This window comes from Ranitomeya imitator, chromosome 2 (assembly GCF_032444005.1).
Source record: "Ranitomeya imitator isolate aRanImi1 chromosome 2, aRanImi1.pri, whole genome shotgun sequence".
Lineage (NCBI taxonomy): Eukaryota > Metazoa > Chordata > Amphibia > Anura > Dendrobatidae > Ranitomeya > Ranitomeya imitator.
The window spans coordinates 284,352,389-284,424,477 of record NC_091283.1 but is presented as its reverse complement, the minus strand read 5'-3'; the positions used below and the strand labels follow the sequence as shown (position 1 = coordinate 284,424,477).

The window sequence follows — 72,089 nt, the reverse complement described above, 5'->3', positions numbered from 1 at the left end:
ACGGAAGCCTACCTTGCTCAAAACAAAATACCTCCAGTAGGGATCAAGGCCCATTCAACAAGATCTACGTCAGTCTCCTGGGCAGAAAGAGCAGGTGCATCCCCAGAGCAGATCTGCAGGGCAGCAACGTGGTCTTCACTTCATACTTTCTCTAAACATTACAGATTAGATGTATTGTCCAATAAGGACTTAGTCTTCGGCCGTAAAGTTCTGCAGGCCGTTGTCCCTCCCTAGTGCCAAATTAGTTGGTATTCCTCCATATGCCGTCGTGGAAGGTGACTAGAGAAAATAGAATTATTCTTACCGTTAATTCGGTTTCTAGGAACCTTCCACGACGGCACTAATTTCCCACCCGATATATATTCCTGGATTAGTTCTGGGATTCGGAAGGTAAACCGGTGCTATGGGTTCAGTTGTAAGTCACTGGCAGGTGGGAGGTGGGAGGTCCTTTTAAACCTCTCTGTGTTTCCTGTTCCCCATTAGGGCAAAGAGACAACCTCCATATGCCGTCGTGGAAGGTTCCTAGAAACCGAATTAACGGTAAGAATAATTCTATTATTTTTTTGCTTGATTTGGGTTCCAAAATCTACCAGAAAAAATCACAACATCAATCAGTGGGAGAAAAATATTGGCCTCAGGGCTTGTGTGCCACTCATTACTCCTGTGTGTGCCATCTCTCACTCAGTGGGCCATAGAAAGCCTATTAATTTTTTTGCTTGATTTGGGTTCTAAATTCTACCTGAAAAAATCAATAAATCAATCAGTGGGAGATTAATATTGGCCTTTGGGCTTGTGTACCAGTCCTAAGCGTGCCATCTCTCTCTCTCTCTCAGATAGTGGGCCATAGAAAGCCTATTTTTTAATTATTTTATTGGGTTTATAAATTTTCCCTGGGAAAAAAAAAAAAAGAAGTGGGAGATTAATATTGGCCTCTGGGCTTGTGTGCCAGTCCTGAGCGTGCCATCTCTCTCACAAATAGTGGGCCATAGAAAGCCTATTTATTTTTTGGGTTGATTTGGGTTCATAATTCTACCTGAAAAAAATCAATCAATCAATCAGTGGGAGATTAATATTGGCCTTTGGGCTTGTGTGCCAGTCCTAAGCGTGCCATCTCTCTCTCTCAGATAGTGGGCCATAGAAAGCCTATTTATTTATTTTTTTTTTATTGGCTTTATAAATTTTCCCTGGAAAAAAAAAAAAAGAAGTGGGAGATTAATATTGGCCTCTGGGCTTGTGTGCCAGTCCTGAGCGTGCCATCTCTCTCACAAATAGTGGGCCATAGAAAGCCTATTAATTTTTTTGTTTGATTTGGGTTCCAAAATCTACCAGAAAAAATCACACAATCAATCAGTGGGAGATTAATATTGGCCTCTGGGCTTGTGTGCCACTCCTGACTCCTGTGTGCGTCATCTGTCACTCAGTGGGCCCTAGAAAGCCTATTTTTTGTTTTATTTGTTTTCTAAATTCTCCCTGAAAAAATCATTTTATTTTCTTTGGTTTCTAAATTATTCCTGGAAAAAATCATTTTTTTTTTTTGTTTTTTTTCTCTAAAGTCTCCCTGAAAAAAAAAAAAAAAAAATCTGTGGGAGATTCATATTGCCCCTTCTGCTTGTGTGCCAGTCTTGACTCCTGGGTGTGCCATCTCTCTCTCTCTCCCCAATTGTGGGCCATAGAAAGCCTATTAATTATTTTGCTTGATTTGGGTTCCAAAATCTACCAGAAAAAATCACACAATCAATCAGTGGGAGATTAATATTGGCCTCTGGGCTTGTGTGCCACTCCTGACTCCTGTGTGCGTCATCTGTCACTCAGTGGGCCCTAGAAAGCCTATTTTTTGTTTTATTTGTTTTCTAAATTCTCCCTGAAAAAATCATTTTATTTTCTTTGGTTTCTAAATTATTCCTGGAAAAAATCTTTTTTTTTTGTTTTGTTTTTTTTCTCTAAAGTCTCCCTGAAAAAAAAAAAAAAAAAAATCTGTGGGAGATTCATATTGCCCCTTCTGCTTGTGTGCCAGTCTTGACTCCTGGGTGTGCCATCTCTCTCTCTCTCCCCAATTGTGGGCCATAGAAAGCCTATTAATTATTTTGCTTGATTTGGGTTACAAAATCTACCTCAAAAAATCACTAAATCAATCAGTGGGAGATTAATATTGGCCTCTGGGCTTGTGTGCCACTCCTGACTCCTGTGTGCGTCATCTGTCACTCAGTGGGCCCTAGAAAGCCTATTTTTTGTTTTATTTGTTTTCTAAATTCTCCCTGAAAAAATCATTTTATTTTCTTTGGTTTCTAAATTATTCCTGGAAAAAATCTTTTTTTTTTTGTTTTGTTTTTTTTCTCTAAAGTCTCCCTGAAAAAAAAAAAAAAAAAAAATCTGTGGGAGATTCATATTGCCCCTTCTGCTTGTGTGCCAGTCTTGACTCCTGGGTGTGCCATCTCTCTCTCTCTCCCCAATTGTGTGTGGGCCATAGAAAGCCTATTAATTATTTTGCTTGATTTGGGTTACAAAATCTACCTCAAAAAATCACTAAATCAATCAGTGGGAGATTAATATTGGCCTCTGGGCTTGTGTGCCACTCCTGACTCCTGTGTGCGTCATCTGTCACTCAGTGGGCCCTAGAAAATTTTTTTTCTTTTTTTTTTCCTAAATTCTCCCTGAAGCAATCATTTCATTTTATTTGTTTTATAAATTCTTCTGTAAAATTTTTTTTTTTTTTTTTTCTGAAGTCTCCCTTTAAAAAAAAAAAAAAAAAAAACAGTGGGAGATAAATATTTACATTTGCGCTTCAGTGACAGTCCTGCGTGTGTGGTATCTCATTTGTTGCGAACAACAACAGAGTGTGTAACATTGTGGCTGATTTTCGTTGTGGTCTCACCCACCTGTAAAGGGGTAGCTAAATCATAGTGAAGTTATAGCTCACCGTGTAAGTTGTGTGACAGCAACAAATACCGTTCGTTTGGTAACGGTTTTAAAACAATGAGGAAGTCTGGTGGAAGAGGTCGTGGCCGGGGGCGTTCATTGTCAGCTGGTAATGAGGGTAGTGGTAGTGGTGGAGCATCAGGTGGTCGTGAGAAAAAGAATATTGCACCTAAGTCTGGAGCTGTGGAGCCAGTTTCGTCGTCTGGCTACACAAGGCCTCGAACCCTCCCTTTTCTGGGAGTAGGAAAACCGCTTTTAAAGCCGGAGCATCAAGAGCAAGTTTTGGCTTATCTTGCTGACTCAGCCTCTAGCTCTTTTGCCTCCTCTCGTGAAACTGGTAAAAGTAAAAGCAGCGCGTCGTTAGTGGATGTTCACGGTCAGGGACAAGTCACTTCCTTGTCCTCTTCAGCAAAAACAACAACAGAGAAGAATGCAGCAGGCGACACAACGGGTTACTCCATGGAGCTCTTTACACATACCGTCCCTGGCTTAGAAAGTGAAGCAGTTAACAGTCCATGCCCATTACAAGTTGAATCTGACATGGAGTGCACTGACGCACAGCCACAGCCAGACTACTATGCTGGTCCTTTGACTCAGACCACAACATTGCCCTCGCAGGGTGCTGATCAAGAATCAGACCCTGATGAGACTATGTTGCCCCATCACGAACGCTATACCACCGACCGACACGGTGACACAGACGAAGTTGCACACGAGCTACAAGAAGAGGTAATAGATGACCCAGTTCTTGACCCCGATTGGCAGCCATTGGGGGAACAGGGTGCAGGCGGCAGCAGTTCTGAAGCGGAGGAGGAGGGGCCACAGCAGGCATCAACATCGCAACAGGTTCCATCTGCCGGGCCCGTATCTTGGCCAAAACGCGTGGCAAAGTCAAAACCTGTTGGAGGACAGCGTGGCCATCCGGTTAAAGCTCAGTCTGCAATGCCTGAAAAGGTATCCGATGCTAGAAAGAGTGCAGTCTGGCATTTTTTTAAACAACATCCAATTGATCAGCACAAAGTAATCTGTCAAAAATGTTCAACTACCTTAAGCAGAGGGCAGAATCTGAAAAGTCTCAATACAAGTTGCATGCATAGACATTTAACCACCATGCATTTGCAAGCTTGGACTAACTACCAAACGTCCCTTAAGGTTGTAGCACCCTCGGCCAATGAAGCTAGTCATCAACGCAACATCCCTTCCGGCAGTGTAGGGCCACCATTTTCTGCACCACCTGCAGTATCTGTGCAGGTTTCTTTGACAGGCCAAAGCAGTCAGGGTCAGGGAATCTCCAGTTTCGTAGTAGGAAACAATGCATCTAGGGCACCGGCGCCAACAATACCATCTCCCACCGTCTCTCAGTCTGCCATGTCCACCGGCACCCCCGCTAGTTCCCCGATCTCCAGCTCTCCAGTCCAGCTCACCCTACATGAGACTATGGTCAGAAAAAGGAAGTACTTAGCCTCCCATCCGCGTACACAGGGTTTGAACGCCCACATAGCTAGACTAATCTCGTTAGAGATGATGCCCTACCGGTTAGTTGAAAGCGAAGCTTTCAAAGACCTGATGGACTACGCTGTACCACGCTACGAGCTACCCAGTCGACACTTTTTTTCCAGAAAAGCCATCCCAGCCCTCCACCAGCATGTTAAAGAGCGCATCGTCCATGCACTCAGGCAATCTGTGAGCACAAAGGTGCACCTGACAACAGATGCATGGACCCGTAGGCATGGCCAGGGACATTACGTGTCCATCACGGCACACTGGGTAAATGTGGTGGATTCAGGGTCCACAGGGGACAGCAAGTTTGGGACAGTTCTGCCTAGCCCACGGTCTAGGAAACAGTTGGCTGTAGCCGTTCGCACCCCCTCCTCCTCCTCCTCCTCCTCGTCCTCCTGCAGAAGCGAGAGCTCGTCCACAGACCGCAGTCGCACAACCACTCCATCCGCAGCTGCCACTGTTGCACACCAGGTCTCCCATTATGGGGCAGCTACTGGGAAACGTCAGCAGGCTGTATTGGCTATGAAGTGTTTGGGCGACAACAGACACACCGCGGAAGTTCTGTCCGAGTTCTTGCAGCAAGAAACGCAGTCGTGGCTGGGCACTGTAGATCTTGAGGCAGGCAAGGTAGTGAGTGATAACGGAAGGAATTTCATGGCTGCCATCTCCCTTTCCCAACTGAAACACATTCCTTGCCTGGCTCACACCTTAAACCTGGTGGTGCAGTACTTCCTGAAAAGTTATCCGGGGTTATCCGACCTGCTCCTCAAAGTGCGTGGACTTTGTGCACATATCCGCCGTTCGCCTGTACACTCCAGCCGTATGCAGACCTATCAGCGTTCTTTGAACCTTCCCCAGCATCGCCTAATCATAGACGTTGTTACAAGGTGGAACTCAACACTGCACATGCTTCAGAGACTGTGCGAACAGAGGCGGGCTGTTATGTTTTTGTGGGAGGATACACATACACGGGCAGGCAGTAGGATGGCAGACATGGAGTTGTCAGGTGTGCAGTGGTCGAAGATTAAAGACATGTGTCAAGTCCTTCAGTGTTTTGAGGAATGCACACGGCTGGTTCGTGCAGACAACGCCATAATAAGCATGAGCATCCCCCTAATGTGTCTGCTGATGCAAAGTTTGACGCACATAAAGGATCAGGCGTCTGCACCAGAGGAAGAGGAAAGCCTTGATGACAGTCAGCCATTGTCTGGTCAGGGCAGTGTACAGGACGAGGTAGCGGGCGAAGAGGAGGTGGAGGATGAGGAGGATGATGGGGATGAGTATATTTTTAATGAGGAAGCTTTCCCGGGGTCACTGGAAATTGGTGGCGTGGCAAGGCCGGGTTCTGGTTTTTTGAGGGACACAAGCGACGTAGATTTGCCTGCAACTGCCCCTCAACCAAGCACAACCGCAGATTTGACAACTGGAACTTTGGGGCACATGGCGGATTATGCCTTGCGTATCCTCAAAAGGGACACACGCATTACAAAAATGATGAACGATGACGATTACTGGTTGGCCTGCCTCCTTGATCCTCGCTATAAAGGCAAATTGCAAAATATTATGCCACATGAGAACTTGGAACTAATATTAGCAACAAAACAATCAACTCTTGTTGACCGTTTGCTTCTGGCATTCCCTGCACACAGCGCCCGTGATCGTTCTCACACGAGCTCCAGGGGCCAGCAGACCAGAGGTGTTAGAGGGGCAGAAATCAGAAGTGGCGTTGGCCAGAGGGGTTTTCTGACCAGGTTGTGGAGTGATTTTGCTATGACCGCAGACAGGACAGGTACTGCAGCATCAATTCAAAGTGACAGGAGACAACATTTGTCCAGTATGGTTACTAACTATTTTTCATCCCTTATCGACGTTCTCCCTCAACCTTCATTCCCATTTGATTACTGGGCATCCAAATTAGACACCTGGCCAGAATTGGCAGAATATGCATTGCAGGAGCTTGCTTGCCCGGCAGCTAGTGTCCTATCAGAAAGAGTATTCAGTGCTGCAGGTTCAATACTAACTGAAAAAAGGACTCGTCTGGCTACCCAAAATGTAGATGATCTAACCTTCATTAAAATGAACCACAACTGGATTTCGAAATCTTTTGCCCCACCTTGCCCGGCTGACACCTAACTTTCCTATGAAAAGGTCTTGACTGTGGACTCTTCTGAATGACTTTTCCAATCTCGTAATTTTCTGCACCTGATTGTCCAGCATACGACATGTTTACTCCTAACAAAATGGCCAAACTCCCCACACGGGGCCGTGGTATCGCCACTTTGCGCCAGCACCCGTGAGAGTGCTGTTTGTCTGAAGAGGTGGGTGTGCCCGCTTTTGGTCGACGGCACTGCCACTGGGTCCCTCATAGTACAATAAAGTGTCTCTGGCGGTGGTGGTGCGCACCCAACGTCAGACACACCTTTGTAATATGAGGGGCCCTGTGCCTGTACCGCCGGCCACAAGACAGTTCCCCCCCCCCAGCTCAAACAGTGCTCTACCACTAGCAAAATTATCTCTCACAGCTTCACCAATGTTTAGTCTATGCGCTGACATCCTTGAATGCCTGGCACTGACAATACCATTGTTTTGACATTTTTGTTATGTTAGGCCTTCGAAGCCTGTCTGCGGTCCGTTCTTTCTACAACTACTACACTGACCAGACCACTGCTGCCCGTGTACCCCTGGAACCAATTTAAAAGTGCCTACAGCCAGACCAATTTTGTTATGTTAGGCCTTCGAAGCCTGTCTGCGGTCACTCCTTCCACTAGACTTCCACTGACCAGACCACTGCTGCCCGTGTACCCCTGGAACCAATTTAAAAGTGCCTACAGCCAGCCCAATTTTGTTATGTTAGGCCTTCGAAGCCTGTCTGCGGTCCGTTCTTTCAACTACTACTACACTGACCAGACCACTGCTGCCCGTGTACCCCTGGAACCAATTTAAAAGTGCCTACAGCCAGACCAATTTTGTTATGTTAGGCCTTCGAAGCCTGTCTGCGGTCCGTTCTTTCAACTACTACTACACTGACCAGACCACTGCTGCCCGTGTACCCCTGGAACCAATTTAAAAGTGCCTACAGCCAGCCCAATTTTGTTATGTTAGGCCTTCGAAGCCAGTCTGCCGTCACTCCTTCCACTAGACTTCCACTGACCTGTGTACTGCTGCCGTGTTCCCCTGGAACCAATTTTAAATAGCCTACAGGCAGCCCAATTTATGATGTTAGGGCTTCGAAGCCTGTCTGCGGTCCCTCCTTCCACTATGCCTCCAGTGACCTGTCTACTGCTGCCCGTGTTCCCATGGAACCAATTATAAATTGCCTACAGCCAGCCCATTTTATTATGTTAGGCCTTCGAAGCCTGTCTGCGTTCCCTCCTTCCACTAGGCCTCCACTGACCTGTCTACTGCTGCCCGTGTACCCCTTGAACCAACATCATAAAGTAAAAAAATAAGTATTTTGCTTATAAAAAAGAAAATACTGGTGAGATATCAAATGCAGACATTTTAACATTAAAAACAAACACACAACAAAAATCTGGAACTGTACTAAAAATGTCCACCAGCTACAATTACTTTCTCCTGCAAGTAGTTAACTGAAAGGTTTTTTTAATTGAAAACACAGATATGGCATCCACCGAGTGTTGTCCTGTCGCGTCTTCTTTATATTATTGCCAAGAAGATGTAAAACAATGAAATTAATAAAATCATTAATTACAAAAATAATCGAGTAAGTCAAAACCACATTGCAAATAAACATTCATTACAAATAAAGAAGCAGGGCGCGTCCGAGGGTGAGTATATACCTAATAAGAATATAATCACCCTCGGACGCGCAATGCTTGTTTCCAACAGCCTTCCTTCCTAAGAATCAGCCCTTCCGTGGTGTAGAGAGAGGTTGTGTTACACTCCAAGGTGTTCCCCAGGTTGCCTTTCCTGAGCTTCGATCTTCCGGCTCTCGTTTAGTAGTTGTTGGAAACTACGCTGCATTAGGCCTACAAATTGGGTATGGGGTGTAGAGAGAGGTTGTGTTACACTCCAAGGTGTTCACCAGGTTGCCTTTCCTGAGCTTCGATCTTCCGGCTCTCGTTTAGTAGTTCTTGGAAACTACACTGCATTAGGCCTACAAATTGGGTATGGGGTGGAGAGAGATGGTGTGTTACACTCCAAGGTGTTCCCCAGGTTGCCTTTCCTGAGCTTCTATCTTCAGGCTCTCATTAAATTGTGGTTAAATGGAACAACTGCATTTGGCGTACTAGTTGGTTTGGGGCCTACTATCGGTGTCTGCCACTCCTTGCTGTTCTCCACTGAACAAAGCTGTGCCGCCTGTTTACTACGGTTGCCAATTTTGAACTGCATTTCGACTACTTACTGATTTGGCCCTGCTCTCTGTGTCAGCCTCTCATTCCAGTTGTCCTCCACTGCAATGCCCCCTGGTTATTCCTGTGTTACCAATTTTGAACTGCATTTAGCCCACTTTATTATTTGGGCCTATATCTGTGTTCCCACTTCATCGTGCCCATTGCCCAGCCAGTGATAGATGAGTCTGCTGGTACATTGACCCATAACGCAACATTCCCCGTGCACGCTACACAACAACATTGTGACCCTGCTGAAAGTCAGGTTGCTCTTCCCGCATACCATACCACCTTACACGGGGACAAAGAGGAAGGTGCAGATGAAAGTGCAGGTTCCTTCATCAGGTGGGGGGAGGAATACTAGTTGGCGACGTCACTGGCACAGGGCCTCTCATAGTACGCAAAAGTGTTGCTGCCGGTGGGAGGCGCCCCCGCCGTGCAAACACACCGCTGTACTTTGAGGGGCCCTGTGCCAGTGCCAATGCCAACAAGTGGGCCCCCCCTGCTTGCTCAGGATCACAGCACTTGCAAAGTTGAAATACTTACCTCTCCCTGCTCCACTGCCGTGACGTGGTCCAGATTTCCTGGGCCCACTAATTACTTGAACCAGCCCTACCCCCCACAACTTTAGCCAAATGACCCCCAATTTCAAATGCCTTCCAATTATTATAAGGTAAATTAAGCTTGACAAGCTTCATTAAGAAGAATGGATGGTTTTGACATTAAAATGGGCACTCTAGGTGTTTTCCTGGCCCCCACTCACTGCCGACTATGCTGCCCCATTGACTTGCATTGGGTTTCGTGTTTCGGTCGATCCCGACTTTTCGCCATAATCGGCCGATTTCACTCGACCCGACTTTTGAGATAGTCGGGTTTCGCGAAACCCGGCTCGACTTTAAAAAGGTCAAGGTCGCTCAACTCTAGTGGACACGCTGGACAGAACGGCTCCTGTGTGCACAGCTCAAAAAGAGGGGTGGAGGCCTCCCCAGTCTTGTGGACACAAGAAAACAATTATGTAAAACCAGAACACATGAGCTGCGCGCACAGTGAACAAGCCCGTAGAGACATGTTCACACCACCAAGAGACTTGAAAACACAAAAAAGCACAGTAAAACCAAAAACACTCTGTTGCAAAAAAATCACAGTGGACAGCAAGTTCCAGTAAAAAGATGGAAAAAAACAGGGTATTTGGTTGATCCATTTTTTTGTACATATGACCAGGTTTCAAATACATCAGATAGGGATTACATACATTAGTTAGGACTGCTCTGATACGGGTATACTTTGACTTTGGTAGAGCGGCTTAATATACATTTTTTGCAAAAAACGTATCAACCAAATGCCCTGTTTTTTCCATCTTTCTTGCTGTCCACTGTGATTTTTTTGCAACAGAGTGTTTTTGGTTTTACTGTGCTTTTTTGTGTTTTCAAGTCTCTTGGTGGTGTGAACATGTCTCTACGGGCTTGTTCACTGTGTTCACCTTTCCCTCTTTCTGACCACAACCTATTCACATTCTCTTCCCTCTCCACTCCTTGTCCACAATCCCCACCAAACTTGCACACCCTCGCAGAAATCTTACACACCTCAATCTACACTCACTGTCTGAATCCCGTCTCCCTCTTACAGGCATAAGTTCCCTACACAATGCGGGTGCCGCAGCCGCTCTATATAACACTACAATAGCTGTAGCTCTTATATCGGTCGCCCATCTCACACATACCAAAGCTTGCAAAATCAACAGACAGCCCTGGCACACCAGCCTGACCAAAGAACTGAGACTGGCTACCAGGTTTGCTGAGCGGAGATGGAAAAGATCCCACTCCAATGAGCACTTCATTGCATTCAAACAGTCCCTCACTACTTTCAAGGCCACACTTGCTGCAGCAAAACAAACCTACTTCTCATCTCATATCCTCCCTGTCTCACAACCTTATACAGATATTCCACACTTTCAATTCTCTCCTACATCCCCCAGCATCCCCTCCCTTTCCACTCCTCTCGGCAGAAGACTTTGCCTCATTTTTCAATCAGAAGATTGATAACATCCGAGACAGTTTTGGTTGACAACCCCCATTGCCCTTCCTCCTAACTGCCCAGCCCTCTTCCTCCAAAACCAACTTCTCCACCATTACAGAAGATCAATTCTTCACTCTACTCTCAAGATCACATCTCACCACCTGTGCACTTGACCCGATCTCATCCCACTTCATCCCAAACCTCACCAGTCTTCATTCCAACCCTAACCCATAACTTCAACCTATCACTAACAACTGGTGTTTTCCCCTCAAGCCTTAAACATGCCTCAATCACACCTATCCTCAAAAAGCCCTCTCGACTCATCCTCTGCATCTAGCTATCGCCCAATATCAATTCTCCCCATGCCTCAAAACTACTGGAACAACACGTCCATCTTGAACTGTCCTCCCACCTCTTCCTGCTCCCTCTTCGACCGCTTTCAATCTGGCTTCCGGCCACATCACTCCACTGAAACTGCCCTAACTAAATTCATCAATGACCTATTAACTGCCAAAGCCAAGCGGCACTACTCAGTCCTCCTCCTCCTAGACCTGTCCTCTGCCGTTGACAGTGGACCATTCCCTACTATTACAGACCCTCTCATCTCTTGGCATCACTCACTTGGCCCTATCTTGGATTTCGTCGAACCTAACAGACTGGACATTCAGCGTCTCCCACTCGCACACCACCTCCTCACCTCATCTCTTATCTGTCAGAGTCCTGCAAGGTTCAGTCCTAGGGATTCTGCTCTTCTCCATCTATACCAGGGGTGGGAAATCTTTTTTCTGCCAAGGGCCATTTGGATATTTATACCATCCTTCGGGGGCCGTACAAACTCCGCCCACAAAGTACATCCTGGCACTGGTGTCAGGACATAATCTTTCATTGCATGCTCTTCAGTGTTCAGTAGTGAACACTGCATATGTGTGCTAACAGAGCAAGAAGAAATGAATGAGCTTGTGGAAATCAAAATACAGCTTTTTGCCCAAGAATGAGGTCCGAGAATCTGCTCAGGGGCATGATAAAAGGTCATTGAGGGCTGTAAATGGCCCTGAGGCCTGAGCTTTCCCACCACTGATCTATACCTTTGGCCTTGGACAGCTCATAGAATCCCATTGTTTTCAGTATCATCTCTATGCCGACTACACACAGATCTACACCTCTGGACCAGATATCACCACCCTACTAAGAAGAATCCCCCAATGTCTGTCTGCTATTTCATCCTTCTCCGATAGATTTCTTAAACTTAATATGGAAAAAACAGAATTCATCATCTTTCCCCCATCTCCCTTGACTCCCCCAACAGACCTATCCATAAAAGTAAATGGCTGCCCACTCTCCCCAGTCCCACAAGCTCGCTGTAATCCTTGACACTGATCTCTCCTTCAAATCACATATCCAAGCCCTTTCCACTTCCCGCCGACTTCAACTCAAAAATATTTCCCGGATCTGTACATTCCTCAACCAAGAATCTGCAAAAACCCTAGTCCATGCCATCATCATCATCTCTCGCCTTGTCTACTGCAACCTCCTGCTCTGTGGCCTCCCCTCTAACATTCTCGCACCCCTCAAATCTATTCTAAACTCTGCTGCCCAACTAATCCACCTGTCCCCCGCTATTCCCCAGCCTCTCCCCTCTGTCAATTCCCGTACTGGCTCCCCATTACTCAATGACTCCAGTTCAAAATCCTAACCATGACATACAAAGCCATCCAGAACCTGTCTCCTCCATACATCTGTAACCTCGTCTCCTGGTACTTAAGTGCACGCAACCTCCAATCCTCACAAGATCTCCTTCTCTACTCTCCTCTTCCAACAATTGCATACAAGATTTCTCCCGTGCATTCCCCATACTCTGGAACTCTCTACTCCAACACGAGACGCTCGCCTACCGTAGAAACCATGAAAAAGAACCTGAAGACCTACCTCTTCCGACAAGCCTACAATCTGCAGTAACCACGATAGACCAAACCGCTGCACGACCAGCTCTATCCTCGCCAACTGTATTCTCACCCATCCCTTGTAGATTGTGAGCCCTCGTGGGCAGGGTCCACTTTCCTTATGTATCAGTCGTGACTTGTATTGATTAAGATTATTGTACTTGTCTTTTATTATGTATACCTCTCCTCACATGTAAAGCGCTATGGAATCGGGTCACCGATGGGTTGGCATGACAACCAGAGGTCTCCAGCAGGCCTCTATGGTTGTGACTGCCAGATTGCTATGAGCACCACCCGGTGGTAGGCACTCATAGCAAGTGAGAAATTCTGCAACATACAGGCGATCTGATCATTGCCTGTATGTAGCAGAGCCGATTGGGTTATGGCAGATTCTAGTCTCCCATGGAGACTATTGTAGCATGCCTGTGAAGACACGCGGGGTCGGCGGGTGCCCCAGTCCACTAGCCGAAACCGCATAAACTGGGATCATTCCGCTGAACTCCCACTCTCCTTTTAACATGGGCAAAACGCTACACAGAAAACACAAGGTAAGGTTAAAAGTGTTGCAATGCTTTATTGAACCACAAAACAGGCAGATAACACGTAGAACAGTCCCAGCAAAATACCCAAGATGGTGCCCATTACAAAGTCTCACCCTTCCGCTAACTCACCGGGATAATAGCAATGGTTACTTTAGCTCTTCCAGGGTCGGTACCTCACCTGTGGTATGCACAGAGAGGTAACGACAGGCGTAGGAAGATGACAGTTTATTTAGTCCATACAAAGTAAAAGGCCAGTTTATCTGAGGATCACATCCTGGCTTCTCTAAACGTATCCATGGTTCAGCGATGGTCAATGGAGCAGATCTGTATTCTTCCATTTGAGCCTGAAAACCACGAGGTTGTTTCCTGTAGAATAACAGTTCCTTGTGATGGAGCCATCATGTAAAATGGCTGCTGTCCTGTCTCTGGTCCTTTGGATGTCTTGGCAGAATCTCTGGTTGTTTCTCTGTCAGTCTCTTTATACAGAGGTATGTAACCTATTTTTAGACTTCACAAGTGCCACTCATTCAGTATTTACATAAAGGGTAAGAATGGAGATGAGATCAAGTAGCATTACTTGATTATATAAATATTTGCATAGCTTTTCCCTCTCTGCTTTTGAAGTCAACAAACTGGCATGATAACACAACGCATAATTAGCATATTAGCAAACATCACTAGTGATCAAGAATAAGCGTGCAATAAAAGTCAATATTAGCAGCTTACACAAACAAAAGAATTTTCTTGACCAACTAGAAATCAACACTTAAATATGAAAGATAACATGCAGATAAAATTCTATTATTCTTGGTTTGCTGAAAATAGTTGTCTGCTTAGTTAAGATACAATGCAGTATGTCTTCACAATGCCAAAAGTAAAAAAAAAGTTTTTTTAAAAAATATTAATAAAAAAATATGTAAAAGTTCAAATTACCCCCCTTTCGCCCCATTCAAAATAAAACAATTACAAAAAAAATCAAACATACACATATTTGGTATCTCCGCGTTCAGAATCGCCCGATCAATATATAAAAAAATTAACCTGATCTCTAAACGGCGTAATGAGAAAAAAGTCAAAACACCAGAATTATGTTTTTTTGGGTCGCCACAACATTGCAATAAAATGTAATAACAGGCAATCAAAAGATCATATCTGCACCAAAATGGTATTCATTAAAAATGTCAGCTCGGGATGCAAAAAATAAGCCCTAACCCATCCCGAGATCATGAAAAACAGAGACGCTACTGGTATAGGAAAATGCCACAATTTTTTTTTTTTTTTTTTACTAAACTTTGAAATTTTTTTTCAGGATTTCAATAAAAAAGATTTTATACATGTTTGGTGTCTATGAACTCGTAATCACCTGGAAAATCCTAATTGCCACTTTTAGCATTTAGTGAACATGGTAAAAAAAAAATTACAACTGTGATTGCACCCCGATTAGAAGATTCACTGACAAGAGGATAAAACTAAACTTTATTAATTCCAAATGTAAAACTATACCCATAATTCACCCCTGAAGGTTAGTCAGAAGGTGATTAATAGAAAAACATATACCCCACATGTCAGTATATAGGGTGAGGTGATGTATACACACTCGCTCTCCAAGCCTCTTATTTCTATGGGTTTCATCATCCTCACCAAGGACGACTTATCAGGAAACTATTTAATATTGACCTATAATCAAAAGTGAGTTAGTCTAGGGCAATTTGTCTGCACTACTAATTGACAGCTGTTACAATACCAAACTAGGGCAGTCCCTATAGGAGGAAAAACACAATAATCATACTGTATTTTCATATACTTTCTATTCCTCACTGACAGCCATTGAAGTGGCTTGTAAACTTACTAAGTATATAGTTTGAGATCTGGGATCTGCCTATATGTGGGTAGTTTTCTGACTGTTTTGGATAACATGATACATGATTTTAAGTTTTCTTTTGTCTACTCTCTTGAATATAGGTCAATATTAAATAAAGTCTCCTGATGAGTCGCCTTTGGTGAGGATGACGAAACCCATAGAAATTAGATGCTTGGACAATTAGTGTGTATACGTCACCTCACCCTATATACTGAAACGTGGGGTATATGTTTTTTCTATTAGTCACCTTCTGACTAACCTTCAGAGGGTGAATTATGGGTATAGTTTTACATTTGGAATTAATAAATTTTGTTTTATCCCTTTGTCAGCAAACATGATGAATGACTCGACAACCTCTTTAAGAAGATCCAATTTTGGTTAAAACAATTTCAACATTCTGAACAAAAATGAGGCTTCTCCCCTATGTGACATCTCTGATGTTTATTAACAGCTGATTTCCAAGTAAAATATTTCCCACATTAAGAAAATGAAGGCTTCTTCCCTGTGTGAGTTCTCTGGTGTATTACAAGATGAGCTTTCTGGTTAAAACATTTCCCACATTCAGAACAGGAAAAAGGCTTCTCCCCTGTGTGAGTTCTCTGATGGCGATCAAGACTTATTTTCCATTGAAAACATTTCCCACATTCTGAACATGAAAAAGGCTTCTCCTGTGTGTGAATTCTTTCGTGTAAAACAAGACTGCATTTCTGGATAAAACATTTCCCACATTCTGAACATGAAAAAGGCTTCTCCCCTGTGTGTGTTCTCTGGTGGGTAACAAGATTCGATTTCTGGTTAAAACATTTCCCACATTCTGAACAGGAAAAAGGCTTCTCTCCTGTGTGAGTTCTCCGATGCCCATCCAGAACTGATTTCTGGTTAAAACATTTCCCACATTCTGAACAGGAAAAAGGCTTCTTCCCTGTGTGAGTTATATGGTGGTTATCAAGAGTTAATTTGTGCTTAAAACATTTCCCACATTCTGAACATGAAAAAGGTTTCTCCCCTGTGTGAGTTCTCTGATGGCGATCAAGATTTTTTTTCCATTTAAAACTTTTCCCACATTCTGAACATGAAAAAGGCTTCTCCCCTGTGTGAGTTCTCTTATGGCTATCACAATTTATTTTCCATTTAAAACATTTTCCACATTCTGAACATGAAAAAGGCTTCTCCCCTGTGTGAATTCTTTCGTGTATAACAAGACTGAATTTCTGGATAAAACTTTTCCCACATTCTGAACAGGAAAAAGGCTTCTCCCCTGTGTGAGTTCTCTGATGGCGATCAAGACTTATTTTCCATTGAAAACATTTCCCACATTCTGAACATGAAAAAGGTTTCTCCTGTGTGTGAATTCTTTCGTGTAAAACAAGACTGCATTTCTGGATAAAACATTTCCCACATTCTGAACATGAAAAAGGCTTCTCCCCTGTGTGTGTTCTCTGGTGGGTAACAAGAATCGATTTCTGGTTAAAACATTTCCCACATTCTGAACAGGAAAAAGGCTTCTCTCCTGTGTGAGTTCTCCGATGCCCATCCAGAACTGATTTCTGGTTAAAACATTTCCCACATTCTGAACAGGAAAAAGGTTTCTCCCCTGTGTGAGTTCTCTTGTGGTTATCAAGAGTTAATTTGTGCTTAAAGCATTTCTCACATTCTGAACAGGAAAAAGGCTTCTCCCTTGTGTGAGTTATCCAATGCTTATCAAGAAGCGATTTCTGGTTAAAACATTTCCCACATTCTGAACAGGAAAAAGGCTTCTTCCCTGTGTGAGTTATCTGGTGGTTATCAAGAGTTAATTTGTGCTTAAAACATTTCCCACATTCTGAACAGGAAAAAGGCTTCTCCCCTGTGTGAGTTATATGGTGGTTATCAAGAGTTAATTTGTGCTTAAAACATTTCCCACATTCTGAACATGAAAAAGGTTTCTCCCCTGTGTGAGTTCTCTGATGGCGATCAAGATTTTTTTTCCATTTAAAACTTTTCCCACATTCTGAACATGAAAAAGGCTTCTCCCCTGTGTGAGTTCTCTTATGGCTATCACAATTTATTTTCCATTTAAAACATTTTCCACATTCTGAACATGAAAAAGGCTTCTCCCCTGTGTGTGTTCTCTGATGCCCATCCAGAACTGATTTCTGGTTAAAACATTTCCCACATTCTGAACAGGAAAAAGGCTTCTCTCTTGTGTGAGTTCTCTGATGCCCATCCAGAACTGATTTCTGGTTAAAACATTTCCCACATTCTGAACAGGAAAAAGGTTTCTCCCCTGTGTGAGTTCTCTTGTGGTTATCAAGAGTTAATTTGTGCTTAAAACATTTCTCACATTCTGAACAGGAAAAAGGCTTCTCCCTTGTGTGAGTTCTCCAATGCTTATCAAGAAGCGATTTCTGGTTAAAACATTTCCCACATTCTGAACAGGAAAAAGGCTTCTCTAGTGTGTGAGTTCTTAGGTGGTTAACAAAATGTGTTTCCCGTGTAAAATGTTTCCCACATTCTGAACATGAAAATGACTTCTTTGCTTTAGGAGTAGTTTGTTTTTTAATGCCTCTTTTGTGACTTTGATTTTCCTTAGTAGTCGGTAATGAATCAGAAGATGGCACTTGTTCCATAGCATCAGATGACAGATCTTTGCTGTGAAGGGATGATGGTATATCCGTGGTAATAGCATTCATTTCAGTTGTATCTTGTAGGATCTCAAGATCATCAGATTTAAAAATTGAAGATATCAGCTGTCCCTCTAATCTCCTGGTACAGTCATCTGCTAAGATAAAAAAAACAATTATTTTTTTAATAAAATATCCTTGAGTTTTAAATTTGTAAACATTTCTACTTAGCTTGCCATTTTTATGGACAGTTCATGTAAAAAAATTTAATTAATTTACCAAGACAATGTCAGTTCACAGTCTAATAGAAAACCTTATAGGATGAACCAGTAGTGCGTGTTGTTCAACTGTTTGTTCATTCTGCCTCCCAAATATTGAATAAAGAGAAACCAATCAATGTTAATTAGGAGAAAATAATACCAATTCTCATCTCACAAAAATGTCCTCACTCAGGTCCATCATCTGTCAATGGAAAAACAGAGGCTCCCACACTATTAGTGGCTCAAAAGCTGCTGAACAGCAACAAGGTTTCTATAAACTAATCCAGCAAAATCTGCTCTCAATTCTGAGTCTTGCAGGGTGCTCAAAGAACATTTAGGATACTTGTATTTAGCAATATTATAGTGAGAAGAACCTACTAAATTTATGGTGTGTCTCCTGGAGCACAATCTGGGCACTAAGTGTTGGGTAATAAAATGGAAAATGTGTAATTTTCACTCACCAACATCCACTGTGTGTTAATTTCCGGAAAGTGTCCGTTGGGTCAAAATATTCACTCATCATGTAGACTATAACCCTCAGTGAATTAATTTATAAAATGGAATCACTTTATCGGGATTTTGACTATTCTGGTTTTCTCTCAGTTATATTAGGGCTTCTGCATATGGGGTGTCCAATCTCATCTGGGATCTGTTCCTGCTGTCCAGCTGGAGTAATCTGCTCCCTACTTCAGCCAATTGGAAACTACCACACCCTACTAAAGTTCAAAGCACATTGCCAGAATCTGCCAGATGCAGCATTGTTCTCCTCAGGTTCAATCCTCTGTGTTCAGCTCACATGTGGCTTGTGTATTTGTTTCATGTTGCAACCGTGGCCCATTTACTGACTACTCTTGTGTCTTCTCATTCTGTATTCTGTCCTTCTGGTTCTGATCCAGCTACCTGACTATTCTTCTTGCCATCAAACACCACAGAATAGCAGATAACGCCATGGTCCAAGCCTAGGGGTCCCAGTGTAAGTCCAGATCCATGTAAGGGTGCTAAAGGGGGATGAGCAAGGCAATCCTTGGGATATGGAAGGCGGAGAAGATAGTACCAAGCATGTTCATGGTGGATATCTGGATATCTTTTGAGCTGCCAGGTGACCCAATACATTGTGTCTGCAAACTATTCCAGCTAGATCTGCATTCAAATTGCTAAGGCTGGTTTCATATTTGCATTGGACAGAGCTGCGGAGGGCTCCGTAGTTCCTCCGTTAAGCCCCACCCACTGACGCACCTCTTCCATTCAGCTCCGCCTACGTCAGCATATGTCCTGTGCACCTATCTTTAACATTGGGAACGCAGGCCATGCGAATGAATGCAGATGCCTCCGCATGCGTCGTTGTGATGCTGCGCCGAACTGCATCGAACGCAACATGTTGCATTTTGTTGTGGTCGGCACAACATCAAAATGACGCATGCGGAGGCATCCGCTTACATTCGCATGGCCTGCGTACCCAATGTTAAAGATAGGTACGCAGGACGCATGCTGAAGTAGGCAGAGCGGAATAGAAGAAGTGCGGTAGTGGTCGGGTCTTAACAGAGGAACTACGCAGCCCTCCGCTGCTCTGCCCAATGCAAATGTGAAAGCAGCCTAAATGGCGCTCCTTCCCTTCTGAATACTGCTATTTTCCCAGACAGCAGCCTACGATCGTATGTAGGGTATTGTGCGAAGTTGGAAAATAATTTGTAAGATCCATTTGTTTTCTATTATCCTTTGTGAATAATTCCAAAGTTATCACCACATAAAGTGTCACACGTCAGATTTTAAAAATGGGGCCTGATTACAAACACAAAACTGGCTGCGGCAAGAGGTTAAATCAGAGTATTTTGGACACTACTGTAGTCGAATACTGTGACTATAGACAATTACACATCTACTGAAGTGATCAAACTCAACAGTCTTCATCAGTAATAAATGTGTAACTAGTGGTGATGGTGAAAAGTCTCTGGTGTAATTAAAGTATGACCAGCTCTATCCTCGCCTACTGTATTCTCACCCATCCCTTGTAGATTGTGAGCCTTCGCAGGCAGGGTCCTCACTCCTCCTGTACCAGTTATGACTTGTATTGTTTAAGATTATTGTACTTGTTTTTATTATGTATACCCCTCCTCACATGTAAAGCGCCATGGAATAAATGGCGCTATAACAATAAATAATAATAATAATATGGGTCTCGGTGACTTCACAATCTAAACTATCGTAAGGTCCAATATTTTCTGTCAGATGAGTTTCAAGAAGAAATATTACAACACAACTGTGGATAATAGTGCAGAACTGAGATGTCTTAAAGGGAACCTGTCAGCAGGATTGTACACAGTAACCTACAGAATGTGACAGGTTGGCGCCGTTATACTGATTACTGATTGGTTGATGAAATCTATCTTGTGGCTATTGTTTAATCTGTATTTATAGTTTTCAGTTATTGAGATTCTCATGCTTCGGGGTGGAGCTGTGGGCAGGGTTTTATGTGGTGCTCTGATTACATATGGATCTGTATTAGCTTATGACAGGTTCACTTTAAATTTTGATCTTAGACATTTGGAAGAGGAGATTAAGAGCTATTTTTAAGACTATCAGGGAGTTACAGACTCACATAAGTGATGCAGGACAATCCCACCACAATCAAACTAGCATACAGAATGAACAGGTAAAAAAAGACATGTTTTTATTCTATGTTACATCCCCAACAACAATGTATGTACGAGGGGAGAACAGTAAACCAGAGATGCACTCATTTACTGTATGGTGGACCATTGGAGCTACTATGAGTCCTGACCAGAAGATTAGAGAAAATAATATTGCTCCACATTTCAGGAGAAATTGTTCAGTAATCTGAATTACTTATGATCGAAAACATAATGAAATTTATGATGTGAAGTGATTCCAAGGAACCAGGGCTCGAGCCAAAACATCTCCTGCAGGCGTGAATAAATGCATATTACATCCGTCAGCCGCGCACAGCTTAGAGATATATCATGGCACAGATGTAATGGTTTTCCTGTAGTTGATCACAATCCTCCTTGAAATTAGTTTTAATACAATTTGAAAAGTCAGGATAAAAAGAAACTCTGCTGTGATTGTACAGAAATTCACACTTGGCCTCACTGCACATTTAATGTTGTCGATCATAAAAGCTAAGTTTGGTCAGAAAGACTGGACCTGGTCTTGTAGGGACCATATGAGCACATTCAGCAGCACAGAAGGGGGAGAAGGTAGACTCATCCAATAAGATATCAGGATTTTAGGAAGCCAACTGCTTAATTACCTTCCGCTGTCTCTTAAGGCCCCTTCACATTAAGCGACGCTGCAGCGATACCGACAACGATCCGGATCGCTGCAGCGTCGCTGGAGAGCTGTCACACAGACAGCTCTCCAGCGACCAACGATCCCGAGGTCCCCGGGTAACCAGGGTAAACATCGGGTTACTAAGCGCAGGGCCGCGCTTAGTAACCCAATGTTTACCCTGGTTACCAGCGTAAAAGTAAAAAAAAACAAACACTACATACTTACCTACCGCTGTCTGTCCCCGGCGCTCTGCTTCTCTGCACTCCTCCTGTACTGGCTGTGAGCACAGCGGCCGGAAAGCAGAGCGGTGACGTCACCGCTCTGCTTTCCGGCTGACCGACGCTCACAGCCAGTACAGGAGGAGTGCAGAGCACAGCGCCGGGGACAGACAGCGGTAGGTAAGTATGTAGTGTTTGTTTTTTTTTACTTTTACGCTGGTAACCAGGGTAAACATCGGGTTACTAAGCGCGGCCCTGCGCTTAGTTACCCGATGTTTACCCTGGTTACCAGTGAAGACATCGCTGGATCGGTGTCACACACGCCGATCCAGCGATGTCCACGGGAGATCCAGCGACGAAATAAAGTTCTGGACTTTGTTCAGCGACCAACGATCTCCCAGCAGGGGCCTGATCGTTGGTCGCTGTCACACATAACGATTTCCTTAACGATATCGTTGCTACGTCACAAAAAGCAACGATATCGTTAACGATATCGTTATGTGTGAAGGTACCTTTACAGGCCCATAATACTTTTCTTCAAGTGATTTTCTAACTTATCAGCACCTTCTACGTACGCTGTCATTTGGCTTTGTAGTTTACAGATCTGGGCAGGTAGTGGTCAGCATCTTCTAATCTCAGGGGGGTAGGTGGATCCTCGAGGTGGTAAGTTCTATATATAAAAGGGCTTTCAATGCCCAAAGTCTTTTGAACAGTTTTGGATGGAGGAGAATGTTGTGGTCTAGAGGCAAAATGGTGATCTTGGTAATATGGCCGGACTACACCACCGATAAAGCAGCCACAGCTAGTGATGAGCGAACATACGCGTTACTTGAGATTTCCCTAGCATGCTCGGGTGACCTCCGAGTATATTTTAGTGCTCGAAGATTTAGTTTTCATTGACGCAGCTGAATTATTTACATCTGTTAGCCAGCATAAGTACATGTGGGGGTTGCCACATGTAATCAAGCTGGCTAAGAGATGTAAATCATTCAGCCGAGGGGAGGAAAACTCAATCTCCGAGCACTAAAAAATACTCGGAGGTCACCCGAGCATGCTAGGGAAATCACGAGTAACGAGTATATTCGCTCATCACTAGCCACAGCCGGTGACTGAGAAGAATCTGTTACTTCTCTGCATTTAGTGGTTACTACTCACCTGGGTAGTCATATGTGGGAATATCCTCTTTACACCGCTCATCACCTTTCACATATGTTTTTGTAGTATTAATATGGGTCAGATCTTCACCCTGAAACAAATATTGTAAAAGTCACAGACAGATGGAGAAGTCACATCTATGATCAGCTCTAATCCTGCCATCTCCACTGCTCTCATTGCCCAAGTATAAGACATAATACTGGTGAATAAAACAGGACTGAGCACAAGACCTTCACAGCCGTCTACACATCAAAGGGGAGATCTCATGACACCTTCTCTCCATCTACCTGATAATCATGAGCATTGGGATCTCCTTGTTTATAGTCCTGTGGAAGAGGACAGGGACATCTCTCTGGTGTTGTCCTCTTACTGGATAGATCTGGAGGAAACACATACAGGGACTGAATTCTTTACATACAGATAATTATAGGCCGTGTGTATTTAGTCCTGTCTATTACCTGGTGATGTGAGGGGCTGGGGAACCACCATCATGACGTCCTTGTACTGATCTTTGTGTCCTTCTAAATACTTCCACTCCTCCATGGAGAAATAGACAGCGACATCCTGACACCTTATAGGAACCTGAAATATACAATGATACCATCATCCCCCCGATCCCTTCATATTGTTACTGTATAATGTCCCAGCATTCCCAGCAGTGTCACCTCTCCAGTCAACAGCTCAGTCATCTTGTAGGTGAGTTCTAGGATCTTCTGATCATTGATGTCCTCATGTATCAGGTGAGGTAGAGGCGCTGTGATTGGGCTCAGGGGTCTTCTGCATCCTTCAGACACAGGGTCCTGACAGCGCTCACTAGAGGTCTTCTTCACTACTGTGTAATCCTGGTTATGGAGAAACACATGAATAAATCTCACTACAAACATTTCCAGAGTCCTCACCTCTCCTGTTCTGTCCATTTGTTATTTCTATAGATAAGAATGATGTAATGTGACATCATCAGAATCTCTCACCTCTCCAGTTAGCCGGAAGAGGATCTCTAGGGTGAGGTGTAATATTCTCTCCGCCATCTTGTCTCTGTCCATATCCATCCTTGATGGGTAAATCAGGAAAATTCTCTTATATAGAAGATCTTCGCTGAGAGGATTCGATATTGTAGAGACCTGAATGAGAAGATGAACCGATGTAATATCATAAAAATCCTGTGCAATAATACAATTACTGGAGATAATAAGGGAAACATATGAGATTTATTATTTTACAGTATTTAGTTTCCTTCTTTACATCTACTAATAAAACCTATATATTTAGGCCACAGACAACAAGCAGTTTCTCCCTCGGAGTCGGCAGCTGAATACGTTCCTCATAGACTCATCTTCCATAACGCTAATTCTCGTATCATTTACCGACACTCGGATCGGCATTGGCAATACTGCAGGAGATATTCATTACACGTGACTTGAGAAATAACTATTTCATGATGAGGCTTTTATAAAAGCTTTTTTGTTTCCACAAACACAATGGACAGATGTTATGTGATCTCAAAGTCTCCATGTGCAGTGTTTTATGGGGTTTATTTCTGGTCTTAGGATTTCCTATATTACAAGAAAAACACCAGAAAAAAAAGATATTAAAGGGAAGATACCGCGTTTGTAGATCATTAATAAATCAAGGTAATGTAGCATAACATGCTGTTATAACCAAGTTTTTATTGCATTTGAAACATATTTCGTGTGTTATAGTTTAAAGAAGGCACTTGAGGAAGACATCTTGCTTTCACAGTAGCAGCACGACACTTTCAGTATCATAATACGTTACCCCATGGTCATAGGAGAGAACAGACTGAAGCAGACCCTATCTATTATAATAAAATTGTCACTGCTGTGAACTGGGCACGCCTCTGTGGGCTTCACAATTCACAGTAGTGGGAGTGTTCTGCTGTAGTGATAAGCGAGAATACTCGTTGCTCGGGTTTTTCCCGAACACTCAGAGTATTTATTAGTGTTCGGAGATTTAGTTTTCATCGCCTCAGCTGCATGATTTACGCCTGCTAGCCAGGCTGAATACATGTGAGGAAAGTCTGTTTGTTAGGGAATTCCCACATGTATTCTGCCTTGCAATAATACAATTGAATTACTATTTTAAGCTTTATTTCACACAAAAAAACAAAGTACAAGAAAACTGGTGGCACCTTCCCTTTAAAATGTTTCTAAAGAAAATTGGTTCCAACAATTATTGCAAAAAGAAAAAACATGGAAAAAGCAGAAGACACATTTTATTTTTCACACAATAAACAATTGTTTTAAAAAAAATTAACTCTTTTGGGCCCTAGAACATAGATGTACACAGCAGGGATGGCACAGCTGCGGCTGCAACAAAGACCCTGGCAGTTTAACCACTTGCAGCTGCCAAAAGCAAGAAAGGCATTTAAAAACGTGTGGCAGAGTTTGCCTGAATGCCCTCCTCCCCCAAGTACTCGATAGTATGAGGCGGCCTAGTTACTACGATACTTACATGCCTAATAATGGTGTCTGGGCCTGCAATGTACGAAGTTATACTAGGCTGGGCCAGAGGCAGTGTCCAATAAGTTACCTTTTAGCGCCCTCATACACATTAGACTAAAGTTACCTGAAAGCATTGATTTCGAGGGGTTTGGTTGACTGTATATTTACTCTGAGAAAGAAAGATTACACGAAGAGTGTAATATTAATTATTTATTGAATTATTCTTATTCTCAATTCTGTACTGAGCACATTGCTTCTTGACATTACAAAAAGCTATTTCTGTATATATAGCTCAGAGTATAAGTTAACACCATATAGATGGAACACGTGGTCTGTGGGACATATAAATAACGTCTCTGAGGAGGGTGTGGGTTTGTCACGTGGGGGCTGTCAGCTCCTGCCTTCACAATCATTCTCCATGGACATCAGACAAGTCACACAAGGAAGGATCAGCTGGTAGCCATGATTCTACTCTATGAAAGGAAGATGACTTCTACTCCATCTCAGAAACGATGAGTAACAAGCGCTGATAGGAACAAATGTACAATCTGTTTGTAACTATTTCATCTACTTTTATGTTTTGCTGCAATGTGGTTGTTCTGTGGACAATTCAATAAACCACTAAATTTTTTATGAAAATATCATGACATTTTTTCTTTAAGAGCAATGCACCTGGTGAATAGTCTTGATTAAATAAATGTGCAAAATAAGCATATTTAACAGTGTTCAAAGAAAAATAATGTACTCACTGGTAAAATAGCCAGGATCCAGTCACAAACCAAGGATTAGAATATTAACTTGAGAGGCTGGTCTAGAAATCTGACCTCCAGGTTGACTCTATAAATTAGGCCTTTACTCATAGAAAGCTGTTCACAGTGAGGGACAGCAAAGCTGGTGTGCTCCGTTCCATACCCCCCCCCCCCAGGGGCAGAATACCAGACTAGAAAGTTTGATATTTCTGTAAGTTTTCTCCCTTTTATTTTATAACTGTTTACATATTTGTATGTCACTTTTTATTTCCATATTTTGATATCTTTCATTGTAAGCACTGTTCCTTTTCTATTAAAGCTTAAATCCTTAATAAGTATTGTATGCTCTAAAGAATCCATAACCTTAGAGTGTGTGACCCTGCTGATTGGAGACAGTAGCAGTAAGATTTCCAGGACTCATTGCCCGTATGTTCAGTGAGTGGTGGCAGCGTGAATGAGCGGGGTTTGTGAACTGTGTCCGTGTGTGAATTATGCTCCCATTGCAGCATAGGACAGAGGTTGAATGCTGGACTGAGGGAGAGGAGATAGATTAACAATTGCAGGCACAACCCCAAGTCATGTGCTGAGAAACGGGTACATGACACAGATGCTAATCCGTCTGATCTTCCTGTAGGTAATCCCTGCTAAAGGAGTCTGGAGGCGACTCTCTCATACAGACGACAGGAAAGCTGGAATATTTCTGTGTATGGGGGAGTCAGGAGAGAAATCCATCTGCCAAATGACCATTCAGCCAACACTTATCTCTTATAACAGGGTCTGTACCACAGGACTGGCGTATAGCAGATGTGGTGCCAATATTCAAAAAGGGGACAAAAACTGAACTCAGTAATTATAGGTCAGCAAGCTTTACCGCTACTGTGGGTAAATCCTGGAGGGCATTCTAAGGGATGCTATACTGGAGTATCTGAAGAGGAATAACCTCATGACCCAGTATCAGCACGGGTTTACTAGGGACCGTTCATGTCAGACTAATTTGATCAGCTTCTATGAAAAGGGAAAGTTTTGGACTGAACCAAGGGAACCCAGTGGACGTAGTGTATATGGACATTTCAAAAGCTTTTGATACGGTGCCACACAAAAGGTTGATACATAAAATGAGAATAATGGGGATAGGGGAAAATATGTGTAAGTGTGTTAAGAGTTGGCTCAGGGATAGGAAACAAAGGGTGGTTATTAATGGAGCACACTCGGACTGGGTCGCGGTTAGCAGTGGGGTATCACAGGGGTCAGTATTGGGCCCTCTTCTTTTTAACATATTTATTAATGACCTTGTAGGGGGCATTCAGAGCAGAATTTCATTATTTGCAGATGACACTAAAACTCTGCAGGGTAATCAATACAGAGGAGGACAATTTTATATTACAGGACGATTTATGTAAACTAGAAGCTTGGGCTGATAAATGGCAAATGAGCTTTAATGGGGATAAATGTAAGGTCATGCATTTGGGTAGAAGTAATAAAATGTATAGCTATGCGCTTAATTCTAAAACTCTGGGCAAAACCATCAATGAAAAAGACCTGGGAGTATGGGTGGATGACAAACTCATGTTCAGTGGCCAGTGTCAGGCAGCTGCTACAAAGGCAAATAAAATAATGGGATGCATTAAAAGAGACATAGATGCACATGAGGAGAACATAATTTTACCTCTATACAAGTCACTAGTTATACCACACTTAGAATACTGTGCACAGTTCTGGTCTCCGGTGTATAAGAAAGACAAAGCTGAACTAGAGCGGGTGCAGAGAAGAGCGACCAAGGTTATTAGAGGACTGGGGGGTCTGCAATACCAAGATAGGTTATTACACTTGGGGCTATTTAGTTTGGAAAAATGAAGACTAAGGGGTGATCTTATTTTAATGTATAAATATATGAGGGAACAGTACAAAGACCTTTTTGATGATCTTTTTAATCATAGACCTAAGACAGAGACAAAGGGGCATCCTCTACGTCTGGAGGAAAGAAGGTTTAGGCATAATAACATGTAGAATATAAGTGACTAGCACACTCCAAAAAATTGTGATGCAAAAGAAGGGGGGTTTATTACATACAGAGATCACAAACGTTTCGGTCAACACTGGACCTTCATCAGTGTGCTAAGTACACTTGTATGCTTGCATTAGCCCCAGAGTTGGATATTTTATTTTGCATCAATATAATGAATCTGGTAGTAAATAGACCAGATTGGATAGCAGATGGCCGTCCAAAAGAATTGAAGACAAAAAGTCTACAGCTGTAAGGCATAAACCGCTAGTCAGCGCACAAGAAATGATGTGGGTATACGCGGTATCCACCGCAAGTAACACACACATCTTACTTGCGGTGGATACCGCGTATACCCACATCATTTCTTGTGCGCTGACTGGCGGTTTATGCCTTACAGCTGTAGACTTTTTGGCTTACCTTCTTTTGGCCGGCCATCTGCTATCCAATCTGGTCTATTTACTACCAGATTTATTATATTGATGCAAAATAAAATATCCAACTCTGGGGCTAATGCAAGCATACAAGTGTACTTAGCTGTTGTGAATTCTGTTGTCGGGCTCCCTTCTGTGGTCATGAATGGTACTTCGGCTGGTTCTGTCCATGGACTTCCTATGGTGGGTGTTTCTGAGTTTCACAGGTGACGAGGTTAATTCGTTAGCTGCTGCTCTATTTAACTCCACTTAGATCTTTGCTCCATGCCACCTGTCAATGTTCCAGTATTGGTCTGTTCACTCCTGGATCGTTCTTGTGACCTGTCTTCCCATCAGAAGCTAAGTTCCAGCTTGTATTTCTTTGGTTTGCTACTTTTCTGTCCAGCTTGCTATTTAATTTGTTGTCTTGCTTGCTGGAAGCTCTGGGACGCAGAGGGAGCGCCTCCGCACCGTGAGCCGGTGCGGAGGGTCTTTTTGCGCCCTCTGCGTGGTCTTTTTGTAGGTTTTTGTGCGGACCGCAAAGTAACCTTTCCTATCCTCGGTCTGTTCAGTAAGTCGGGCCTCACTTTGCTAAATCTATTTCATCTCTGTGTTTGTATTTTCATCTTTACTCACAGTCATTATATGTGGGGGGCTGCCTTTTCCTTTGGGGAATTTCTCTGAGGCAAGGTAGGCTTTATTTTTCTATCTTCAGGGCTAGCTAGTTTCTTAGGCTGTGCCGAGTTGCATAGGGAGCGTTAGGCGCAATCCACGGCTATTTCTAGTGTGTTTGATAGGTTTAGGGATTGCGGTCAGCAGAGTTCCCACGTTCCAGAGCTCGTCCTTATTATCAGTAACTATCAGGTCATTCCGTGTGCTCTTCACCACCAAGTCCATTATTGTCCTGACCACCAGGTCATAACAGTACAGGTGGCCCAAAGTACTAATGCATCTCAATAGAGGGATAAGAGAAGTTCTGAGACCATTTTTTTTTTTCTTTCAGTGTGTTTTGTCTCTATTTTCCCCTTTACCTCTGGGTGGTTCAGGACACTGTTGTAAACATGGACATTCAAGGTCTGTCCTCTTGGATGGATAATCTCACTACAAGGATACAAAACATTCAAGATTTTGTGGTTCAGAATCCGATGTCAGAGCCTAGGATTCCAATTCCTGATTTGTTTTTTGGTGATAGATCTAAGTTCTTGAATTTCAAAAATAATTGTAAATTGTTTCTTGCCTTGAAACCTCGCTCCTCAGGTGACCCTGTTCAACAAGTAAAGATCATTATTTCTTTGTTACGTGGTGACCCTCAAGACTGGGCATTTTCCCTTGCGCCAGGAGATCCGGCATTGCGTGATGTTGATGCGTTTTTCCTGGCGCTTGGATTGCTTTATGACGAACCTAATTCAGTGGATCAGGCAGAGAAAATCTTGCTGGCTCTGTGTCAGGGTCAGGATGAAGCGGAGATATATTGTCAGAAGTTTAGAAAGTGGTCTGTGCTCACTCAGTGGAATGAATGTGCCCTGGCAGCAATCTTCAGAAAGGGTCTCTCTGAAGCCCTTAAGGATGTCATGGTGGGGTTTCCCATGCCTGCTGGTCTGAATGAGTCTATGTCCTTGGCCATTCAGATCGATCGACGCTTGCGTGAGCGTAAAGCTGTGCACCATTTGGCGGTACTATCTGAGCATGGGCCTGAGCCTATGCAATGTGATAGGACTTTGACCAGAGCTGAACGGCAAGAACACAGATGTCGGAATGGGCTGTTTTTACTGTGGTGATTCCACTCATGCTATCTCCGATTGTCCTAAGCGCACTAAGCGGTTCGCTAGGTCTGCCACCATTGGTACGGTACAGTCTAAATTTCTATTGTCTGTTACTCTGATTTGCTCTTTGTCATCCTATTCTGTTATGGCATTTGTGGATTCAGGCGCTGCCCTGAATTTGATGGACTTGGAGTATGCTAGGCGCTGTGGTTTTTTCTTGGAGCCCTTGCAGTATCCTATTCCATTGAGAGGAATTGATGCTACGCCTTTGGCCAAGAATAAGCCTCAGTATTGGACCCAATTGACCATGTGCATGGCTCCTGCACATCAGGAGGATATCCGCTTTCTGGTGTTGCATAATCTGCATGATGTGGTCGTTTTGGGGTTGCCATGGCTACAGGTTCATAATCCAGTATTGGACTGGAAATCTATGTCTGTGTCCAGCTGGGGTTGCCAGGGGGTACATGGTGATGTTCTATTTTTGTCTATTTCGTCTTCCACTCCTTCTGAAGTTCCAGAGTTTTTGTCGGATTATCGGGATGTATTTGATGAGCCCAAAGCCAGTGCCCTAACTTCTCATAGGGATTGCGATTGTGCTATTAATTTGATTCCTGGTAGTAAGTTTCCTAAGGGCCGATTGTTCAATTTATCTGTGCCAGAACACGCCGCTATGCGGAGTTATATAAAGGAATCCTTGGAGAAAGGCCATATTCGCCCGTCGTCATCACCGTTAGGAGCAGGGTTCTTTTTTTGTGGCCAAGAAGGATGGTTCTTTGAGACCTTGTATTGATTACCGCCTTCTTAATAAAATTACAGTCAAATTTCAGTATCCTTTGCCGTTGCTGTCTGATTTGTTTGCTCGTATTAAAGGGGCTAGTTGGTTCACCAAGATAGATCTTCGAGGGGCGTATAATCTTGTGCGTATTAAACAAGGCGATGAATGGAAAACAGCATTTAATACGCCCGAGGGCCATTTTGAGTACCTGGTTATGCCATTCGGGCTTTCCAATGCTCCATCAGTATTTCAGTCCTTTATGCATGACATCTTCCGAGAGTACCTGGATAAATTCCTGATTGTGTATTTGGATGATATTTTGGTCTTTTCGGATGATTGGGAGTCTCATGTGAAGCAGGTCAGAATGGTGTTCCAGGTCCTTCGTGTGAATTCCTTGTTTGTGAAGGGGTCAAAGTGTCTCTTTGGAGTTCAGAAGGTTTCATTTTTGGGGTTCATTTTTTCCCCTTCTACTATAGAGATGGACCCTGTTAAAGTCCAGGCCATTTACGATTGGACTCAGCCGACATCTGTGAAGAGCCTGCAAAAGTTCCTGGGCTTTGCTAATTTTTATCGGCGCTTCATCGCTAATTTTTCTACTGTTGCTAAACCGTTGACTGATTTGACCAAGAAGGGTGCTGATGTGGTCAATTGGTCTTCTGCGGCTGTAGAGGCTTTTCAGGAGTTGAAGCGTCGTTTTTCTTCTGCCCCTGTGTTGTGCCAGCCGGATGTTTCGCTTCCGTTTCAGGTTGAGGTTGATGCTTCTGAGATTGGAGCAGGGGCTGTTTTGTCGCCAAGAAGTTCTGAGGGCTCGGTGATGAAGCCATGTGCTTTCTTTTCTAGAAAGTTTTCGCCTGCTGAGCGTAACTATGATGTTGGTAATCGTGAATTGTTGGCCATGAAGTGGGCATTCGAGGAGTGGCGTCATTGGCTGGAAGGAGCCAAGCATCGCGTGGTGGTCTTGACAGATCACAAGAATTTGACTTATCTTGAGTCTGCCAAACGGTTGAATCCGAGACAGGCTCGATGGTCATTATTTTTCTCCCGTTTTGATTTTGTGGTTTCGTACCTTCCGGGCTCTAAGAATGTGAAGGCTGATGCCCTGTCAAGGAGTTTTGTGCCTGACTCTCCGGGTGTTCCTGAGCCGGCGGGTATTCTCAAGGAGGGGGTAATTTTGTCTGCCATCTCCCCTGATTTGCGGCGGGTGCTGCAAAAATTTCAGGCTGATAGACCTGACCGTTGCCCAGCGGAGAAACTGTTTGTCCCTGATAGATGGACTAGTAGAGTTATCTCTGAGATTCATTGTTCAGTGTTGGCTGGGCATCCTGGAATCTTTGGTACCAGAGATTTGGTGGCTAGATCCTTCTGGTGGCCGTCTTTGTCGCGGGATGTGCGTTCTTTTGTGCAGTCCTGTGGGACTTGTGCTCGGGCTAAGCCCTGCTGTTCTCATGCCAGTGGGTTGCTTTTGCCCTTGCCGGTCCCGAAGAGGCCCTGGACGCATATTTCTATGGATTTTATTTCGGATCTCCCCGTCTCTCAAAAGATGTCGGTCATTTGGGTGGTTTGTGATCGCTTTTCTAAGATGGTCCATTTGGTACCTTTGTCTAAATTGCCTTCCTCCTCTGATTTGGTGCCATTTTTCCAGCATGTGGTTCGTTTACATGGTATCCCGGAGAACATCGTTTCTGACAGAGGTTCCCAGTTTGTTTCAAGGTTTTGGCGATCCTTTTGTGCTAGGATGGGCATTGATTTGTCTTTTTCCTCGGCTTTCCATCCTCAGACAAATGGCCAAACCGAACGAACTAATCAAACTTTGGAAACATATCTGAGATGCTTTGTTTGTGCTGATAAGGATGATTGGGTGTCCTTTTTGCCGTTGGCTGAGTTCACCCTTAATAATCGGGCCAGCTCGGCTACTTTGGTTTCGCCGTTTTTCTGCAATTCTGGTTTCCATCCTCGTTTCTCTTCAGGGCAGGTTGAGTCTTCAGACTGTCCTGGTGTAGATACTGTGGTGGATAGGTTGCAGCAGATTTGGACTCATGTGGTGGACAATTTGACATTGTCCCAGGAGAAGGCTCAACGTTTCGCTAACAGCCGGCGCTGTGTGGGTCCCCGACTTCGTGTTGGGGATTAGGTTTGGTTGTCGTCTCGTTATGTTCCTATGAAGGTTTCCTCTCCTAAGTTTAAGCCTCGTTTCATTGGTCCGTATAAGATTTCTGAGGTTATCAATCCTGTGTCGTTTCGTTTGGCCCTTCCTGCTTCTTTTGCCATCCATAATGTGTTCCATAGGTCGTTATTGCGGAGATACGTGGCGCCTGTGGTTCCATCCGTTGATCCTCCTGCCCCGGTGTTAGTTGAGGGGGAGTTGGAGTATGTGGTGGAGAAGATTTTGGATTCTCGTGTTTCGAGACGGAACCTTCAGTACCTGGTCAAGTGGAAGGGTTATGGTCAGGAAGATAATTCCTGGGTTTTTGCCTCTGATGTTCATGCTGCCGATCTGGTTCGTGCCTTTCATTTGGCTCATCCTGGTCGGCCTGGGGGCTCTGGTGAGGGTTCGGTGACCCCTCCTCAAGGGGGGGGTACTGTTGTGAATTCTGTTGTCGGGCTCCCTCCTGTGGTCATGAATGGTACTTCGGCTGGTTCTGTCCATGGACTTCCTCTGGTGGGTGTTTCTGAGTTTCACAGGTGACGAGGTTAATTCGTTAGCTGCTGCTCTATTTAACTCCACTTAGATCTTTGCTCCATGCCACCTGTCAATGTTCCAGTATTGGTCTGTTCACTCCTGGATCGTTCTTGTGACCTGTCTTCCCATCAGAAGCTAAGTTCCAGCTTGTATTTCTTTGGTTTGCTACTTTTCTGTCCAGCTTGCTATTTAATTTGTTGTCTTGCTTGCTGGAAGCTCTGGGACGCAGAGGGAGCGCCTCCGCACCGTGAGTCGGTGCGGAGGGTCTTTTTGCGCCCTCTGCGTGGTCTTTTTGTAGGTTTTTGTGCTGACCGCAAAGTAACCTTTCCTATCCTCGGTCTGTTCAGTAAGTCGGGCCTCACTTTGCTAAATCTATTTCATCTCTGTGTTTGTATTTTCATCTTTACTCACAGTCATTATATGTGGGGGGCTGCCTTTTCCTTTGGGGAATTTCTCTGAGGCAAGGTAGGCTTTATTTTTCTATCTTCAGGGCTAGCTAGTTTCTTAGGCTGTGCCGAGTTGCATAGGGAGCGTTAGGCGCAATCCACGGCTATTTCTAGTGTGTTTGATAGGTTTAGGGATTGCGGTCAGCAGAGTTCCCAAGTCCCAGAGCTCATCCTTATTATCAGTAACTATCAGGTCATTCCGTGTGCTCTTAACCACCAGGTCCATTATTGTCCTGACCACCAGGTCATAACACTTAGCACACTGATGAAGGTCCAGTGTTGACCGAAACGTTTGTGATCTCTGTATGTAATAAACCCCCCTTCTTTTGCATCACAATTTTTTGGAGTGTGCTAGTCACTTATATTCTACACGTTTAAGGTTTGGGCACCTATTGACTGTGCACCTCCTTCTCAGGCTGTGCTTTACATTTTCTATACCATAGGCATAATAACAGACGCGGGTTCTTTATAGTTAGAGCAGTGAGACTATGGAACTCTCTGCCGTATGATGCTGTAATGAGTGATTCATTACTTAAATTTAAGAGGGGATTGGATACTTTTCTTGAAAAGTATAATGTTGCAGGGTATATACACTAGATTCCTTGATAGGGCGTTGATCCAGGGAACTAGTCTGATTGCCGTATGTGGAGTCGGGAAGGAATTTTTTTCCCCAAAGTGGAGCTTACTATTTGCCACATGGGTTTTTTTTTCAACCTTAATAATTATGTGTTTTAGTATTACACTGACAAGCAGTGATGATACATGCCATTACAGTAGAACAGTACATTACCAGAGCCATCAGAGGCTTGTATGTTGTATGATCACAGTAATCAGAGGTGTTTAAAAAAGGTTTAAAGTGAAAAAAATCATAGTTTTAGCAACCAGAAAAAACATAGTTACTTACCGAGTCCGGATGGCATACACCCACGAGTACTAAGGGAACTAAGTAATGTAATAGATAAACCATTATTTCTTATTTTTAGGGACTCTATAGCGACAGGGTCTGTTCCGCAGGACTGGCGCATAGCAAATGTGGTGCCAATATTCAAAAAGGGCTCTAAAAGTGAACCTGGAAATTATAGGCCAGTAAGTCTAACCTCTATTGTTGGTAAAATATTTGAAGGGTTTCTGAGGGATGTTATTCTGGATTATCTCAATGAGAATAACTGTTTAACTCCATATCAGCATGGGTTTATGAGAAATCGCTCCTGTCAAACCAATCTAATCAATTTTTATGAAGAGGTAAGCTATAGGCTGGACCACGGTGAGTCATTGGACGTGGTATATCTCGATTTTTCCAAAGCGTTTGATACCGTGCCGCACAAGAGGTTGGTACACAAAATGAGAATGCTTGGTCTGGGGGAAAATGTGTGTAAATGGGTTAGTAACTGGCTTAGTGATAGAAAGCAGAGGGTGGTTATAAATGGTATAGTCTCTAACTGGGTCGCTGTGACCAGTGGGGTACCGCAGGGGTCAGTATTGGGACCTGTTCTCTTCAACATATTCATTAATGATCTGGTAGAAGGTTTACACAGTAAAATATCGATATTTGCAGATGATACAAAACTATGTAAAGCAGTTAATACAAGAGAAGATAGTATTCTGCTACAGATGGATCTGGATAAGTTGGAAACTTGGGCTGAAAGGTGGCAGATGAGGTTTAACAATGATAAATGTAAGGTTATACACATGGGAAGAGGGAATCAATATCACCATTACACACTGAATGGGAAACCACTGGGTAAATCTGACAGGGAGAAGGACTTGGGGATCCTAGTTAATGATAAACTTACCTGGAGCAGCCAGTGCCAGGCAGCAGCTGCCAAGGCAAACAGGATCATGGGGTGCATTAAAAGAGGTCTGGATACACATGATGAGAGCATTATACTGCCTCTGTACAAATCCCTAGTTAGACCGCACATGGAGTACTGTGTCCAGTTTTGGGCACCGGTGCTCAGGAAGGATATAATGGAACTAGAGAGAGTACAAAGGAGGGCAACAAAATTAATAAAGGGGATGGGAGAACTACAATACCCAGATAGATTAGCGAAATTAGGATTATTTAGTCTAGAAAAAAGACGACTGAGGGGCGATCTAATAACCATGTATAAGTATATAAGGGGACAATACAAATATCTCGCTGAGGATCTGTTTATACCAAGGAAGGTGACGGGCACAAGGGGGCATTCTTTGCGTCTGGAGGAGAGAAGGTTTTTCCACCAACATAGAATAGGATTCTTTACTGTTAGGGCAGTGAGAATCTGGAATTGCTTGCCTGAGGAGGTGGTGATGGCGAACTCAGTCGAGGGGTTCAAGAGAGGCCTGGATGTCTTCCTGGAGCAGAACAATATTGTATCATACAATTATTAGGTTCTGTAGAAGGACGTAGATCTGGGTATTTATTATGATGGAATATAGGCTGAACTGGATGGACAAATGTCTTTTTTCGGCCTTACTAACTATGTTACTATGTTACTATGTTACCGATGTCGGTATTTCTCTGAGCCCATGACGGCACCACGGAGAGAGGGGATCCGTCCCACAGGGACAGGAAACCTACAGATAAATAGGCGGTACCTCTCTCCCGCATCAGTTGGTTTACAGAGCATTAACGGAACTTCAGACTGGCAACATGAATGGCTATACAAAATATTTAACATTAATATAAGCTTAATAGAGGCACCACGTGGTTATTTTCCAAACTAACTAACTAATTTCAGTGTGCACACCCACACGTGAAGTGAGGGAATGTATGCGTGTCGTCATGGGCTCAGAGAAATACTGTTATCGGTAAGTAACTATGTTTTTCTCTTTCCCAATAACGGCACCACGGAGAGAATTTCATAGATTGTACATTAGTGGGAAACCACTGCCTCCAGAACCCTTCTCCCAAAGATAAGATCTGAAGAAGAGGCCAGGTCTAGCCAATAATAGTTAAAGAACGTAGAGGGAGAAGACTAAGTAGCGGCTCTACAAATCTGTTCTATCGAGGCGCTGGCTCTCTCTGCCCAGTAAGTCGCCACTGCTCTGATTGAATGGGCTCTTATCTCCTCCGGAATGGCTGCCCCACATGAGAAATATGATAGGGTGATATTATCTCTTATCCACCTGGCCAGCGTGGCTTTCAATGCCTTTTTCCTTTCCATAGACCCTGGAAGCATACAAAGAGACTTATCCTTCCTACACTCCCTCGTAGCTACCAGATACTGAATTAGGCATCTCTTTACATCTAACGTATGTAGGACTTCCTCCCCCTTATTTTTGGGATTGCCACAGAAGGAAGGCAGGGATATTTCTTGCGATCTGTGAAACCGCGATGCCAGTTTTGGAAGATAGGAGGTGTCATTTTTAAGGACAACTCTATCCTCCAGTATCTGTGAGAAAGGTGAGTATGCTGACAAAGCCTGGATATCGCTAACTCTCTGTGCTAACGTTAAAGCTACAAGTAGGGAGGTTTTAAGAGATATAATTTTCAGCGAGTCTTCGGACAGGGGTTCAAAGGGAGCCTTAGTTAGCGCACTAAGGACTAAATTTAGGTCCCAGGGTGGAGCAGAATGAAGGGAATTAGGTCTGGATCAACTTGCAGCCTAAATAAACCTCGCTACCCAACGGTTCACGGACAGGTCATGGTTGTATAGGGCCCCCAGAGCTGCAGCCTGAACTTTCAAGGTGCTTGTGGAAAGACCCTCCAAACCCTTCTGTAGGAATTCTAAGATTTTGTTTATTGGAACTTCACCACCTAGATTGGCCCCTGAGACCGAAATATTTTTTTTTCAAATCCTCCCATATGTCATGACTCCCGAGTATACTGCTGCGGGGAAAGCTGTGTGCCGCAGCAAGGGAGCTGAGGGCAAAGCGGCAGGGAACTTAACGGGTAGCAAACAGGACCTGAACCACATGACAGGGCAAGAGGTGGTCGAGGGCGGCACTAGATGCTGGGGTGCAGAGGAGACGATATACACTGGAGAGTAGTTAAACGTGCCAAGATCAAAACCAGGACATAGAGAGGTAACCAAGGGGTGAGATGGAGGGTTAGTCAGAAAGGGAGCCAAAGGTCAGAAAGCCAGCAGAACAAACAAGTAAAGCACAGAAAGCAAATAAAGCAAATGAAAACCGAGTACACACTCAAGGGGTCAGGCACACAAACTAAACGAAAGTATAGCTGATAGGGAATCCCAGTCTGGAGTGTGTATAAGTACCCCTCCCAGATCCAAAGACAGGCCAGCAATATTAACCCTGAGAGAGCAGGACATGAACCATGTCCTATACCATGACACCATACGCCTTGGAAGTTATAGGTTTCCTACTTTATTGTAGAGTGGCGACTAAATTTGGAGAACCTCTTATTGCTCAGATGTGACCTTTCAAGTTCCATGCGGTCATATGCAAGTTTTCTACCTGCGGATGAGCCACCGGCCCTTGGGACAGCAGATCCGGGATGTCAGGGAGAACCAAAGGGTGTGAGATGGACATCGTCCTCAGCCACGAAAACCATGTCCTCCTCTGCCAGAAAGGGGCTATTACGATCACACTCGTGTTGTCCTCTCTAATTTTCCTCAGCACTAAGGGAATCAGGGCTATTGGTGGGAAGGCGTAAGCTAGATGGTAATTCCAGGGTATTGTAAAGGCGTCTAGAGCAACTGGGCTCCCTCAGGGATCGATTGAGAAGAAAGCCTCTACTTTCCAGTTCTGGCTGTTTGCAAACAGGTCTATTTCTGGCCAACTCCAATGTTCTGCGATCTGATTGAATACTGTCTTGTTCAGCTACTACTACCCCTGTCTCAGTTGTGTTCGACTTAGGAAGTCTGCCCTTTATGTGAAGTGCTGACAAAGAGCCTAAATTGGCCTCTTCTAGATGAAAGATGGCCTTTGTCATGTCCATCAGAGATGGAGATCTGGTGCCCCCCTGGTGGTTCAGATATGCTACTACCACTTGGTTGTCCGAGAACACTCTTACATGGTGGGAATGAAGGGGGCTTACAAAATGAACGAGGGTGAGTTTTACCGCTAACAGCTCTTTCATGCTTAATGAAGCTAATTTTTGTTCCTCTGACCAAGGTCCCTGGGCTATCTGATCTCTCAGGTGGGCTCCCCACCCCCAGGGGCTTGCATCCATGGTTAGGATTTGGGATATTGGCCACACCCAGGGAACGCCTCTTGCTAAATTGATTGTATCAGTCCAGCATTCTAGAGAACGGGACATTCTTGACGAGATGTTTAACCGCCTTTCTAAATTTCCAACTAGAGGTGTTCCTGCTTCTAATATTTCGCATTGTAGTTCTCGGATATGGCTTTGAGCCCACTGGACCATCCAAATACAATCTGTCATTGATCCTAGCAGTGACATTGCCCTCCTTAAGGTGGCGACAGGGAAGTCTCTCATACATGACGTCAACTGTATCATGTTCTGAATTTTTCCCTGTGGGAGATGACGTTCTTGCTTGATTGAGTCTTGAATTATTCCCAAGTATTCTTGCACCTGACTCGGTATGATTCGGGATTTGGGTACATTTAATAGTCAGCCTAGACTCGTCAGTGTTCTCATCACTTTGTCTAGCTGTTCTTTGCAGTGATGAGCAGAATTGCCTATTACCAGGAGGTCATCCAGATATGGAACTATCAGAGCATTTTGTTCTTTTATGTGGGCCCTAACTTCCGCCATTATTTTGGTAAATACCCTAAGGGCAATGGCCAAGCCGAATGGGAGAGATCTGCAATGGTCCTTGTGGATGGGTACATGGTAGTACGCATCCTTCAAGTCTTACATAGTCATAAATCAAGCTAGAAAAGCATTCTTACAGATGATTTTATTGTTCCCATTTTGAAGGGTTGAGTTTCCAGAAATTTGCTCAACATTTTTAAGTTTACTATTGCCCTGAATGTCCCATCCGGATTCTTCCTCAAGAAAAGAGGGGAATAAAACCCTTTGCCTCTTTCTTGGGTGGGGACCTCTTGAAGCACATTCTTCTCTACTACACCTAGAATTTCTTTTTGCAGGGCTAACTGTTCATCCTTTGCTGACCTTTGTGGATTTATTGTGAAGGAAGGGGGTGGGGGAGAATGAAACTTTAGCTAGTTTAATTATATCCAAAAAGGGGAGGAGCCTCCCAAAGTAAAAGGGGTGTTACAGTTAAATTGTTGCTAGGGACAATAAAAATAATAATCTTTATATAGCGCTAACATATTCCGCAGCGCTTCACAGTTTGCACACATTATCATCACTCTCCCCGGCTCACAATCTAAAATCCCTATCAGTATGTCTTTGAAATGTGGGAGGAAACCGGAGTACCCGGAGGAAACCCACACAAACAAGGGGAGAACATAAAAACTCCTTGTAGATGTTGTCCTTGATGGGATTTGAAACCAGGACCACAGCGCTGCAAGGCTGCAGTGCTAACCACTGAGCCACCGTGCTGCCTATGCATGTCCAATCTGCCATAAGAGCTACCCTCCTGGCCAGAGGCTACGTGAGTGTGTTCTGGAGTTAAACGCAGCGGTAGACCCTGGTAAGGTCTGCGGAAGATCAATTTGTAAGGTCCGAAAAGATCGAGGTCACCTGCATCCATGGGGACACTAAGGTTTATTCAGTGGCCCGGGTGCACCTCAAGATGGTCATGGGCTATACAAATCTTGAGGCCGCCAAAGTCCCAAACTTAACCTGTCCGGTGATAGTAGGCCGGGACTGTAAGTTATTCTCAGTCTTATGAGAGGAGGAGGATGGAAGTCTCTATACTGTTGTGGGGGCATACATTAAGACAGTAATACCTCCCAAAATTGACGGGTCAGACATCGGGTTGACCAGTGGGAAGGATGCGTCTGCCCAACTTACTGACATATATAGAAATATACCGCACACTCAATTCAGGTATGTTGCAGAAAAAGGAAGGTTTTGTGCCAAATTTATTCAAATATAGAATACACAAAGTTGCCACATTGAAAACGGTAGAGAGAACCCAACGTTTCGACCCTCCCGGGTCTTATTCATGGGGTTGCTAGGAAAGTAGAAAAACAACAGTATAAACAACTTGTCTGAAAAACAGCAACATTATACACATTGGTAACAAAATCAAAATAAGACAAAATAAAAAATAGCGCAAGTTAACAAAACAAAACAACAAAATAACACCAAGAGAGTAAATATAAAAACAGGCAGCCAGAGATCGTGAAGGACTGGCAATAGGAAGCGACGGGAATCAGCATCTGTAGAAATGTTAGATCAGGTGAGATATATATATCTAAGTTATAATCATTTAAGTTACCTCTGATTCTTGTTATAATTATACACAACAGTGGCAGTGGTAGAGGCAAACTAAGCGATCCCTTCCAGGTATGACCTGTCATTATGATAAGATCTGTATTAGACTACAAGAGTATACAATATATATGCAGAAAATCGTGTTGGTATTAGAAAAAAAAGGTTACCCTAAAGGGTCATAAGTGTGTAAAGCTATGGAGAATGTATGAGGTAGGTGTTCCCATATAGGTGGTCCCGTAAGAGATAAGCTAGAAACCAAAAGGAAAGGTCCCATGGGGTATGTCACAGAATGTGGAAATCAAAGAGAGGTCGTAGTAGCAGTAAGAGGTCTGTTACCTAAGTGCCAGGCCCATATAGTGTGTCCATAATACAGAAAGGAGGGATAGTAGAGGAGAGGGAGGGAGGAGGAAGCTCCAAATAAATACCTTTGCATCGGGCCAGATATAGTCTCTGTGTCCCGGGTGTGTGGAGCCTGATAGGTAAGGCCGTCTCACTGTGGAAAGGCCTATCAGTTAGGAGGTTAAACCAACATATAGAGTGCAGGGCAAGTGGCTAAAAACGGCTGGCTGTAAGAGATACCCGTACCTGTAAGAGCTATTATCCTATTGTGTCAGCGGCGCTCCCGCGCCCTGCTGTGGGAATGTGTGGAGATAGGAAGCGGTACTGTCTAAAATACCGCCGTACTGGAAGTCCCGGACCGGAAATGGCGCGGTGTATATCGCGGGTGCGCAGTTAGCACAAAGCGCTCGTATGGGCAAACCTGCCCAAAGGAGGGAGTGTACTTACAGAGCATACTATATCCTGCTCTAGGGATCGGATGGGAACGAGCCGAGAGGTGGGGATGGGCAGGGGCGCTGAGAGCGGAAGTAGCGCGGTATGAGCCGCGCATGCGCGGTTCGCGCTAGAAGATAGTAAGGGCAACCTGCCCAAAAGAGGGAGTGTCCAGGCGCTGTGGTTGGTGCGCGGGGGGAAAAAAAAGGTCTATAGTAAGGGTGGAAGATAGGAGCGCTAGTATTAAAGGAAAACCAACTACGTGGTGGGCAATATTAAGTCTGGAAATAAGTGGACAACACTAAGTCTGGTCAAAATAGAAAAATTGTGAATATTCAAAAAATTAGCATGAGGCGGATACAAATAATAAACGGTAGAAGCTAGAAGCTGAAAAAATGATAATAAAGAAAATGAAAAATATAAAAAAATAAAATAAAAGATCAAATAATGAAAAAGTAAATGAAAAATTGCAAAAATAAAAAAACAATAATTAAAAAGCGAAAAAAAGGGCAAAATGGAGAACTCACCTATAGGGTAGGAAACTCAACGTGTCTGGAAGAAAAAAGAGAGAAATTGAAGTAATGTTATAACAACCAATCTATTTCCCTATTGAGACCTTTTGGGGTTAAGGTCCCAAGTTTGTGAATCCAAAAAGTTTCCCTGAGTTTCAGTTGTTTGACATGGTTACCACCTCTTCTGGGTCTGCGGACCTGTTCAATTACTTGGTATTTGAGTTGGGCCACAGTATGTCTCATTTTGGTGAAGTGTTCGGGGATGGGGAGCCAGGTTTTATTGCAGCGGATGGTTGATTTGTGGCTCGCTATACGGTCCTTTATGTGTTGAGTTGTTTCCCCCACGTATAGAAGGCCGCATGGGCATTTTATAACATAAATGACAAAGTTAGAATTGCATGTATGATATCCCCGGATAGGATATGTTTTGCCTGTTCTGGGATGTGTGACACAATCGGATTTAATTACATTTGAGCAGGAAGCGCAGCTAAGGCAGGGGAATGTCCCTTGGCGGCGTGGAGCCAATACAATTTGATTTGTGGTGGGGCGTGTGCTACCGATATCTGCTCGAACTAATTTGTCCTTGATGTTAGGGGCCCTTCTATTGCACATCAGGGGTGGTGCTGTGAAGCTTGTTATTTGAGGATATGCTCTCGCTAGGAGGGACCAGTGTTTGTTGATGACTGTTTCTATGTTGGGCATAAACGGGTGGAAGGTGTGGATAAAAGGTATCCTGTCGTTAGCCGAATTTCTCAGGCCTGGTGATTGCGGTTGAAGGACCCTTGATTTTTCTTGATCAAGGAGGCGCTGGGGGTATTCCCTCTCCCTAAATTTTTCAGACATAGTGTCTAGACATGTGGGGAGTAGGGCTGGATCAGAGACAATCCTGGCTACCCTAGTAAATTGGGAGCAGGGAAGGCTGTTACGTGTGGCCTTTGGGTGGCTGCTGGAATAGTGCAAGAGACTATTACAGTCTGTCGGTTTGGAATATAGATCAGACGAGAGGTGGCCCTCATTGTCTTTCAGTATTAGTGTATCTAGAAAAGAAATCCTATTGGTGTCATACTGAATAGTGAATTGGAGTTCAGGATAGACAGAATTCAGGGTCTGGTGGAATGTCTGCAATATATCAACTGGTCCAGTCCAAATGAAGAAGATATCGTCTATGTAACGAAGATAGTGGTTAACGTACTGTTTGTATCTATCGTCTGTGTAAACAAAAGTTTCTTCAAATGAGTTCATGTACGCGTTTGCATATGCCGGTGCGACGTTAGAGCCCATCGCGGTCCCTTGCGCTGTACATAATAAGTGTCCTCATAGAGGAAGAAATTTTCGTATAGGACTAGTTTTAGCAAATCCATACAAAAACGTATGGAATTGGTTGGTCTGTCAGAGTTCTCCAGCAGTAGTTTGGACGCTGTGATGCCCTTCTCATGGGTGATAGACGTGTAAAGACTATTAACGTCCATGGTGACTAACAGGCTATCAGGAGGTACGGTGTCACATTGTTTAATTAAACTGAGGAAATGGCCTGTATCTAGTACAAAGGATTTGGTACTCTTGATCAATGGTGTAAGGATTTTCTTCCTCTATGAGGACGCTTATTATGTACAGCGCCAAGGGACCGCGATGGGCTCTAATGTCGCACCGGCATATGCAAACGCGTACATGAACTCATTTGAAGAAACTTTTGTTTACACAGACGATAGATACAAACAGTACGTTAACCACTATCTTCGTTACATAGACGATATCTTCTTCATTTGGACTGGACCAGTTGATATATTGCAGACATTCCACCAGACCCTGAATTCTGTCTATCCTGAACTCCAATTCACTATTCAGTATGACACCAATAGGATTTCTTTTCTAGATACACTAATACTGAAAGACAATGAGGGCCACCTCTCGTCTGATCTATATTCCAAACCGACAGACTGTAATAGTCTCTTGCACTATTCCAGCAGCCACCCAAAGGCCACACGTAACAGCCTTCCCCGCTCCCAATTTACTAGGGTAGCCAGGATTGTCTCTGATCCAGCCCTACTCCCCACACGTCTAGACACTATGTCTGAAAAATTTAGGGAGAGGGAATACCCCCAGCGCCTCCTTGATCAAGAAAAATCAAGGGTCCTTCAACCGCAATCACCAGCCCTGAGAAATTCGGCTAACGACGGGATACCTTTTGTCCACACCTTCCACCCGTTTATGCCCAAAATAGAAACAGTCATCAACAAACACTGGTCCCTCCTAGCGAGAGCATATCCTCAAATAACAAGCTTCACAGCACCACCCCTGATGTGCAATAGAAGGGCCCCTAACATCAAGGACAAATTAGTTCGAGCAGATATCGGTAGCACACGCCCCACCACAAATCAAATTGTATTGGCTCCACGCCGCCAAGGGACATTCCCCTGCCTTAGCTGCGCTTCCTGCTCAAATGTAATTAAATCCGATTGTGTCACACATCCCAGAACAGGCAAAACATATCCTATCCGGGGATATCATACATGCAATTCTAACTTTGTCATTTATGTTATAAAATGCCCATGCGGCCTTCTATACGTGGGGGAAACAACTCAACACATAAAGGACCGTATAGCGAGCCACAAATCAACCATCCGCTGCAATAAAACCTGGCTCCCCATCCCCGAACACTTCACCAAAATGAGACATACTGTGGCCCAACTCAAATACCAAGTAATTGAACAGGTCCGCAGACCCAGAAGAGGTGGTAACCATGTCAAACAACTGAAACTCAGGGAAACTTTTTGGATTCACAAACTTGGGACCTTAACCCCAAAAGGTCTCAATAGGGAAATAGATTGGTTGTTATAACATTACTTCAATTTCTCTCTTTTTTCTTCCAGACACGTTGAGTTTCCTACCCTATAGGTGAGTTCTCCATTTTGCCCTTTTTTTCACTTTTTAATTATTGTTTTTTTTATTTTTGCAATTTTTCATTTACTTTTTCATTATTTGATCTTTTATTTTATTTTTTTATATTTTATTTTTCATTTTCTTTATTATCATTTTTTCAGCTTCTAGCTTCTACCGTTTATTATTTGTATCCGCCTCATGCTAATTTTATGAATATTCACAATTTTTCTATTTTGACCAGACTTAGTGTTGTCCACTTATTTCCAGACTTAATATTGCCCACCACGTAGTTGGTTTTCCTTTAATACTAGCGCTCCTATCTTCCACCCTTACTATAGACATTTTTTTCCCCAGCGCACCAACCACAGCGCCTGGACACTCCCTCTTTTGGGCAGGTTGCCCTTACTATCTTCTAGCGCGAACCGCGCATGCGCAGCTCATACCGCGCTACTTCCGCTCTCAGCGCCCCTGCCCATCCCCACCTCTCGGCTCGTTCCCATCCAATCCCTAGAGCAGGATATAGTACGCTCTGTAAGTACACTCCCTCCGTTGGGCAGGTTTGCCCATACGAGCGCTTTGCGCTAACTGCGCACGCGCGATATACACCGCGCCATTTCCGGTCCGGGACTTCCGGTACGGCGGTATTTTAGACAGTACCGCTTCCTATCTCCACACATTCCCACAGCAGGGCGCGGGAGCGCCGCTGACACAATAGGATAATAGCTCTTACAGGTACGGGTATCTCTTGCAGCCAGCCGTTTTTAGCCACTTGCCCTGCACTCTATATGTTGGTTTAACCTCCTAACTGATAGGCCTTTCCACAGTGAGACGGCCTTCCCTATCAGGCTCCACACACCCGGGACACAGAGACTATATCTGGCCCGATGCAAAGGTATTTATTTGGAGCTTCCTCCTCCCTCCCTCTCCTCTACTATCCCTCCTTTCTGTATTATGGACACACTATATGGGCCTGGCACTTAGGTAACAGACCTCTTACTGCTACTACGACCTCTCTTTGATTTCCACATTCTGCGACATACCCCATGGGACCTTTCCTTTTGGTTCCTAGCTTATCTCTTACGGGACCACCTATATGGGAACACCTACCTCATACATTCTCCATAGCTTTACACACTTATGACCCTTTAGGGTAACCTTTTTTCCTAATACCAACACGATTTTCTACATATATATTGTATACTCTTGTAGTCTAATACAGATCTTATCATAATGACAGGTCATACCTGGAAGGGATCGCTTAGTTTGCCTCTACCACTGCCACTGTTGTGTATAATTATAACAAGAATCAGAGGTAACTTAAATAATTATAACTTAGATATATATATCTCACCTGATCTAACATTTCTACAGATGCTGATTCCCGTCGCTTCCTATTGCCAGTCCTTCACGATCTCTGGCTGCCTGTTTTTATATTTAATCTCTTGGTGTTATTTTGTTGTTTTGTTTTGTTAACTTGCGCTATTTTTTATTTTGTCTTATTTTGATTTTGTTACCAATGTGTATAATGTTGCTGTTTTTCAGACAAGTTGTTTATACTGTTGTTTTTCTACTTTCCTAGCAACCCCATGAATAAGACCCGGGAGGGTCGAAACGTTGGGTTCTCTCTACCGTTTTCAATGTGGCAACTTTGTGTATTCTATATTTGAATAAATTTGGCACAAAACCTTCCTTTTTCTGCAACATACCTGAATTGAGTATGCGGTATATTTCTATATTTGACTGACTTGGACAACACGGTCCGTTTTACCAGCACCTCCGTGTCCCAGACTCGAGTGCACACCATTACCCCTACATTTGTGTCTTGACTGCTTGGTGTAGCACCAGTCCACCAGATGACATCCGACATCTTTGCATACGACGCTGCAACCAGCTTCAGCATCCTATCACAAGTTACGAACTCGAGTGAGTTCCTGAAAACCCCCTCACATGAACTCAGAACGAGGGACTACGAGAAGGAGCGACGGAAGTTAGTTTCTTATGATCTACACAGCATCACGTTAGCAGAATATCACAAACAGGGCAAGATCCCGAGGGGTCTGAGGTGCAACCTACGCCCTACTCTTTTTTCTGAAAACCCAGATTTTTGCGATAAGTACAAGAGAATACTAAACAAATGTTCTATGGACATTATTATTTTGACCATTGAATTCCTGCAAAAAGCAATCGTAGAAACAAAAGACAGCATTCGAGCCATAGGAATCCAACTATCGTCAACTTTAGCCTCAACCGACTGGACCAACCTCAAAGAAAAAACAGATAGAATCCTTGCTGACCACCAGAAATTTCTAGAGGACAAGAAACGTCAGAAGTTCCAACGTGACAACGACGACTACACCCAAAATAGGGTATACAGATGGAGCGATACTGCCGGCAACAACTCCTGGCGCCGTCCATACCAACGCAAAACAGGCTCCTTCAGTGCGGAAAGCGATTCATCAACCGGTTCAAACAGATCACGTTTTTTACCGAAAGGCCGCAGGGGAGGATACCAGCGTATCGACCAACAAGATCGAGGAGGAAAAATGACAACTCGGTCGCAGGTAAGACACCTAATCTAGTCATTAACATTTCAGGTTATACGCTCTCCCCTGCGGAACTCAGCGTATTACAGAAAGGACTATCATTTTGCCCCACTCCCATCTGGGACAGTTTCCAGCTGGAGAGGGATTTACAACGACTTTATCGTCTTGTGAGACTGAAGACTCACTTCGGGACTCTGGCGGGTAATTCCGAGAACAGAGTGTCTCCTAACGGGGACGTCTCTGTTGCGGAAATCCCCCTTACATCACTAGGGTTGAGGAACCCTAGTTCCTTCAACCCACCGCAGACATTCCATGCCGTCGAAACGTTTATTTCTTTTGTAGACAAGGATGTTAAAGACCTATCACACCAGTACCAGCTGGGCCTTTTCCCCACACGCACAAATTTATCATCGTCAGAAAAACAGGCTCTTGTTTCCCTACAAAACAATAAATCTATTATCATAAAGCCAGCAGACAAGGGTGGGGCGATAGTTATCATGGATCACACACTATACTCAAATGAGATAAGACGCCAATTATCCGACACAGATACCTACAGTACCATTCCTAGAGACCCCACCTCAGAGATCCGTAAAAAGATCCAGTCTATCATCAATATCTACCTTGACAATGGCACAATAGACCAACAAACGGCTAGGTTCCTCTCCAATCCCCATCCAATAACCCCAGTATTTTATGTCCTTCCTAAAATACATAAATCCCTCACGAATCCCCCCGGTCGCCCTATAGTGGCATCAACAGATTCTATCCTCTCACCCCTGGCTGTCTTCTTAGAGAAAATCCTTACACCATTGATCAAGACTACCAAATCCTTTGTACTAGATACAGGCCATTTCCTCAGTTTAATTAAACAATGCGACACCGTACCTCCTGATAGCCTGTTAGTCACCATGGACGTTAATAGTCTTTACACGTCTATCACCGATGAGAAGGGCATCACAGCGTCCAAACTACTGCTGGAGAACTCTGACAGACCCACCAATTCCATACGTTTTTGTATGGATTTGCTAAAACTAGTCCTATACGAAAATTTCTTCCTCTCTGAGGACACTTATTATGTACAGCGCCAAGGGACCGCGATGGGCTCTAACGTCGCACCGGCATATGCAAACGCGTACATGAACTCATTTGAATAAACTTTTGTTTACACAGACGATCGATACAAACAGTACATTAACCACTATCTTCGTTACATAGACGATATCTTCTTCATTTGGACTGGACCAGTTGATATATTGCAGACATTCCACCAGACCCTGAATTCTGTCTATCCTGAACTCCAATTCACTATTCAGTATGACACCAATAGGATTTCTTTTCTAGATACACTAATACTGAAAGACAATGAGGGCCACCTCTCGTCTGATCTATATTCCAAACCGACAGACTGTAATAGTCTCTTGCACTATTCCAGCAGCCACCCAAAGGCCACACGTAACAGCCTTCCCCGCTCCCAATTTACTATGGTAGCCAGGATTGTCTCTGATCCAGCCCTATTCCCCACACGTCTAGACACTATGTCTGAAAAATTTAGGGAGAGGGAATACCCCCAGCGCCTCCTTGATCAAGAAAAATCAAGGGTCCTTCAACCGCAATCACCAGCCCTGAGAAATTCGGCTAACGACAGGATACCTTTTGTCCACACCTTCCACCCGTTTATGCCCAAAATAGAAACAGTCATCAACAAACACTGGTCCCTCCTAGCGAGAGCATATCCTCAAATAACAAGCTTCACAGCACCACCCCTGATGTGCAATAGAAGGGCCCCTAACATCAAGGACAAATTAGTTCGAGCAGATATCGGTAGCACACGCCCCACCACAAATCAAATTGTATTGGCTCCACGCCGCCAAGGGACATTCCCCTGCCTTAGCTGCGCTTCCTGCTCAAATGTAATTAAATCCGATTGTGTCACACATCCCAGAACAGGCAAAACATATCCTATCCGGGGATATCATACATGCAATTCTAACTTTGTCATTTATGTTATAAAATGCCCATGCGGCCTTCTATACGTGGGGGAAACAACTCAACACATAAAGGACCGTATAGCGAGCCACAAATCAACCATCCGCTGCAATAAAACCTGGCTCCCCATCCCCGAACACTTCACCAAAATGAGACATACTGTGGCCCAACTCAAATACCAAGTAATTGAACAGGTCCGCAGACCCAGAAGAGGTGGTAACCATGTCAAACAACTGAAACTCAGGGAAACTTTTTGGATTCACAAACTTGGGACCTTAACCCCAAAAGGTCTCAATAGGGAAATAGATTGGTTGTTTTAACATTACTTCAATTTCTCTCTTTTTTCTTCCAGACACGTTGAGTTTCCTACCCTATAGGTGAGTTCTCCATTTTGCCCTTTTTTTCTCTTTTTAATTATTGTTTTTTTATTTTTGCAATTTTTCATTTATTTACTTTTTCATTATTTGATCTTTTATTTTATTTTTTTATATTTTATTTTTCATTTTCTTTATTATCATTTTTTCAGCTTCTAACTTCTACCGTTTATTATTTTTATCCGCCTCATGCTAATTTTTTGAATATTCACAATTTTTCTATTTTGACCAGACTTAGTGTTGTCCACTTATTTCCAGACTTAATATTGCCCACCACGTAGTTGGTTTTCCTTTAATACTAGCGCTCCTATCTTCCACCCTTACTATAGACTTTTTTTTCCCCAGCGCACCAACCACAGCGCCTGGACACTCCCTCTTTTGGGCAGGTTGCCCTTACTATCTTCTAGCGCGAACCGCGCATGCGCGGCTCATACCGCGCTACTTTCGCTCTCAGCGCCCCTGCCCATCCCCACCTCTCGGCTCGTTCCCATCCGATCCCTAGAGCAGGATATAGTACGCTCTGTAAGTACACTCCCTCCTTTGGGCAGGTTTGCCCATACGAGCGCTTTGCGCTAACTGCGCACGCGCGATATACACCGCGCCATTTCCGGTCCGGGACTTCCGGTATGGCGGTATTTTAGACAGTACCGCTTCCTATCTCCACACATTCCCACAGCAGGGCGCGGGAGCGCCGCTGACACAATAGGATAATAGCTCTTACAGGTACGGGTATCTCTTACAGCCAGCCGTTTTTAGCCACTTGCCCTGCACTCTATATGTTGGTTTAACCTCCTAACTGATAGGCCTTTCCACAGTGAGACGGCCTTCCCTATCAGGCTCCACACACCCGGGACACAGAGACTATATCTGGCCCGATGCAAAGGTATTTATTTGGAGCTTCCTCCTCCCTCCCTCTCCTCTACTATCCCTCCTTTCTGTATTATGGACACACTATATGGGCCTGGCACTTAGGTAACAGACCTCTTACTGCTACTACGACCTCTCTTTGATTTCCACATTCTGTGACATACCCCATGGGACCTTTCCTTTTGGTTCCTAGCTTATCTCTTACGGGACCACCTATATGGGAACACCTACCTCATACATTCTCCATAGCTTTACACACTTATGACCCTTTAGGGTAACCTTTTTTCCTAATACCAACACGATTTTCTGCATATATATTGTACACTCTTGTAGTCTAATACAGACCTTATCATAATGACAGGTCATACCTGGAAGGGATCGCTTAGTTTGCCTCTACCACTGTCACTGTTGTGTATAATTATAACAAGAATCAGAGGTAACTTAAATAATTATAACTTAGATATATATATCTCACCTGATCTAACATTTCTACAGATGCTGATTCCCGTCGCTTCCTATTGCCAGTCCTTCACGATCTCTGGCTGCCTGTTTTTATATTTAATCTCTTGGTGTTATTTTGTTTTGTTAACTTGCGCTATTTTTTATTTTGTCTTATTTTGATTTTGTTACCAATGTGTATAATGTTGCTGTTTTTCAGACAAGTTGTTTATACTGTTGTTTTTCTACTTTCCTAGCAACCCCATGAATAAGACCCGGGAGGGTCGAAACGTTGGGTTCTCTCTACCGTTTTCAATGTGGCAACTTTGTGTATTCTATATTTGAATAAATTTGGCACAAAACCTTCCTTTTTCTGCAACATACAGTGGGGCAAAAAAGTATTTAGTCAGTCAGCAATAGTGCAAGTTCCACCACTTAAAAAGATGAGAGGCGTCTGTAATTTACATCCTAGGTAGACCTCAACTATGGGAGACAAACTGAGAAAAAAAAATCCAGAAAATCACATTGTCTGTTTTTTTAACATTTTATTTGCATATTATGGTGGAAAATAAGTATTTGGTCAGAAACAAACAATCAAGATTTCTGGCTCTCACAGACCTGTAACTTCTTCTTTAAGAGTCTCCTCTTTTCTCCACTCATTACCTGTAGTAATGGCACCTGTTTAAACTTGTTATCAGTATAAAAAGACACCTGTGCACACCCTCAAACAGTCTGACTCCAAACTCCACTATGGTGAAGACCAAAGAGCTGTCAAAGGACACCAGAAACAAAATTGTAGCCCTGCACCAGGCTGGGAAGACTGAATCTGCAATAGCCAACCAGCTTGGAGTGAAGAAATCAACAGTGGGAGCAATAATTAGAAAATGGAAGACATACAAGACCACTGATAATCTCTCTCGATCTGGGGCTCCACGCAAAATCCCACCCCGTGGGGTCAGAATGATCACAAGAACGGTGAGCAAAAATCCCAGAACCACGCGGGGGGACCTAGTGAATGAACTGCAGAGAGCTGGGACCAATGTAACAAGGCCTACCATAAGTAACACACTACGCCACCATGGACTCAGATCCTGCAGTGCCAGACGTGTCCCACTGCTTAAGCCAGTACATATCCGGGCCCGTCTGAAGTTTGCTAGGGAGCATTTGGATGATCCAGAGGAGTTTTGGGAGAATGTACTATGGTCTGATGAAACCAAACTGGAACTGTTTGGTAGAAACACAACTTGTCGTGTTTGGAGGAAAAAGAATACTGAGTTGCATCCATCAAACACCATACCTACTGTAAAGCATGGTGGTGGAAACATCATGCTTTGGGGCTGTTTCTCTGCAAAGGGGCCAGGACGACTGATCCGGGTACATGAAAGAATGAATGGGGCCATGTATCGTGAGATTTTGAGTGCAAACCTCCTTCCATCAGCAAGGGCATTGAAGATGAAACGTGGCTGGGTCTTCCAACATGACAATGATCCAAAGCACACCGCCAGGGCAACGAAGGAGTGGCTTCGTAAGAAGCATTTCAAGGTCCTGGAGTGGCCTAGCCAGTCTCCAGATCTCAACCCTATAGAAAACCTTTGGAGGGAGTTGAAAGTCCGTGTTGCCAAGCGAAAAGCCAAAAACATCACTGCTCTAGAGGAGATCTGCATGGAGGAATGGGCCAACATACCAACAACAGTGTGTGGCAACCTTGTGAAGACTTACAGAAAACGTTTGACCTCTGTCATTGCCAACAAAGGATATATTACAAAGTATTGAGATGAAATTTTGTTTCTGACCAAATACTTATTTTCCACCATAATATGCAAATAAAATGTTAAAAAAACAGACAATGTGATTTTCTGGATTTTTTTTCTCAGTTTGTCTCCCATAGTTGAGGTCTACCTATGATGTAAATTACAGACGCCTCTCATCTTTTTAAGTGGTGGAACTTGCACTATTGCTGACTGACTAAATACTTTTTTGCTCCACTGTACCTGAATTGAGTGTGCGGTATATTTCTATATTTGACTGACTTGGACCACACGGTCCGTTTTACTAGCACCTCCGTGTCCCAGACTCGAGTGCACACCATTACCCCTACATTTGCAACTTACTGACATGACATCACCTGACGTGTACCCCAAGATGACTGCTAGTGATGTTGTAAATACAACCTGTGGAGCCGACACCCGGTTAGAAAGCAACAGGAGGGTTCACCATACTGTGGGGTATAACACAGACTCCCGGGGTGACTGTGACGTGTCACTGCCAGTAGCAACCGTTAGGGATGAGTACAATGTTGTGCAGACAGAAGCTCGGACACAAGGGAATGACAGTGCTTTGCAAGATGAAGACGAGGAAGCTCGAGGAGTAGGGTTCAACACCGTTAGAAAGAAATGGGGACCGCTTGTTTCAGGTTGATCGATCGGGTGGTGGTGACTCCCATTCAGACGGTGACGATAGTGGAAAAGAGTGCAGTAAGACTGAATCAGGTCTAAATGGCAAGTCTCCCTCCCATCGCCGGAGGTGTAAAGGCCAAAAATGGGCTGAACAAACGGCATCCTCGGAGAAGATAAAGGGGAGGCGGGGACAGGTGCCCACAAGGTTAGTGTCCTTGAGAAAGCAGTTACATTACCACCGATAAAACCTAGCACTGAGGTAGTCGAGGATGTGAGAAACATAAAACTGACTCAAGGTGAGGGTAGGGTTCCAATAGCTAAAATAGCAGGTCGGGATCAGCTCCCAGACAAAATTGAAGCGCTTCCGGAGAAGCTGTGCAATTCGACCACTGTCACAAGACAACTAGAGGGACAAATCGACAAGCTGACAAAGGAAATGTGCATGTGGAAACAGCGGGCTCACAGTTTCCACCAGGTAGAAGCACATCTCCAAAGCTTGGACAAAGAGCAGGAAGAGGTCTGTCAACAGCTGGCGAAGGAAAGTTTGAAGGTGGCAGCTTTACAGGCCGAAGTAAAGACAATAAGAGAGCATGTCGAACAAGAAAAGGCCCCGAGACAGACGGCTGAGTGGATGAGCTGACGAAGGAAGTCTCGGAGTTCAGAGGTCACCTATCGACATGGCAAAGTGTAAATGAGGCTTAAGGGAAGATGTAGAAGTACTCAGAGAAGCCTTAAGAGGTCTTCTGCAAGAAGGGAAGTTGGTGGTCGAAGACTTACAGCGGCCGTGTCCGAGGGATAACAAGGCCCGGAATAGCCGGTGGTGGAATCGCGATCCATCCGCCGCTATTAATCCGTTAAATGCCGCTGTCAAATGCTGACAGTGGCATTTAACAAGCGCTTCCGGTAATCGCACCGGAAATCCACCCACATCAGATGATCGCAGGTCACCGGTGTGTTGGCGTGACAACTGGAGGTCTCCGGGAGACCTCTATGGTTGTCATTGTCAGCTTGGTGTGAGCGCCACTCAGTGGTCGGCACTCATAGCAATTGAGTAATTCTGCGATCTGATCATCGCCTCTATGTAGCAGAGCCGATCAGGTTGCGGCAGCTTCTAGTCTCCCATGGAGACTAATGAAGCATGCCAAAAGTAAAAAAAAAAAGTTTTTAAAAATATAAAAAAAAATATATAAAAGTTCAAATCACCCCCTTTCACCCCATTCAAAACAAAACTCTAAAAAAAATCAAACATACAAATATTTGGTATCGCCGTGTTCAGAATTGCCCGATCAATAAAAAAAGAAAATAAGTAACCTGATCGCTAAACAGTGTAGCGAGAAAAAGAGTCAAGACGTCAGAATTACGTTTTTTTGGTCACTGCGACATTGCATTAAAATGCAATAACGGGCGATCAATAGATCATATTTGCACCAAAAATCGTATCAATATAAACTTCAGCTCGGCACGCAAAAAATAAGCCCTCACCCAACCCGAGATGTCAAAAAATGGAGGCACTATGGGTATTGAAAAATGGCGCAACTTTTTTCGCTATAAAAATGCAGTAAAACAGCGAAAAAACGCATACATTAAGCATCCTATTATTAGAATGCAATCCGCATTTTTTGTGCACGTTGCGTTTTTTTTTCTGCAGCGGAATCGCATTTCGGGGAAAAACGCAGCATGTTTATTCTTTGTGCGGAATCGCGGGGATTCCACACACATACGAATGCATTGATCCGCTTACTTTCCGCATGGGGCTATGCCCACTATGCGGGAAGTAAGCGGGCCATGTGTGGTTGGTACTCAGAGGAGACTCTCCTCCAGGCCCTGGGAAAGGAACCATATAATTGTTAAAAAAAAAGAATTAAACGCGTTCCCAATAATGCCTAGCGGCAATGACCCCAGATGACGTAGCGGTCTCGCAAGACTGCTATGTCATCACAGGTCATTGCCGCAAAGCATCCTTGGGAACGAGAGCATCGCGAGGAGCGGGAAGACTGCCGGAGATGCCGGAAGGTGAGAATATCACGATTTTTAACTTTTTTTAAATTATTTGTAACATTAGATCTTTTAACTATTGATGCTGCATAGGCAGTATCAATAGTAAAAAGTTGGTCACACTTGTCAAACACTATGTTTGACAAGTGTGACCAACCTGTCAATCAGTTTTCCAAGCAATGCTACAGATCGCTTGGAAAACGCTAGCATTCTGCACGCTAATTACGCTTGTAAAATGCTAGTGTTTAGCGGGGAAACGCATGCCAATTCCACATGAGTTTTTCCCGTGGCAGGGAGTTCTGGAATTGCCGCAGAAATTTCTGGACGTGTGCACATAGCCTTAAACAGGTTTTCCAAGATTTATTTTTGTTTGGCCATAGGAATATAAAAAACAAACCAATAATGACAATCCACAAGTGCAATGCAGCCTCTCTGACAACAGGACAGGAGAAGTGTATATATACAGAATAAGGCCATGTTCACACATTCAGAATTTTACCTCAGCATTTGTAAACCACAACCAGGAGTGGGTGATAAATACAGAAGCGGTGACGTCTTTCTATTAGACTTTTCCTCGCATTGTTCCTCTATAAATACTGAGGTAAAAAACTCGCCAAATACTGAAAGTGTGAATGTGGCCTTAATACAAATACTGCGAATTACACCCAATATACAGGACAGGACAAGTGGCACTGTGCAGAGGGTGGGTGGTGGCTCCACACTATTTACTACATGTGTGTATTGTACCAGTGCGAGGATTACGTTGTAGTACTTCCTGTGGAGCTGTGATATAGTTATTTAGTGGCCACTGTGTATATATACAGCTCTGGAAAAATGAAGAGACCACCACATCAAAACCCTGTCATGGCTAGCCCACTCTCCAGACCTGAACCCCATTGAAAACCTCTGGAATGTAATCAAGAGGATGATGGATCGTCACAAGCCATCAAACAAAGAAGAACTGCTTACATTTTTGCTCCAGGATCAGTGGAAAGCATGCCAAGACGCATGAAAGCTGGGATTAAAAATCATGGTTATTCCACAAAATATTGATTTCTGAACTCGTTCTGAGTTAAAACATTATTATTGTTGTTTCTAAATGATTATGAGCTTGCTTTCTTTGCATTAGTTGAGGTCTGAAAGCACTGTTTTGTTTTTTAAATTAACCATTATTCTTTGTCAGAAAACAAATACTAAAATGATTGCTTGGACATTCACAGACATGTTGTCAGAAGTTTATAGAAGAAAAGAATAATTTATATTTAACTCAAAAATATACCTATAAAGAGAAAACTCAGAAAAACTGAACACTTTGCAGCGGTCTCAATTTTTGACAGAGCTGTAATTTGTAGTGGGGGGTCCACATCATATACAGAGCTCCACACTATATACTGTGTTATAAAGCATGGTATGGAGCGGGGCGTATATTATATAGTAGAGATGTGCCTGTGTATATAATCTGTAGTGGGGGGTCCACACCATATACAGAGCTCCACACTATATACTGTGTTATAAAGCATGGTATGGAGCGGGGCGTATATTATATAGCGTAGAGATGTGCCTGTGTATATAATCTGTAGTGGGGGGTCCACATCATATACAGAGCTCCACACTATATACTGTGTTATAAAGCATGGTATGGAGCGGGGCGTATATTATATAGTAGAGATGTGCCTGTGTATATAATTAGTAGTGGGGAGTCCACATCATATACAGAGCTCCACACTATATACTGTGTTATGAAGCATGGTATGGAGTGGGGCGTATATTATATAGTGTAGAGATGTGCCTGTGTATATAATTAGTAGTGGGGAGTCCACATCATATACAGAGCTCCACACTATATACTGTGTTATAAAGCATGGTATGGAGCGGGGCGTATATTATATAGCATAGAGATGTGCCTGTGTATATAATCTGTAGTGGGGAGTCCACACCATATACAGAGCTCCACACTATATACTGTGTTATAAAGCATGGTATGGAGCGGGGCGTATATTATATAGTAGAGATGTGCCTGTGTATATAATTAGTAGTGGGGAGTCCACATCATATACAGAGCTCCACACTATATACTGTGTTATAAAGCATGGTATGGAGTGGGGCGTATATTATATAGTGTAGAGATGTGCCTGTGTATATAATTAGTAGTGGGGGATCCACATCATATACAGAGCTCCACACTATATACTGTGTTATAAAGCATGGTATGGAGCGGGGCGTATATTATATAGTAGAGATGTGCCTGTGTATATAATTTGTAGTGGGGAGTCCACACCATATACAGAGCTCCACACTATATACTGTGTTATAAAGCATGGTATGGAGCGGGATGTATATTATATAGTAGAGATGTGCCTGTGTATATAATTAGTAGTGGGGAGTCCACATCATATACAGAGCTCCACACTATATACTATGTTATAAAGCATGGTATGGAGTGGGGCGTATATTATATAGTAGAGATGTGCCTGTGTATATAATCTGTAGTGGGGGGTCCACATCATATACAGAGCTCCACACTATATACTGTGTTATAAAGCATGGTATGGAGCGGGGCGTATATTATATAGTGTAGAGATGTGCCTGTGTATATAATGTGTAGTGGGGAGTCCACATCATATACAGAGCTCCACACTATATACTGTGTTATAAAGCATGGTATGGAGTGGGGCGTATATTATATAGTAGAGATGTGCCTGTGTATATAATTAGTAGTGGGGAGTCCACATCATATACAGAGCTCTTCACTATATACTGTGTTATAAAGCATGGTATGGAGCGGGGCGTATATTATATAGTAGAGATGTGCCTGTGTATATAATTAGTAGTGGGGAGTCCACATCATATACAGAGCTCCACACTATATACTGTGTTATAAAGCATGGTATGGAGCGGGGCGTATATTATATAGTAGAGATGTGCCTGTGTATATAATCTATAGTGGGGAGTCCACATCATATACAGAGCTCCACACTATATACTGTGTTATAAAGCATGGTATGGAGCGGGGCGTATATTATATAGTGTAGAGATGTGCCTGTGTATATAATTAGTAGTGGGGAGTCCACATCATATACAGAGCTCCACACTATATACTGTGTTATAAAGCATGGTATGGAGTGGGGCGTATATTATATAGTAGAGATGTGCCTGTGTATATAATCTGTAGTGGGGAGTCCACATCATATACAGAGCTCCACACTATATACTGTGTTATAAAGCATGGTATGGAGTGGGGCGTATATTATATAGCAGAGATGTGCCTGTGTATATAATCTGTAGTGGGGAGTCCACATCATATACAGAGCTCCACACTATATACTGTGTTATAAAGCATGGTAAGGAGCGGGGCGTATATTATATAGTGTAGAGATGTGCCTGTGTATATAATCTGTAGTGGGGAGTCCACATCATATACAGAGCTCCACACTATATACTGTGTTATAAAGCATGGTATGGAGCGGGGCGTATATTATATAGTAGAGATGTGCCTGTGTATATAATTAGTAGTGGGGAGTCCACACCATATACAGAGCTCCACACTATATACTGTGTTATAAAGCATGGTATGGAGCGGGGCGTATATTATATAGCGTAGAGATGTGCCTGTGTATATAATCTGTAGTGGGGGGTCCACATCATATACAGAGCTCCACACTATATACTGTGTTATAAAGCATGGTATGGAGCGGGGCGTATATTATATAGTGTAGAGATGTGCCTGTGTATATAATCTGTAGTGGGGAGTCCACACCATATACAGAGCTCCACACTATATACTGTGTTATAAAGCCTGGTATGGAGCGGGGCGTATATTATATAGCATAGAGATGTGCCTGTGTATATAATCTGTAGTGGGGGGTCCACATCATATACAGAGCTCCACACTATATACTGTGTTATAAAGCATGGTATGGAGCGGGGCGTATATTATATAGCATAGAGATGTGCCTGTGTATATAATCTGTAGTGGGGAGTCCACACCATATACAGAGCTCCACACTATATACTGTGTTATAAAGCATGGTATGGAGCGGGGCGTATATTATATAATAGAGATGTGCCTGTGTATATAATTAGTAGTGGGGAGTCCACATCATATACAGAGCTCCACACTATATACTGTGTTATAAAGCATGGTATGGAGTGGGGCGTATATTATATAGTGTAGAGATGTGCCTGTGTATATAATTAGTAGTGGGGGGTCCACATCATATACAGAGCTCCACACTATATACTGTGTTATAAAGCATGGTATGGAGCGGGGCGTATATTATATAGTAGAGATGTGCCTGTGTATATAATTTGTAGTGGGGAGTCCACACCATATACAGAGCTCCACACTATATACTGTGTTATAAAGCATGGTATGGAGCGGGATGTATATTATATAGTAGAGATGTGCCTGTGTATATAATTAGTAGTGGGGAGTCCACATCATATACAGAGCTCCACACTATATACTATGTTATAAAGCATGGTATGGAGTGGGGCGTATATTATATAGTAGAGATGTGCCTGTGTATATAATCTGTAGTGGGGGGTCCACATCATATACAGAGCTCCACACTATATACTGTGTTATAAAGCATGGTATGGAGCGGGACGTACAGTGGGGCAAAAAAGTATTTAGTCAGTCAGCAATAGTGCAAGTTCCACCACTTAAAAAGATGAGAGGCGTCTGTAATTTACATCATAGGTAGACCTCAACTATGGGAGACAAACTGAGAAAAAAAAATCCAGAAAATCACATTGTCTGTTTTTTTATCATTTTTTTTGCATATTATGGTGGAAAATAAGTATTTGGTCAGAAACAAACATTCAAGATTTCTGGCTCTCACAGACCTGTAACTTCTTCTTTAAGAGTCTCCTCTTTCCTCCGCTCATTACATGTAGTAATGGCACCTGCTTAAACTTGTTATCAGTATAAAAAGACACCTGTGCACACCCTCAAACAATCTGACTCCAAACTCCACTATGGTGAAGACCAAAGAGCTGTCAAAGGACACCAGAAACAAAATTGTAGCCCTGCACCAGGCTGGGAAGACTGAATCTGCAATAGCCAACCAGCTTGGAGTGAAGAAATCAACAGTGGGAGCAATAATTAGAAAATGGAAGACATACAAGACCACTGATAATCTCCCTCGATCTGGGGCTCCACGCAAAATCCCACCCCGTGGGGTCAGAATGATCACAAGAACGGTGAGCAAAAATCCCAGAACTACGCGGGGGGACCTAGTGAATGAACTGCAGAGAGCTGGGACCAATGTAACAAGGCCTACCATAAGTAACACACTACACCACCATGGACTCAGATCCTGCAGTGCCAGACGTGTCCCACTGCTTAAGCCAGTACATGTCCGGGCCCGTCTGAAGTTTGCTAGAGAGCATTTGGATGATCCAGAGGAGTTTTGGGAGAATGTCCTATGGTCTGATGAAACCAAACTGGAACTGTTTGGTAGAAACACAACTTGTCGTGTTTGGAGGAAAAAGAATACTGAGTTGCATCCATCAAACACCATACCTACTGTAAAGCATGGTGGTGGAAACATCATGCTTTGGGGCTGTTTCTCTGCAAAGGGACCAGGACGACTGATCCGGGTACATGAAAGAATGAATGGGGCCATGTATCGTGAGATTTTGAGTGCAAACCTCCTTCCATCAGCAAGGGCATTGAATATGAAACGTGGCTGGGTCTTTCAACATGACAATGATCCAAAGCACACCGCCAGGGCAACGAAGGAGTGGCTTCGTAAGAAGCATTTCAAGGTCCTGGAGTGGCCTAGCCAGTCTCCAGATCTCAACCCTATAGAAAACCTTTGGAGGGAGTTGAAAGTCCGTGTTGCCAAGTGAAAAGCTAAAAACATCACTGCTCTAGAGGAGATCTGCATGGAGGAATGGGCCAACATACCAACAACAGTGTGTGGCAACCTTGTGAAGACTTACAGAAAACGTTTGACCTCTGTCATTGCCAACAAAGGATATATTACAAAGTATTGAGATGAAATTTTGTTTCTGACCAAATACTTACTTTCCACCATAATATGCAAATAAAATGTTAAAAAAACAGACAATGTGATTTTCTGGATTTTTTTTTCTCACTTTGTCTCCCATAGTTGAGGTCTACTTATGATGTAAATTACAGACGCTTCTCATCTTTTTAAGTGGTGGAACTTGCACTATTGCTGACTGACTAAATACTTTTTTGCCCCACTGTATATTATATAGTAGAGATGTGCCTGTGTATATAATTAGTAGTGGGGAGTCCACATCATATACAGAGCTCCACACTATATACTGTGTTATAAAGCATGGTATGGAGCGGGGCGTATATTATATAGTAGAGATGTGCCTGTGTATATAATTAGTAGTGGGGAGTCCACATCATATACAGAGCTCCACACTATATACTGTGTTATAAAGCATGGTATGGAGCGGGGCGTATATTATATAGTGTAGAGATGTGCCTGTGTACATAATTTGTAGTGGGGAGTCCACATCATATACAGAGCTCCACACTATATACTGTGTTATAAAGCATGGTATGGAGCGGGGCGTATATTATATAGTAGAGATGTGCCTGTGTATATAATCTGTAGTGGAGGGTCCACATCATATACAGAGCTCCACACTATATACTGTGTTATAAAGCATGGTATGGAGTGGGGCGTATATTATATAGTAGAGATGTGCCTGTGTATATAATTAGTAGTGGGGGGTCCACATCATATACAGAGCTCCACACTATATACTGTGTTATAAAGCATGGTATGGAGCGGGGCGTATATTATATAGTAGAGATGTGCCTGTGTATATAATCTGTAGTGGGGAGTCCACATCATATACAGAGCTCCACACTATATACTGTGTTATAAAGCATGGTATGGAGCGGGGCGTATATTATATAGTAGAGATGTGCCTGTGTATATAATCTGTAGTGGGGAGTCCACATCATATACAGAGCTCCACACTATATACTGTGTTATAAAGCATGGTATGGAGTGGGGCGTATATTATATAGTAGAGATGTGCCTGTGTATATAATTAGTAGTGGGGGGTCCACATCATATACAGAGCTCCACACTATATACTGTGTTATAAAGCATGGTATGGAGTGGGGCGTATATTATATAGTAGGGATGTGCCTGTGTATATAATTAGTAGTGGGGAGTCCACATCATATACAGAGCTCCACACTATATACTGTGTTATAAAGCATGGTATGGAGTGGGGCGTACATTATATAGTAGAGATGTGCCTGTGTATATAATCTGTAGTGGGGAGTCCACATCATATACAGAGCTCCACACTATATACTGTGTTATAAAGCATGGTATGGAGCGGGGCGTATATTATATAGTAGAGGTGTGCCTGTGTATATAATCTGTAGTGGGGGGTCCACATCATATACAGAGCTCCACACTATATACTGTGTTATAAAGCATGGTATGGAGCGGGGCGTATATTATATAGTAGAGTTGTGCCTGTGTATATAATCTGTAGTGGGGAGTCCACATCATATACAGAGCTCCACACTATATACAGTGTTATAAAGCCTGGTATGGAGCGGGGCGTATATTATATAGTGTAGAGATGTGCCTGTGTAGATAATTAGTAGTGGGGAGTCCACATCATATACAGAGCTTCACACTATATACTGTGTTATAAAGCATGGTATGGAGTGGGGCGTATATTATATAGTAGAGATGTGCCTGTGTATATAATTAGTAGTGGGGAGTCCACATCATATACAGAGCTCCACACTATATACTGTGTTATAAAGCATGGTATGGAGTGGGGCGTATATTATATAGCGTAGAGAGTGCATGTGTATAATCTGTAGTGGGGAGTCCACATCATATACAGAGCTCCACACTATATACTGTGTTATAAAGCATGGTATGGGGCGGGGCGTATATTATATAGTGTAGAGATGTGCCAGTGTAGATAATTAGTAGTGGGGAGTCCATATCATATACAGAGCTTCACACTATATACTGTGTTATAAAGCATGGTATGGAGTGGGGCGTATATTATATAGCGTAGAGAGTGCATGTGTATAATCTGTAGTGGGGAGTCCACATCATATACAGAGCTCCACACTATATATGTGTTATAAAGCCTGGTATGGAGTGGGGCGTATATTATATAGTAGAGATGTGCCTGTGTATATAATTTGTAGTGGGGAGTCCACATCATATACAGAGCTCCACACTATATACTGTGTTATAAAGCATGGTATGGAGTGGGGCGTATATTATATAGTAGAGATGTGCCTGTGTATATAATCTGTAGTAGGGAGTCCACATCATATACAGAGCTCCACACTATATACAGTGTTATAAAGCCTGGTATGGAGCGGGGCGTATATTATATAGTGTAGAGATGTGCCTGTGTAGATAATTAGTAGTGGGGAGTCCACATCATATACAGAGCTTCACACTATATACTGTGTTATAAAGCATGGTATGGAGTGGGGCGTATATTATATAGTAGAGATGTGCCTGTGTATATAATTAGTAGTGGGGAGTCCACATCATATACAGAGCTCCACACTATATACTGTGTTATAAAGCATGGTATGGAGTGGGGCGTATATTATATAGCGTAGAGAGTGCATGTGTATAATCTGTAGTGGGGAGTCCACATCATATACAGAGCTCCACACTATATACTGTGTTATAAAGCATGGTATGGGGCGGGGCGTATATTATATAGTGTAGAGATGTGCCTGTGTAGATAATTAGTAGTGGGGAGTCCATATCATATACAGAGCTTCACACTATATACTGTGTTATAAAGCATGGTATGGAGTGGGGCGTATATTATATAGCGTAGAGAGTGCATGTGTATAATCTGTAGTGGGGAGTCCACATCATATACAGAGCTCCACACTATATATGTGTTATAAAGCCTGGTATGGAGTGGGGCGTATATTATATAGTAGAGATGTGCCTGTGTATATAATTTGTAGTGGGGAGTCCACATCATATACAGAGCTCCACACTATATACTGTGTTATAAAGCATGGTATGGAGTGGGGCGTATATTATATAGTAGAGATGTGCCTGTGTATATAATCTGTAGTAGGGAGTCCACATCATATACAGAGCTCCACACTATATACTGTGTTATAAAGCATGGTATGGAGTGGGGCGTATATTATATAGTAGAGATGTGCCTGTGTATATAATCTGTAGTAGGGAGTCCACATCATATACAGAGCTCCACACTATATACTGTGTTATAAAGCATGGTATGGAGTGGGGCGTATATTATATAGTAGAGATGTGCCTGTTTATATAATTAGTAGTGGGGAGTCCACATCATATACAGAGCTCCACACTATATACTGTGTTATAAAGCATGGTATGGAGCGGGGCGTATATTATATAGTAGAGATGTGCCTGTGTATATAATTAGTAGTGGGGAGTCCACATCATATACAGAGCTCCACACTATATACTGTGTTATAAAGCATGGTATGGAGCGGGGCGTATATTATATAGTAGAGATGTGCCTGTGTATATAATCTGTAGTGGGAAGTCCACATCATATACAGAGCTCCACACTATATACTGTGTTATAAAGCATGGTATGGAGCGGGGCGTATATTATATAGTAGAGTTGTGCCTGTGTATATAATCTGTAGTGGGGAGTCCACATCATATACAGAGCTCCACACTATATACTGTGTTATAAAGCATGGTATGGAGCGGGGCGTATATTATATAGTAGAGATGTGCCTGTGTATATAATATAGAGTCCACGCCATGAAATATACACACAGCACCATATTATATACACATATCTATACTATAAATATACACAGCACCTTACTATATGCTACAGTTGTGCTCAAATGTTTACATACCCCGGTAGAATTTCTGCTTTCTTGGCCTTTTTTCAGAGAATATGAATGATAACACCAAAACCTTTTCTCCACTCACGGTTAGTGGTTGAGTGAAGCCATTTATTGTCAGAGTATTGTGTTTTTTTTCTTTTTAAATCATAATGACAACCCAAAACATCCAAATGACCCTGATCAGAAGTTCACATACCCCATTTATTAATACTGTGTATTATAACATCAATGACAGCTTGAAGTCTTTTGTGGTAGTTGTGGATGAGGTTATTTCCTCATATGGTAAAGCTGCCCACTCTTCTTGGCAAAAAGCCTCCAGGTCCTGTAAATTCCTGGGCTGTCTAGCATGAACTGCACACTTGAGATCTCCCCAGAATGGCTCAATGATATTGAGGTCAGGAGACTGAGATGGCCACTCCAGAACCTTCACTTTGTTCTGCTGTAGCCGATGACAGGTCAACTTGGCCTTGTGATTTGGGTCATTGTCATGTTGGAACGTCCAAGTACGTCCCATGCGCAGCTTCCAGGCTGATGATTACAGATTTCCCTCCAGTATTTGCCGATAACATGCTACATTCATCTTTCCTTCAACTTTGACCAAGTTTCCTATGCCCTTGTATCTCAGACATCCCCAAAACATTAGCAATCCATCTCCATGCTTTACAGTAGGAATGGTGTTCCTTTTATCATGGGGTTTGTTGAACTCTCTCCAAATGTAATGTTTATGGTTGTGCCCAAAAGTTAAATTCCCGTCTCATCACTCACAAATTACCTTGTTCCAGAAGTTTTGAGGCTTGTTTCTTTGCAGTTTTGCATATTGTAGGCGAGATACTTTGTGGCATTTGCACAGTAATGGCTTTCTTCTGGCGACTCGACTATGCTGCCCATTTTTCTTCTAGTGCATATTGTACATCTTGAAACAGCCATGCTGCTAGTTTTCAGAGAGTCCTGTATTTCAGCTGAAGTTATTTGTGGGCATTTCTTTGCACTCTGAATAATTTTCCTGGTAGTTGTGGATGACATTTTTGTTGGTCTACCTGACCATGGTTTTGTTTTTACAGAGTCCCTGATTTTCCATTTGTTAATCACAGTTTGCACGCTGCTGACTGGCATTATCAATTGCTTGGATATCTTTTTGTATCCCTTTCCTGTTTTATACAGTTCAACTACCTTTTCCCGTAGATCCATTAACAATTCTTTTGCTTTCCTCATGACTCACAATCCAGAAACATCAGTGGCTGAAAAATGCAAAAGTCTGTCTGGATCCCAGAAACCCACTTCAGTTTTTATGCACACCCACTGATTACAAGCAAACAGGTCACAGGTGAGGATGTTACTTTTAGTAGCCATTCAAACCCATTTGTGTCAACCTCTGTGCATGTTATCAGGCCAAATTCACCAGGGTATGTAAACTTTTGAACAGGGTCATTTGAATGTTTTGGGGTGTCAGTATGATTTAAAAAGAGAAAACACAGTAGTTTGACAAAGGGCTAGATGCCTGTACAGCTGTATAATGAGGCCCAGGCTTTACAGTGAAGGGACTGGAGTGAGGGCCTGTTCCCAGGAGTTACAGTCTGAGAAATGGCTAAAAAGCCTCCACTAGACGCCTGTACAGCTGTATAATGAGGCCCAGGCTTTATAGTGAAGGGACTGGAGCGAGGGCCTGTTCCCAGGAGCTACAGTCTGAGAAATGGCTAAAAAGCCTCCACTAGGCTCCTGTACAGCTGTATAATGAGACCCAGTCTTTATAGTGAAGGGACTGGAGTGAGGGCCTGTTCCCAGGAGCTACAGTCTGAGAAATGGCTAAAAAGCCTCCACTAGCCTCCTGTACAGCTGTATAATGAGGCCCAGGCTTTATAGTGAAGGGACTGGAGCGAGGGCCTGTTCCCAGGAGCTACAGTCTGAGAAATGGCTAAAAAAACTCCACTAGGCTCCTGTACAGCTGTATGAGGCCCAGGCTTTATAGTGAAGGGACTGGAGTGAGGGCCTGTTCCCAGGAGCTACAGTCTGAGAAATGGCTAAAAAGCCTCCACTAGCCTCCTGTACAGCTGTATAATGTGGTCCATGCTTTATAGTGAAGGGACTGGAGCGAGGGCCTGTTCCCGGGAGCTACAGACTGAGAAATGGCTAAAAAGCCTCCACTAGACTCCTGTACAGCTGTATAATGAGGCCCGGGCTTTATAGTGAAGGGACTGGAGTGAGGGCCTGTTCCCAGGAGCTACAGTCTGAGAAATGGCTAAAAGCCTCCACTAGTCCCCTGTACAGCTGTATAATGAGGCCCAGGCTTTATAGTGAAGGGACTGGAGCGAGGGCCTGTTCCCAGGAGCTACAGTCTGAGAAATGGCTAAAAAGCCTCCACTAGACTCCTGTACAGCTGTATAATGAGGCCCGGGCTTTATAGTGAAGGGACTGGAGCGAGGGCCTGTTCCCAGGAGCTACAGTCTGAGAAATGGCTAAAAAGCCTCCACTAGGCTCCTGTACAGCTGTATAATGAGGCCCAGGCTTTATAGTGAAGGGACTGGAGCGAGGGCCTGTTCCCAGGAGCTACAGTCTGAGAAATGGCTAAAAAGCCTCCACTAGACGCCTGTACAGCTGTATAATGAGGCCCGGGCTTTATAGTGAAGGGACTGGAGCGAGGGCCTGTTCCCAGGAGCTACAGTCTGAGAAATGGCTAAAAAGCCTCCACTAGGCTCCTGTACAGCTGTATAATGAGGCCCCGGCTTTATAGTGAAGGGACTGGAGCGAGGGCCTGTTCCCGGGAGCTACAGACTGAGAAATGGCTAAAAAGCCTCCACTAGACGCCTGTACAGCTGTATAATGAGGCCCCGGCTTTATAGTGAAGGGACTGGAGCGAGGGCCTGTTCCCAGGAGCTACAGTCTGAGAAATGGCTAAAAAGCCTCCACTAGACGCCTGTACAGCTGTATAATGAGGCCCGGGCTTTATAGTGAAGGGACTGGAGCGAGGGCCTGTTCCCAGGAGCTACAGTCTGAGAAATGGCTAAAAAGCCTCCACTAGGCTCCTGTACAGCTGTATAATGAGGCCCCGGCTTTATAGTGAAGGGATTGGAGGGAGAAAAGTGGGAAAAGTAGCACAATGTCCAAGAGCCGGACTGCCCATCACTGACCTGCAGAGCTGCTACCACATGTATGGCTGCTATGTGCCCAGACTCGGGACCTGTGATGAGGTCACAGGAGGGGAGGAGTCAGGGGTCACATGATCAGGGGCCTCAGTTTATGCAGGACTCTGCTGTGCTGGTTGTCATGGTGCTGAATGAGGGGAAGTTTCTGTGTGGGGTCAGGAGGAGTTTACAGTGTGGATGTAGCAGAGCCGTGTGTGTACGAGATGTATGGAGCGGAGCCGTGTGTGTACGAGGTGTATGGAGCGGAGCCGTGTGTATGAGGTGTACGGAGCAGAGCCATATGTTTATTATGTGTACGGAGCGGAGCTGTGTGTGTACGGAGCGGAGCTGTGTTCCATGTTTTGGTTCATTTAATAAGTAGATTTTATATAAAACAATGATTGGATCCATATGAATATTCCATGTTTTGTTCTCCAATATTTCCTCTCTATTAGGCGTAAGTAAATACGGTCTGTTTTTTACGGCCGTAATACGCAGTAATTGTCCCAAAACGCTGTTCCGAATAATCTCATGACCCAGTATCAGCACGGGTTTACTAGGGACCGTTCATGTCAGACTAATCTGATCAGCTTCTATGAAGAGGTAAGTTCCGGACTGGACCAAGGGAACCCAGTGGACGTAATGTATATGGACTTTTCAAAAGCTTTTGATACGGTGCCACACAAATGGTTGATACATAAAATGAGAATAATGGGGATAGGGGAAAATATGTGTAAGTGGGTTGAGAGCTGGCTCAGGGATAGGAAACAAAGGGTGGTTATTAATGGAGCACACTCGGACTGGGTCATGGTTAGCAGTGGGGTACCACAGGGGTCAGTATTACATAGTAACATAGTAACATAGTTAGTAAGACCGAAAAAAGACATTTGTCCATCCAGTTCAGCCTATATTCCATCATACTAAATCCCCAGATCTACGTCCTTCTACAGAACCTAATAATTGTATGATACAATATTGTTCTGCTCCAGGAAGACATCCAGGCCTCTCTTGAACCCCTCGACTGAGTTCGCCATCACCACCTCCTCAGGCAAGCAATTCCAGATTCTCACTGCCCTAACAGTAAAGAATCCTCTTCTATGTTGGTGGAAAAACCTTCTCTCTTCCAGGCTATTTTTAGTGTGTGTGATAGGTTTAGGGGTTGCGGTCAGCAGAGTTCCCACTTCCCAGAGCTTGTCCTGTATTGTTTAACTATCAGGTCGTTCCGGGTGCTCCTAACCACCAGGTCCATAACAGCAGAGCTCCTGGGTGTAAAATGATTTAACCCCTTCAGATGGATTTACAGCATGGGACAAGACTGTAAGGACGGAAGGTATGGAATATTGTTGTTCTTTTACCTTTGTTTCAGGTGACAATGGTCTTCAGGTGGATTATGAGTATAATAAAATATTAAAACACCATGTGTCTTTATTTCATTAAAATACTTTTTAATAATGTGTGTGTGTGTTTTATTAACCATTTCGTACTATTGGATTAATAATGGATAGGTGTCATAATTGACGCTTCTCCATTATTAACCTGGCTTAATGTCACCTTACAATAGCAAGGAGACATTAACCCTTTATTACCCCATATCCCACCGCTACAGGGGAGTGGGAAGAGAGAGGCTAAGTGCCAGAATAGGTGCATCTTCCAGATGTGCCTTTTCTGGGGTGGCTGGGGGCAGATGTTTTTAGCCAGGGGGGCCAATAACCATGGTCCCTCTCTAGGCTATTAATATCTGCCCTCAATCACTGGCTTTCCCACTCTGGCGGAGAAAATTGCACGGAGCCCACGCCAATTTTTGCCAGGATTTAACCCTTTAATAGCTAGAGACCCGAAATTTAACACAAATACACTTCTTACATTACTAAAGAGGAATATGTAATAAAAGAAGGGATATGAGATGGTTTACTGTATGTAAACCATGTCTCATATTCTGTCGGGTTTAGGAAGGAGATAGTAAAAGCCGGCAATTGAATTACCGGCTTTTCTGCTATCTAGCGCTGAATTAAATATATATATATATATATATATATATATGTGTGTGTCTCACTGACATATATATATTTACCTATTCTATGTGTACACATTTATTCTACCTATTCTATTCTGTCAGTGTGATTTTACTGTACACCACTCTGAATTGCCGGCTTTTCTATAGAACACCGCTGCGTATTTCTCACAAGTCACACGCATGGTCCATGTGTAATCTGTAATTTTCTCGCCCCCATAGATTTTCAATGGTGTATTTTTTGTGCAATACGCTGACAAACGCAGCATGCTGCGATTTTCTACTCCCATAACATACTGTATATTACGGATGCGTAATATACGACAGATAGGAGCTGCCCCATAGAGAATCATTGGGCCGTGTGCAATGTGTATTTTCTGGACGTATTTTCTGCATTCATACGTCTGTCAAACTCGCTAGTGTGACGCCGGCCTTATTCCCATCTGTGTATTATCGTCTTGTGTCTTTTTCCTTCTCCCTAATATTATACTCTGCACAGGGCGTCCTGCTAAAGATTATGGACTACAAAGCCCAGGAACGGTCTTGACTCGTTCACATAAATCCGGTTTTCAGTAACGAAGCACCAACAACTGGTGGCTCTAGGGCTCAGAGTATGAAGAATTTTAACATTTTGATAAAGCAATCCACTCTTTAAAGGGAACCTGTCACCCCCTCAGGCGTTTGTAACTAAAAGAGCCACCTTGAGCAGCACTAATGCTGCATTCTGACAAGGTGGCTCTTTACAGTAAACGAACCAAAACCTGGGGGAACAAAGCTTTCCTGGAAATGATCTTCCCAAACAATGAATCCTGAGAGGATTGTGGATGCTTGAGAGATCTTCTCTTATTGAGGACCAGGAGTTCATCAATAACTGGGAAATATTTCCAATAACAGCTCGAAGAAATTCATGGAGCTTCTCATTGAGTTTAATAGCAAAACCCTATTAAATATTCAACATAAACTGGATGAAGCATTTAACCCTTATCCGGCTGAATAGGTACAATTGTAACTATTCCGTTTTAAAATTGCAATAACTTTTTTTTGAAAAGACGTAGAGGGCTGAAATTTCGTAACATCTCTACATTTTTGGTCCAGAATATATTGGCCAAATTTCAATAAAATATCTCCAC

The 72,089-nt window shown here is 43.5% G+C and overlaps 1 protein-coding gene across 2 annotated transcripts; it reads right to left on the bottom strand.

Annotated features, from left to right (window-relative positions):
- Positions 1–14,550: 14,550 nt before the first annotated feature.
- On the bottom strand, positions 14,551–69,011 carry LOC138663182 (zinc finger protein 585A-like). Of its 2 annotated transcripts, none has more exons than XM_069749333.1 (7): positions 68,955–69,006; positions 23,623–23,772; positions 23,317–23,493; positions 23,110–23,233; positions 22,939–23,030; positions 22,652–22,742; positions 14,551–17,885 (listed from the first exon to the last, which is right to left on the bottom strand). In XM_069749333.1, exons 2-7 carry the CDS (start codon positions 23,698–23,700, stop codon positions 15,607–15,609), a joined length of 2,841 nt encoding a protein of 946 aa, XP_069605434.1. In that variant the 5' UTR covers positions 23,701–23,772; positions 68,955–69,006; the 3' UTR covers positions 14,551–15,606. The 2 variants fall into 2 exon arrangements, with proteins under 2 accessions (XP_069605434.1, XP_069605433.1); XM_069749332.1 differs by having other exon boundaries at positions 15,477–17,888; positions 68,955–69,011.
- Positions 69,012–72,089: the final 3,078 nt, after the last annotated feature.

Bases quoted from the DNA above. Each gene is read 5' to 3' on its own strand.
- LOC138663182 (XM_069749332.1), bottom strand. From the start codon at position 23,700: ATGGATATGGACAGAGACAAGATGGCGGAGAGAATATTACACCTCACC. The intron at 23,494-23,622 runs GTGAGAGATTCT...CTCCATAACCAG, and splicing joins TCTTCCGGCTAACTGGAGAG to GATTACACAGTAGTGAAGAA. The intron at 17,889-22,651 runs GTGAGTAGTAAC...TTTTTATCTTAG, and splicing joins TCCCACATATGACTACCCAG to CAGATGACTGTACCAGGAGA.